Raw genomic sequence first — 72,089 nt, 5'->3', positions numbered from 1 at the left:
GGAGTCTGTCTGACTGTCTCTCCCTGTTTCCAGCTTCAGAAAAATACAAAAAAAAAAAAAAAAAATATTCAGCTTATTCTTCCAGTATTGCTAGTTTGCTTTTCATCAAAGTCCATTTGCTGTTTAGACCATCTTTTAACTTTACCATCTTCAACTGGTTCTTTCATATAGAAATTAGATGCAATATTCTCTCATAATCCTCCGGGGATATTCTGTATAAGAATTAGATTTAAAAAAATACACGTGGCTGACCAGGCAGTGGCGCAGTGGATAGAGCGTTGGACTGGGATGTGGAAGGACCCAGGTTCGAGACCTCGAGGTTGCTAGCTTGAGCACTGGCTCACCTGGCTTGAGCAAAAGCTCACCAGCTTGGACCCAGGGTCGCTGGTTCCAGCAAGGGGTTGCTCGGTCTGCTGAAGGCCCGCAGTCAAGGCACATATGAGAAAGCAATCAATGAACAACTAAGAAGTCGCAATGCGCAATGAAAAACTAATGATTGATGCTTCTCATCTGTCTCCATTCCTGTCTGTCCCTGTCTATCCCTCTGACTCCCTCTCTCTGTAAAAAAAATTAATAAAAATTAAAAAAAAAATACATATAAGGGGCTTAGAATAATGCCTGACACCACATACAGTATGCACTAAATACTATAATTATTATTTCCAAGGTCTTCCTGTTTACTCTAATAACTATTTGGTTGGTTGGTAGTTCTTTTGTTGATTGGTGCCACCCTTTCATGGTATTGGTCTTCCTTGGTTGTTTGGTGGTTTTGACTTTGTTCCCATCTTGGTATTCCTTGTTCTCTGTGCATGATGCTGTTTCTGCTTATCATAGTTTTCTCTGATGATTGTGAGGGAGGGATAATACATAATCTTGAACAGGGCATGCCATTGGCTAATATTCTGGATGTGAAATTAGGCTTCCTTACCTGGATGTAGCCACCTGGGGTACTGCCTGCTGGGAAACTGCCCCAAATTTCCAGATTCACTATGCCAGGCTCAGGGCAAATACCATTCCAGGGTACCCTTAGCTTTAAAGGGTGAGTGAAGGGAGAAGCCAACCCAACCAGAGATTTCAAATTTCACTCCCCAAACAGTTACCCTTTATGATTATGCTCTTCATCCACTGTGACCCTCCCAAACCCCTGTATCCATTGTCTCTGAGCTTGAAATCTGACTCTTGCTCTGCCAAACTCATTCCATCCGCCTTCTTTCAGGGAATTATCAGAATTCCAAATCTGCTAGTAATCTTGGGTTCCAATAAACTTGAGCCATGCTTTTAAAAAAAAAATTTTTTTTTAAGATTTTATTTATTCATTATAGGGGGGGGGAGAGAGAGAGAGAGAGAGAGAGAGAGAGAGAGAGAGAAGGGGGGAGGAGCAGGAAGTATCAACTCCCATATGTGCCTTGACCAGGCAAGCCCAGGGTTTTGTACCAGCAACCTCAGCGTTTCCAGGTTGACGCTTCACCAACTGCACCACCACAGGTCAGGCATGTTTTTTTTAAAACAACTCTGTGCCTAGATCACCTGATAAATTCAGATTCATGCGTTAAGACTCAGATTATTTTTTCTCTTCTTTGATTCATAATTAATAGTATTTTTTTCTCTGAACTCATATAGCTCCTGAATATACCTTTATTGTTCATTTACAAATGGCTAGGTTTCCCCTACTAAACTGTGAAGAAATTAATAAATGAAGGATACACTCTCCAGGTTATTAGTAACACTAGTGTGTCAACCAGATTATTTATCTTAGATGGTTTTACTAAACAGTAATTCACATTTGTATGCTTTTTAAAAAACAAAAATTTTATCACTAACATTTGGAATTTATGGAATGAAAAAGGTTTAACTTGTGGTATCATGAAGAAAATAATTGAGATGACCAATCCTAGGAAAAACAATTAGGACGGAGATAACTTATTCTATTCTAAAGAACAAACAGATTTTTAACACTAGACAAGTTAATGCTAACTCAACATTATTCCTATGTATTCATTGGGAGAAGAGTAATAGATGAAACACTGTGGGCTTTGTAGTTAGGGAAATGTGATTTGGAATTTTAGGTTTGCTACTTATAAGCTTTGGATAAGCAACCCGAACACTCTGAAGCAGCCTTCTAAAAGGGTTTACAGTGATCTCTGCTGCCTGGTATTCATACCTTTGTGTAATCCTCTCCTCTTGAGTGTGAAGTGAATATAGCTATTATTATTATTTTTTAAAATAATCAATAGAAACTTATTTTTCACAGTTCTTTTGGAGTCTATGAAGTCCAAGATCAAGGTGCCAGCAGATTCAGTGTCTATTGAGAGCCTGCATCCTGGTTCACTATGGACTGGCTTTTAATGAACACAAGAAAATTGATAGAATAACCCTTCCAAAATTAGGTTATAAGATTGTGACTTCTATCTTACTATCACCTCTCGCTCACTTTGATGAAGCCAGCTAGCATGTTGTAAGCGGCCTTACAGAAGTCAGATCTATAGCCACTCGGTCAGCGAGATATAGGTAACCTGGACTTGGTACTGTCAGCTGAAGACAGTAGGGGGATGTTAAAGACACAACTTCACTTTTTTCTCAGTCTTGTAGGACTGAGCCTTTAACCTGTAGGATTTGACACTTTCTCCAGATGATGTCAGAATTGAATTAAATTGTAGGATACCTAGTCAGTGTCCACCAAGAAGTGGAGAATTGCTTGGAGGTGTTGAAAAAAAATAACATTGGAAAACAGAGAATTACTCCTTTTTTCTTTTCAAACTATAAGAGAAAGTTTATTTAGAAAGTCACCGAGGTAGAAGGGAGCCATAGAAGAAATGGGGTCAGGAAACAAGTTAGAGAGGCAAAAGAATGGATCCTTGGGAGTTTAGGAAAGACTAAAGCACCTGCAGGAAGAGGAGGGACAACAGGAAAGGCACAGGCATGACCTAGAGATGGGAGTGCTAAATTACTCCTTTTATAGATGAAGACACTGAGGGTCAAAGAACTTAAGAGACTTGACCAATGTTCTATAACTAGGAAATGTTAGAGCCTAGATTTAAACCTAGTCTTTCCCCATCATTACCATGCAAATTCAACACTTATTTAATGAACAATTATTAGGTGTCAGGCATTATTCTAGGTCCTGAGAATAGAGGTGAATAAGTCAAGGTCTCTGCTCTCATGGAGCTTATATTCCCTCTTCTACTATAAAATTGGATATAAGAATTTAAACATTTTACTAATTACATCTTTCCTATGTTTATTCTGGATTAATGTGCTTTAAATACTTTATGACTTGCAAATTCAACATTTATTTTATCACCAACTTTGTCCTAATTTAAGTAAATTTCACTAGCAGTGATATAATACAAGGCAGGGAGGCATGGTTGTGTCTCAGTACTTGACTGGCTAAATACTAAATAAATGCTCCATACTCCAAACAATTCATTGATTTTCATAGCAGGGTTTGTGCCTTGAACTTCAGGCCTTTGTTTCATAAGCTCTATCCATGTTTTGGCATAAAGGCTAGTTGATAAAGTCTACTTTTTTACCTTGACTACAGAATTAAGCAAAAATAGACTAGGTACAGTTTATTGCTGTTGCACAATTTAAGTAGTGCTGGACTTATTTGATGCTTGCATGAACACTGTGAGAATCCACTGGCAGTCAATTTATTGTGAAATTAGTTTCAAGCCCGCAACAGACCAGAACTCAACATTGTATATGACTGAGCACTGAAGCCCTGAGAATTGCTTGTTTTCTAGAATATACATTTTGTCTGTCAGAAGAATATTTGCTTCCAAAACCCTCCTGAAAAGGGATATTGGCTTAGTTCCCGATGACAGCTGTGTGGTAGGTTTATAGTGCTTTGATATATTATACAGTAGTCCCCTCTCTTGAGGTTTCACTTTCCTCAATTTCAGTTACCCACAGTCAACCGTGGCCTGAAAACATTAAACTTCCCCTATCATCAACATTGTCTGTTCTTGACATCCTACTATCAATATCGCCATGGCTCCATGATCCAGGATCACCTGAAGCAGATGGTCCTCCTCCTGATGTATCATCAGAAGGTCCATAATAGTATAATGCTATGCCACAATGCCTATGCCATTCACCTCCCTCATCTCATCACGTAGGAATTTTATTATCACACATTATCATAAGAAAGGTTAGTACAGTGCAGTAAGATATAGAGTATATTCACATAATTTTTCTACAGTATAGTTTTATTTGTTCTACTTTACTATAAATTGTACTAACCTATTACTGTGCTAAATTTATAAACTTTACCATAGGTACATATGTACAAGAAAAATAGGGTTCAGTGCTATCCTCAGTTTCAGGCATCTGCTGGAAGACTTAAAATGTATCCCTTTTGGATAAGGGGGGACAACTGTATGTATATTTAATAAAAGCTGTGACAGACACTTAAAAGTGAACTGCTGTTAAAATAAGTGTATTCTAGAGTGCTTCCTGAAATGGGTGCTTGGTTGAGAAAAAAATTGTGAATCAATGTTGCTGGGAACCTTTTAAGAACTCTGAAAAGCATAAGAGGCTTTGACAACATACCATGACATTTTACTTCATATAAGAGATAATGTCTAACCTTTTCATTTATACATGTAGAATAGCAACAATAACATGTTGCATTTTAAAGGTCTTTTTCTAAACCCTAAGTACTTCCTAAGTGTTAGGCAGTTAATTCTTCCATAGCTGTAACATGATTAGATAACCTAATGCAGAATTAATTGCCTAACACCTATGAAGTACTCTGGAAATGGACGTCCATAATTATTTTAAAATATTGCTTTAGTAGCGTGGAGAAAAACCCTGGAATAAAATATCATTGTCAGGCCCTGGCCGGTTGGCTCAGCGGTAGAGCATCGGCCTGGCGTGCGGGGGACCCAGGTTCGATTCCCGGCCAGGGCACATAGGAGAAGCGCCCATTTGCTTCTCCACCCCCCCTCCTTCCTCTCTCTCTCTTCCCCTCCCGCAGCCAAGGCTCCATTGGAGCAAAGATGGCCCGGGCGCTGGGGATGGCTCCTTGGCCTCTGCCCCAGGCGCTAGAGTGGCTCTGGTCGCAACAGAGCGCCCCCTGGTGGGCAGAGCGTCGCCCCTAGTGGGCGTGCCAGTGGATCCTGGTCGGGCGCATGCGGGAGTCTGTCTGTCTCTCCCCGTTTCCAGCTTCAGAAAAATACAAAAAAAAAAATAAAAAAAAAAATAAAAAATAAAATATCATTGTCATTCCAAGCCAACCTAGTGTTGTAACATTCAGACCAGTTTCCCTTACATATTTGGTACAGGGAACTAGGGCTACTTTTTTATATGAAGTCTTAAAATCATCTGGTGGAGGAAGTTGAAAAATTAGGTTAAAACAATAATTCCAACAGTAAGCTTGTCAAGGGCTGAGTCTCTTTTATTCCTCTACCAACTAAGAATTAAGGGATTTTCTTTCTTGAGAAATATGGAAAGGATGGGGAACAGTTACGGCAGCAAAAAGAACATGGTGTTAGCGGCCAACTTGGAAGTTACTAGATGAGGATTGGAGACTCAACATTCATACCTCCATTCAATAAAAACGCCAAGTCTGGGCACTTTTATAGATCATAGGCTTTTGTCTGATTAATGCACTACATTTCCTTATGACAAAATAAATGCCATTAAATTTTGCATGTTCCCAAATTTAGATGGCTGTCAAATTTGTGCCACAAGGAGCCTGACATGGTGCCAAATGAAGAGGCCTAATTTCATAATGTAGATGGAGAATCTTTCAACAAATATGTACACTTTTCAAAGTAGAGTCTCTAAAGTTCTGGGTCTCCTCAGAAGTAATGAAGGTCCCAGTATTATCCAAACTTTGAGCTCTTCAAAAGAAAGTCTTATGTAGGTGGATAATACTCTATCTGGACTAATGGATCTAAAACACCTGTATAATAGCTCTTCCCTCAATGCTCTCACATAGTTACAAATATTCCTTGGAGGCAGTAACCTAACCTGCAACACCTTCTCCTGCTTGAGAACCACAATGGCCTCCTATTGTACTTGAAATAAAATCCAAACTCCTTATAGTACCCTCCCAATAACCTAAGGAATCTAGATCCTTCCTCTTTGATGACTACCATGCCCATGGTACTCTTTTCCCAGACATACTCATCTTCCTATTCCTCAAACACACCAAGCTCTTTCTGTATCAGAGTGTTTGCCTTTGTTTTCTGTCTATCTGGAATCTTTTTTCCCCAATCTTCATTTGACTGGCTTCAGCTCAAATGTCTGTTTTTTGAAGTAAACTTCTCAAATTAACTCAGTTAACCCTCAAAACTCTGACATTAACTTGTTTTATTATCTACATAGCAATCATAGTTTGTTTTGCCCACTAAGATGTAAACTTTTTAAGAATTATGGTCCTTTTACTCCTTTTTCTTAGTATTGCTATAGATTCCATCTAAATTTGGTGTTTCTTTCAGCATATCTACAGAATTTTAGGAAGAGAGTCAAATGTAAGCATTTAAATTACCTTAAACCTTAAGTCCAAGCCTGTTTGGGGAAAGGTTTATTTTACTGAAGGGTGGTTGTCAAGGAAGTCATGCTACAGTCATTAAACATGCTAAAATGTTTTGAGATTTTGCCTTGTTAACACAACTCTTCTGAGAAGTTAAAACAATCCTTTAAGGAACTTGCTTACAACTTTGACTGAAAGCAATTTTTAAGATAGAGGACTACTCACACTATTTCTGGCTGGTTAATTCTCCCACAAAGCATCTAATTTATTATAGATGTAAAAATTCTCATCATATTTACCAGTTTTTTACAAATTAAAAGTGAAGAGATTTATTTTCAAGGTTAATTTGTAATTTGAATTATATACCTGATTCATAACTAGTCCAGCCTAAACTATTAAGTAAAATTCATGTATTATCAAGTTCCACTAGGAGAAATAAATTATATTTAAAATGTAATAATGTCAAAATATGTGCCATTTAGCTTCTGGTTATGAAATATTACCAGTGGCAGTTTTAAGTAGTAACACTATGGTAGATGGCTGAACCACCAGAAATCAGACTATTTTAGTTTGGGATGGCACTCATCTCATCACTGCAGCTAAGTTTATCAATCAATTCTAGTTTTATATTGCTTTCCCCTTGGACTACTATATTAGATGATTTTGTCTATGGTAATAAAAAACCCAATATGACATGTCTTAAACATAAAGGGCAATTATTGGCCTAGTTATCAAAAAACTTAAAGGTGGAATAGAGATGAGTGTGGTTCAATCAGGGCTCTGTGGTTTCGTATCTAATTTTTCTGGTTCTGTCCTCTTCTGTGTTGGCTTTCTTCCCATGCTGGTAGCCAGAGAGATGCAGCAATCCCAGGCTTCTTAAGTACACAGGACGTAGATCTCTTTCTAAAGAGAGAGGAAAGGTCTTTTCTCAAAGTCCCTATAATACTGCTCTTGCTTTTCACTAGCTTGTACTGGGTCATATGCTATTCCTGGAGCAATTCCTGTGGCTACAGTAATACTATGCCTTAATAGGCTCAGATCCAAGATCCTGAACAATTTTTGTAAGAGCAATAGCATTACTGTACACTCACCAGGGCTTTTCAAATGGCGGTGGATTGTAACATTAAGAATGGATCCTCAGGCCCTGGCCGGTTGGCTCCGTGGTGGAGCGTCAGCCTGGCGTGCAGGAGACTACTTGCTTAAGATAAAATTTCCAAAGCTGGAGTAGAGTTAGAATTGCTTAACTATATGGATTATGTAGGGGGAAAATGTATACTTGAAAGAAAATGAAGGCATGATTTGAGAGAGAAAAATAGATGCTGGGAATATAGTCAGCAATTTCCACAGCAGCCTGCCCGATATTTCAGTTTCATAACCAAACATATTGTAGTTTTTCCAATCTTTTCTAAATTTCAAAGTACGTCTCCCTCCTGGAAAAGCACTTCATTCCTCCACCCAATAAGTGGAGGAATCTCATGATGAGAGAGATATTTCTCTCTAAAATCAGTAAATAAAGTTTTAAAAATTATCACACATCTTATAATTTGATTGCTGGAAAGCATTGTGGTAAAAGATTGAAAAAGCTTGGCTTCTAGGAATAAAGTATTTTAAATAATAGAGCACATCTTACCATTGTGCTAGCCTTTATTTAGGTTTAAATTTTGATCTTATTTGAGAAAAACTTTAGGGCTCATTCTCGTTCAACCCCTTTCATTTAATAAATGAAGAACCTAAGGTCTGGATGAACTAATCTAAGACAATTAGTTGCAGAACATCTCTCTTGATACCTGCTTCAGAATTCTTTCCATTGCACTAATTAACAGTGCAGTTATAGTAACTTTAAAAGATGAAAGTAAATAAACATGCTAAGTTTCAGAGGCACCTAGGTTTACATAGCTGATGGAATTTTTCAAGAGTTGTAGGTGAACTATATTTTAGGGAGTAAAACTGCAGTTTTAAGGCAAGAAGGGGGCTTATTAAATAAATGCTTTTGAAACTTTTGATAGGCAAAGAATAGTTACTGCTTTATCTGTTTAAGTAAAGCTAAGGATTTTAAAGCTAATGTTGTATGAACTGTATTTCACATCAATACTTCACCCTTAAGGCTAGGAAATTCCACTAGCACTTTCTGTATCAGAAATTTGCTAAGTTCTATCTGACCAGGTGGTGGTGCACTGGGTAGAGCTTCAACCTGGGATGTTGAGGACCCAGGTTTGAAACCAAGGTCACCAGCTTGAGATCTGGAATTATAGACATAACCCCATGGTCATTGGCTTGAGCCCAAGGTCACTGGCTTGGCTGGACACTCCCCTGCCATGGCCCTGGTCAAGACACATAGGAGAAGCAATCAATGAACAACTAAAAGTGCTGCAACTACAAGTTGATGCTCATCTCTTTCCTTTCCTCTCTCAAAAATTTAATAAATTCTGTAAATGATCCAAAATATATACAAGATACAATTTGTATAGTAGCACAAGATTGACACAGGAAATAATCCTCATTAAGAAATCAAGACAGACCTGATCAGGTGGTGGTGCAATGGGTAGAGCACTGACCCGGGAAGCTGAGGACCCAGGTTCAAAACCCCAAGGTTGCCAGCTTGAGCCCAAAGGTTACTGGTTTGAGCAAGGGGTCACTGGCTCACGATCAAGGCATGTATGAGAAAGCAATCAATAAACAACTAAATTGATGTAACTATGGGTTGGATTGGTGCTTCTCATCTCTCCCTTCTTCCTGTCCTTGTCTCTCACTTAAAAAAAAATCATACAATTCCAATTAATCGAGAATCAGAAGTGGGAAAGTCCTGCCTGGCTGGGTAACTCAGTTGGTTAGTGTCCTCCCAAATACGCCAATGTTGCAATTTCGATTTCCGGTCAGGGCACATACAAGAATCAACCAATGAATGGATAAAGAAGTGGAACAACAAGTTGATGCTTCTTTTTCTCTCTTTCTCTCTCTCTAAAATCAATAAGAGAAAAGGTGGAAAAGTCTTTTTATGGGTTGGACACATTAGGGGAATTTTACTATTTCATGCACAGGCATGTAGGGTAGTTATCATTTGAGGGTGTCATGATAGCATTATTTAGAATATTATTATAAAACAGGTGAGCAATTATCATCAAGAACCAAGCTGGGGCCTGACCGGGCAGTGGCACAGTGAATAGAGCGTTGGACTGGGACCTGGAGAACCCAGGTTCGAAACCCTGAGGTCGTCAGCTGAGCGTGGGTTCATCTGGTTTGAGCAAAGCTCACCAGCTTGGACCCAAGGTCGCTGGCTTGAGCAAGGGGTCACTCAGTCTGCTGTAGACCCCGGTCAAGGTACATATGCGAAAGCAATCAATGAACAACTAAGGTGCTGCAATGAAGATTTGATGCTTCTCATCTCTCTCCTTTCCTGTCCCTATCTATCCCCCTCTCTGTCAAAAAAACAAACAAAACAAAACCCACACAAGAAAACACAAAAAACCCAAGTTGGGGAGGGTTTGTATAAGACAGGGGTCCCCAAACTTTTTACACAGAGGGCCAGTTCACTGTCCCTCAGACCGTTGGAGAGCCAGACTATAAAAAAAAACAACTGAACAAATCCCTAAGCACACTGCACATATCTTATTTTAAAGTAAAAAAACAAAACAGGAACAAATACAATATTTAAAATAAAGAACAAGTAAATTTAAATCAACAAACTGACCAGTATTTCAATGGGAACTATGCTCCTCTCACTGACCACCAATGAAAGAGGTGCCCCTTCCGGAAGTGCGGCGGGGCGGGATAAATGGCCTCAGGGGCCGCATGTGGCCCGCCCGCCGTAGTTTGGGGACCCCTGGGATAAGAGATTTAGTAGCAGATAGTAGGGTTCCAGACAACAGACCTGAGTTCAAATGCAGGAATCTAGACTCTGAGGTTAGGAGAAAAAATTGTAAAGTGCAAGAGGTCATTATATTAAGAGGCTGACATCCTGGATAGATAAACTAATCAAGAGCTCAGGGTCTGCAATCATATAAGGGGTCTAGTTATCAGTCTTCCAGATGTAGACATTATGGCATTATACATGCTTCTCAAACTAGGGTAGATTTAATTCTGGAATTAAGTGACAAAAAGTACTGCATGTATGATATTTTTGAAAAATTAATTTTACTTGAGAGTAATTTAATTGCCCTTTTTTAACATTTTTATTTTAAAATAAGCAATCATACTTTGAAATAGCTGATTTTGGGTGAATTTAGAGGAAAACCCCCACAAGATTTCAAAGAATGCTGATTTTAGTAGGATGTTTTAGCTATCCTTCCAAGTCACTATTTGATGTTATTAAAAAAATTTGAAAGGCAGTAACTGCAAAAAATACTTCTCTGGAAGAGATCCATTTTAAACTGAGTTCTGCTATTTATTATGTGACCTTGGCCAAATTAAAAAAATTACTTAATCCTTAGTATTGTTGTAAAGATTATATATAACATACAAGTACCTGGTAAAGTACGTGACAAATAGGTGCTTAATGTGACAAAGGGAAAAAAGCATGGACTAGAGGTGCTTAATCTTGCTGCCTCAGATTAACTCAGATCCTGTCACCTGGAGGGCAGTTGAGTTTCCAGAGAGAATAAAAACTAAAACTGAGTGTGAAGTTTAACTGCACATAGTTGGATATGGCAGGGAACTAATGTATCTTACATATCTATTTATTCCTGATCCCCCACTGTTAGAAGCTTTTTATACATCCTCATTTAATCTGAATCCTTCACAGAAGGCATGTAAAAATTATTTTAGATGAGATAACAGGTTCAGGAAAGCTCAAGTGCCCAATGTTAAATAGCTAGCTGAGCAGTAGTAGAGCAGGTACCTAAATCTACTGATTCTTCCACATTCTGCTTCTGCCTTAGTGAGGGGAGGTACCCCTATTCCCCAAAAAGGGAGACAGGTTTGAAGAAGTGAGATTAAATAACGGTGATCTACAGTAGCTCTTGATTAACACTGAGTCGGTGATCTGTGTTGTGAAGACTAGAGATAGGAATGTCAGTCAGAAATTTTTATAGTATTCTAAGAATAAACTGATCAAGGTTTTGAGTCTAATCATCTTCAAGTATAGTGAAGTCTCATTAATTTAGACTACAGTGTATGGAATTTGCAATAATGTAGGAACTGAGAAATAAAGAAGATACCTGAAAATGTTTTTCATACTTCTTCCCCTCCTCCCCAATAGTTCAGCTTGAATCAGAGCTATGACATTCTTAGTGACGTCTACCCAACAGCTACACTGAATTCTAGGTAATAGTATAACTGAGCCAAAATCATAAAGGGTAGCATTCTATAAACATGCAGAATATATATATGTAATATATCGTGCCCTATTTCAGTTTTTTGTTTGCCTTCCACATTTTTTCTTCAATGAGCATCACTTCAGTAAGGTCTTTTGTCAATAACAGATACACAGAGCTGGATAAAACCCTATAAACTCAATCCAACTGGGAATCATGAGACCACCATATGTCACAGTTGAGGCAGACACAAAAAATAAGGCCAAAATACAAAGATATAGAGAGTGAAGGTACCTAAGATAAATTAAGTCAAAGTGTTGAAAAGCAAACAGCAATTTGTCAGGAAGCAAGAAGGGGAAGAAATAGTTTTTTTGAGACCTGAAAGCATCAGTGTAATGTTTAGGGAATGGCAAGAAATCCCATGTGATTGGTGGGCTGCAGGGTAGGCACAGCTTGCAAGATTGGTAGGGATTAGATCCTAAAGAGGTACATTATATTAAGGAACTGGGACTTTATTTTGTGAATCAAAATACAGTTATGACCATGGAACTCTCTGAAATTATAATGTGAAAATGAAATACCAATAATACACATTTAAAATTCTGATTCGCTAGTTTTCTTAGAATCTAAGAAATATAAAAAATGTGAACAATTTTATTTAAAATCCCCAAATGCCAGAGATAAAGTAAATCATCTTTTATTTTCATCTTATATTTGGTTATCATGAGACATGCAAAACCCTTCCATTTTAATGAGAACAGTGTTTTTGTGTCTTTTTATCACATATACGCTTAATATTAGGTGTAATGTTGCTAAGTCGGATCCGCATATGAGGTGCAGCATCAAGTCTTTTCCTATATTTCGTTTTTGTTGCAGCATAATATGAAAATCCTGTTTCACACAGGTGCATTGTAGCAAAAGGAAGAAGTACACGAACTGCACGCCTTGCAATGCTTGGGTACTCTTGAATTAGGCTACTCCAAAAATCATTTAGGGAAAGTTCACTGAAATTTTGTTTCACTTGAGAATCAGATGTTAAATCAATCAGGCTCTCATAGTCCCGTGCTACTAATGAGGCTGGTTTAACAGTTACTGTAAATGGATTTCTAACCCAAGCATTATTGTCATTTGTTACAGGAAAATATTTTAACAGAGTAGAACGCAAACCCCTTAGGTGCTGCACAATGGCACTGCAAATATCTTTATCAACTGTAGAATTAATTTCAGTCAAAAAGTCACTGAGTGTAGGAAAACAATCAAAGTTTTCTTCTTCTACAGATGATGCCCAAAATGCCAATTTTCTTAACAATGATGACATTTTATCAAATACTGTAAAAACTGTCACATTTTTTCCTTGCATTGACAGATTAACTTCATTTAATTTAGTAAAAATATCTGCAAGATATGCAAGTCTTAGCAGCCAAGATAAATTTGTTAAACAATCCGATAGTTGAAAAGCAGAATCCATGAAAACCAACAGTTCACGACGAAGCTCAAAAAGTCTTACAAGAACTTTACCTCGGGAAAGCCACCTCACCTCTGTATTTAGAAGAAGTGCTGTATGCTGGGCACCCATTTCTTCACATAAAATTTTTAGTAGTCTGGATTGATGTGGTCGAGCTTTAATATAATTGATGATTTGTACGGCCTGATCTAGCACATTTTTCAGAGATGTAGGCATTATTTTAACTGCTAGTGCATGTCTATATAATAGGCAGTGACTACTGGTACTTTCAGGAGCCACACACTTTATCAAGGTGACAGCCTCAGCAATTTTCCCGTCCATTGCTCTAGAAGCATCACTACAAACATCAACACATTTTTCCCATTCAATTTCATGTTTCTGCATAAAACTATTTATGCAGTTGAAAATTTCTTTACCAGTAGCATTACTTTGCAAAGATTCACATAAGAGTAGGTCTTCCTCGATAGACTTATTAAACTGATAACGAACAAATACAAGCAGCACAGCAAGTCCTGAAACATCAGCCGATTCATCTAGTTGCAGTGAAAACCCATCACAGATTTTCAGTCTACAAACAAGCTCTTCTTCAATGTCAGCAGCTAGATCCTTAATTCGACGTGCAATGGTACTGTTTGATAGTTGTACTGCATCTATTTTTTTACTGTATTGTTCGTCAAACATCCTCATCACGACATCTTTTGCACAAGGTTTGATAAGCAATTCTCCAACAGTATGAGCCTCTCCACTCAGGGCGATATGGTAACTTACATTGTACGATGCCTCTGTAGCACTTTCATTATCTGTATTGACAATTTTAGGTGCTGGGGGCTTATTATTTTCAGGCGAATCAAGATGTTGTTTGAAAAAGCTTATGTCTTTGTCTTTATATGCAGCATGCTTAGTTTCCAAATGTCTTCGAAGCTTACTAGGGGCCAAAGAGCTATTTGATAAAATTTTCTTACATAACACACACTGAGCATGAGGTGCATCTCTATTTCCAAAGTAAGTAAATCCAAAAGACAAATAGCTTTCATCATATTTTCTTCTTTTTGGTTTCTTACTAAATGTTATTTTGTTGGAATTGGATATAAATTGGACCCTGGAAAGCTCATCTTCTGATTTTTTAGAAACTGAAGGCTGTAATTGTTCATCTTCACTTGGTAATATTCCAACATTTTGATCATTTGTTTCAGACACAATTTGATAAAAAGATTCTACTTCTTGTTTAAGACTTCCTTGTTTCGGCAATAGCTCCATAGGCAATGTATTTGTGGTACAAAACATGGTTAGTTTAGAATAAACATTGAGTATCACAAATTTGTTGAAATTATAAGACAGGATACATAGAAGATGAGCAATCATCAAAGAGATGATATAAAGCAACACATCAGTTAATTTGTAAATGCCTATGCATCAATGCGTTGATGGAACATCACACGTTCGTCTATCAGGTGATCTCTCATGCGATTTCCTGGTGCTCTCAGGTATGGCACACCTTTTCTTAAAGGCAGATTATCACATGGAAATAAAAGCTATAGAAATGAGTTTAGCAATCTTAAACTTATATTTTAAGATAAACTATTAAAATCTATTGTTAGCATTGACCTTTTTTCTCGGATTACTTATTAACTTAAAGAATATTAAACTGTGTAAAACACAATATGGGAACCATTAGGTAAAGAAATAATGAAGATTTGATGAGTGTTTTTAAGGGACCTTGAAGACTATGTCCCATGGCAGGGATTGGCAAACTTTTTCTGTAAAGGGATATACAGTAAATATTTTTGACTTTATGAGTCATATGGTCTCTGTTGCAATGCCTCAGTTCTGTAGTTGTAGCATGGCAGCAGCCATAGACAATACATAAAAGAAGGCACAACTGTGTTTCAATAAATCTCTACTTACAAAACCCAAACCATCATAGGGCACAATTTATCAACCCCTTCTCATGGTATACTGGAATCTCATTTAGCTTTCTGAAACCTACTGCCATTAGATACATTCACTGTTGATACTTTTATACATCTGAAGGTTGCTTTCAAGGCTAGCAACTAATATAATATGCTGTATTAAAAACACACAAACAGTTCAAGTTTTGCAAGACACAGAATTCTGCTGTATCTTAAATACTGTGTGTTGACACTGAAAATAAATTGTAGACCAAAAATCAGCTACTAGTTCTCTGAACTTAAAATTACATAATTTATATTACCCAAATTAAGACATTCAAAGTAAAGTACATTTTACTGATTATTCTGTATCCCATTATACTATAGATTAAAACTTAACCAAGACCTAAAGAAGACATAAATTCTAATTTTAATAGGTTTATTCCTCATATAATTTTTTAAAAATATAATTAAAAGGAAGGGTAACACAAATTTTAGGACCCCTAAAGAATACTACTAGCTTTCTAAGTTAAGAAATAAGACTTTAGTACCTCTCCAGATACAGCTACTTGTGATTTAAACTTTTATAATTTGGCTACAGAGTAAGCTTTGTAGTCCCCTATTAGATCCTGAATGAAATTGGTCCTCCCATTAACAGCCAGAGGGTAAGATACCTGAAACGAGGCGTACTCCCTTCTGGAATCACACTCTCCACCTTGGCAGTTTGAAATGCAGACTCTTCAAAAGAATAAAATTAATGGATGGGGTGGAAGGGGAGTAACCAATAGCCTAGAATGAGAAAAATTAAAATTAGACACTGCAAAAGCAGCACTAACTACATACCTCTAAGTTGATCATCCATTACAATTTATTTTAGATCCAGGCAGTGCAAATGATTCTTCATTGCAGTGCAGATCATGGACTGAAACAGAAGATGCTTAACATAGTAAATATGCTAATATTTTTGTCCTGTTTAATACCTTGGTGATTTCATTGTTTTGAGGTGCTCCCCAATCCACCTGACTTCATAGAAATATATTAAAAACTAAGCCTAAAATTTAAACGTACAGCCACACCTTAATTGTCTCTAACACTAAGCTCTGAAAGCAATGTAAAACGAAAGCAATCTATACATGTAAGTGCTACATGAAATATGCCTTTCTGCTGTAACTACTTCTGTCCCCTCCATAACCAATTCCCAGGTTACTGCTTACCGAGCGATCACTGTTTACAATATGTCAGTAACTGCTAAACCCCTCATATAGATTAGCTTATTTAATCCTCAAAACAAACCTGAGAGTCAGGGACTATCAATAAACCCACTTTAGCGATGAACAACTAGACAGAAGTCACGTGCTATCTTAACACATCTTTTAAGTGAAGAACTAAGAACAGAACCCATAAAGTTCGACTGTGCCTAGCCATTATTTGTGTTTCCCTGAATACTCTGAATTTCCCAAGCACTAAAATATCTGGTACAAGGAGCTGGATGGTGCAAGGAGAAATGGGTTACAATTGCCAAAAAGTGGAGGATCTCAAAATACCAGCAGCAGAAAGCCCTACTTCTCCATTATGGGAAGCAAAAGAGCAGTAGATTCTCTTCCCATAGTCCCTATTTGGATTTAGTAACAGAGAATTTCGTGGAGCTGCTGGTGGACCTAAGATTAGCATCCTTCTCTTCTAATGCCAGAGAAGACAACGGAGCAGGAAGCCTGTTTTCAGGAAGGTGGGCCTCAGCCCCACCTGTTTAGAGGTGCTTCCCTAACCTCTGGAGGACAGAGTCTGGAGTCCCTAGAGAGCAAAGTTTCTATTCCACTCTCTGAAAAGGGGGGGGGGGGGGTGGCTCCCTCATTTTTTGTCTTTCCGGTTAAACTGAAAGGCAGCCCAGTCCTTTCACTCTCACCATCAGGCGGTTCCATCCAGCTTTGAACAATACCCCCAGGGGCAGGAGTGCAGTCCATTCAGAAGCCTAGACAGGAGGAGGTGGGCGCGCGCGGGGGGTGGGGTGGGTAATGTACACACCGCTTCCAGCACCTAAATGCTTTTAGCAACGGTCACCTACATGTGTGTCCCGGGACAGCACCCCTCAGCTCCCCGTCACTGGAGCGCGATGCCCGCAGACCGCCACAGCTGGGTACACTTCCTGTTGGCGCCCACCCACGCCTGCACAACTCTTCAGTCGCGCCCCAGGACGGCCGCCTCAGCTAACAACCGCATGAACACATCTCAACACCCAACACTATTTTTCTACTTCACTTCCATCCGTGACGGAGAGAAGTCTCCGCTGCGGCTGGGCTGCAGAGCAGCGCCGCGGTCCCCGGCCGAGCCTGCGGCCGCCATTTTAGACAGCTCACGGCAGCGGCCATTTCAGAGCGCACCGCTCAGCCGCCGGGGCGGCTCTGGTCCTCACCTTCACCGAGGCCTGAACAGGGTCAAGAGCCAGTCGTCGCGGACTGGGGTCAGGAGGGAGGTGGGGGAGAATGAAAAGTAAAACAGGAAAGATTCGGGGACAGGGTGATGTTCTCAGTTCACGGATATCGCCTATGCCACCTCCACAGAGCTCCGACTCGCGGCTGGCAGGGTCGCTCTTCTGAAAATAAATTTAGCACCCTGGAGCACCCGAAATTACGGTCTCCACGAGCGACTCCTCCGATGCCCAATCAGCGCCAGAGTTGCTCCCTGCCACCAATCCTCGTTGAGTAGTGGGGCGGGACCAAAGGAAAGGACCAAGCGCGGTTGAGGCATTCCCTAGGAGCAGCCAGGGCGCTGGGTTCGTATGAGCTGTGAGGTTGAGGTCCGGTCAGGCGCTAAGCGATTGTTTTCAAACTTCCCTTGGTCGTTGTCAGGCCTCGTTTAGAATGCAAATACATGGTGCTACTACAGAGAGGATGTGATCCTGGAGGGCCGGACTGGACCCAAGAAATCGGCGTGCTCTCAGGGTCTGGTGCTCCGCCCAGGCGGCGGGGACTTGAGATTCGTAGTTCCACGGAGGTGCGCGCAGATGGGAGAGCCGCTGCGGCTATCGCGACCTCTTTGTTCTTCGAGCCGCACCCCAAGCCCAAGTTAAGCAACCGCCTCCTCTTTTTCTTGCTTTCCCACTGGAATCCGCGCAGAAAGCTCAACCTCCCTTCCCTTCTCCTCCCCGGCGCGGGAGCGTCGGGCTCTTGCAGGCCTGGCTGAGAGCTGAGCCCGACGCTCTTTAGGGCGCCCCTCCCGCTAGAGCTCTTGGCTGGTGACCCCAAATGGGGTCGGAGAGGAAGGGAGAGCGGCGTCCCCGCGGTGTCCACGGGAAAGATCAAAGAGTGCCCTTGCTTTGTCTGGGCACCTCTCGCAAGCGGCCCCGTCCCCGAAGGGACGCCTGGCCGTCTGCACCCACCCGCCAGTCCTGGAATACTGAGTTTGCTAGCTGCAGTATTCAGGTATTTTACACCATAGCTCTACTTTCTCCCCCTTTTTTAAACACAGCGTAGCAAAAGCCTTTGGGTTGTGTATTTTTCATTTTGTGGAATCCTTCGCGGAGACCTGGAGTCGGTTTTTCCAAACTGGCACTTTAAAATATTTACACTTCTTGGAGGGACTTGTTAAAGTACATTGTATTAAACGGTAGGTTCCATTGTTTGCAATATTTTAGCTTTTCGAGGCCCCGTAGAAATAGGTAAGTGAAAAGTGGATCATGTTTTCGTATCCTGCACCAATGACAGAAAGTACCCAACTTGTGGCCAAAAGCCGGGACAACTTTTATTTTCTTAAACATGCTTCTTTGATATGTAAATAAATTTGGTAGGCATCGAAAAAAGCTTAAACCTTACTTTAACACAATTTTCAGGACTGCTGCAGATGATTCCCTAGGATTGGTAATTAAGGTGACCAATCGTCCTCCTTTAGGGAGGACAGTCCTTTTGTAAGTTTTGTCCTGCCTGGAAAAGTGTCCTACATGCCCTCCTTTTTGATATTGGAAGACTAATCTATAAATGTCCATATTCGATCGATGCAGAGTCGATCCATTGCGTGTGATGTGATGTATTTGTATTTGACATGATGGTGTGTCAAGGATCTGTACAGGGCAGCCAGACGCGATTATGAGATGCATGTGCCCCACATGGAGGAAGACCTTGAGAGAGTGTGCAATATACCAAGCCTGCAAATGGCCTTGTGTACTTCTTACTGAAACACCAGCACATACGACATTGTAGACTCATGATTATTTCTTTCTCAGTGAATATTCAACCATAGATAGGTAAGCACAATTCACATTTTATTCATTATCTATTTAATAATTTCCAAATATATATAATTTTATTTACAGGTATTTTCCCAAAATTTGAGTTTTAAAGTGAAGATCTAACCTCAAACCATATCTATTAATAACGCATTTTGATTAAATAGTTGCATAAAACAGATGTTTTTAAATTAGAAAATGATAAATACACCCAAATATCACTCCAAATTAGTGGTTTTGTTTGATATTTAGTTTTACTAAATGAGTGCTTCTTTCTTACAATTATTACTAAAAATTAATAGGCATGTAAGCATAATTACAATATAAAATATTACAAATGTTTTTATTTTGCATTTGTCATATTATAGTGTATTATTGTTTCAATGAATAAAATGTTTCTTTTATTTACGATATTGCTTTCTTCAATTTATTTTTGTCTTCCTTTTTATTGTAAGAAAGTTGGTCACCTTATGATAATAGAAGCCAACATTTGCTCCTAAATTTTCTAAGGCCATCTCAGCAACTTCCGAGCTTTGCCTGTGTTAGACTTTCCATTTATCTTCCTTATTATTTTAAAGTTATTCCTGTTAAGTCTGTTTTATTTAAACTTTAACCACAAAAGTAGAAATCAATTTTGGGAAGGGATACAGTTTTACTTGAAGAGCAAAGAATTTCAACTTCTTTTTTCTTTTTAAAATTTATTTTAGAGAGAGGAAGAAAGAGAAACATTGATTTGTTGTTACACTTATTTATGCATTCACTGGTTGATTTTTTTATTACTTTTGAGAGAGAGAGACACACACAGGAAGGGGGAGAGAGAGAGAGATGAGAAACATCAACTTGTAGTTGCAGCACTTCAGTTGTTCATTGGTGGCTTCTTGTATGTTCCTTGACAAGGAAGCTCAAGCCAAGCCAAGCGACCTTTGGACTCAAGCCAGAGACCTCGGGATTTTGAACTGGGAACCTCAGCATTCCAGGTCAACTCTCTATTAACTGCGCCAGTACCAGTCAGGCTCAGTGGTTGATTCTTGCATGTGCCCAGACTGGGATCAGACTTTCAGCCTTGGCATATTGGGTTGACTCTAACCAACTAAGCTACCTGGCTAGGGCTAAGAAATACATTTTTTAATTGCAGGAGTTGTCTAGCTTCATAATAATGTTGGAATAATATCCCATATTACCATGTTTTATATTTCAGAAAAACCTTTTACATATATGTTCCCACTTTAGTCTTCATACATCTTGTTTACATCTTCATGAATTTGGAAAATCCAAAACATTCAACTGATAACAAATTCAACTAAAGCAGTGGTTCTCAAACTTTTTGAAGTTGGGGCACATTTAAAATCCTACAAATATTTGATAAAATACAACACAATTTTATGTTTAAGACTCTCAACAAAATGGGTATAGAAGGAAAATATCTCAACATGATAAAGGCCATATATGATAAACCATCAGCCAACATCATTTTAAACGGCATAAAACTGAGGACTTTCTACCTTAAATCAGGAACAAGACAGGGTTGTCCACTCTCTCCACTCTTATTTAACGTGGTGCTAGAAGTTCTGGCCAGAGCAATCAGATAAGACAAAGAAATAAAAGGCATCCATATTGGAAAAGAAGAAGTAAAGGTATCACTTTTTGCTGATGATATGATCCTATACATCGAAAACCCGAAGGACTCCACAAAAAGATTATTAGAAACAATAAACCAATACAGTAAGGTCGCAGGATACAAAATTAACATACAGAAGTCCATAGCCTTTCTCTATGCCAACAATGAAATATTAGAAAACGAACTCAAAAAAATAATCCCCTTCACGATTGCAACAAAAAAAATAAAATACCTAGGAATAAACATAACAAAGAATGTAAAGGACCTATATAATGAAAATTACAAAGCATTGTTAAGGGAAATCGAAAAAGATACAATGAGATGGAAAAATATTCCTTGTTCTTGGATAGGAAGAATAAATATAATCAAAATGGCCATATTACCCAAAGCAATATACAAATTTAATGCAATTCCCATCAAAATCCCTATGAGATTTTTTTAAAGAAATGGAACAAAAAATCATCAGATTTATATGGAACTATAAAAAACCCCGAATAGCCAAAACAATCCTAAGGAAAAAGAATGAAGCTGGGGGCATTACAATACCTGACTTTAAACTATATTATAGGGCCACAATAATCAAAACAGCATGGTATTGGCAGAAAAATAGACACTCAGACCAATGGAACAGAATAGAAAGCCCAGAAATAAAACCACATATATATGGTCAAATAATCTTTGATAAAGGGGCCAACAACAGACAATGGAGAAAAGAAAGCCTCTTCAACAAATGGTGTTGGGAAAACTGGAAAGCCACATGCAAAAGAATGAAACTCGACTACAGCCTGTCCCCGTGTACTAAAATTAATTCAAAATGGATCAAAGACCTAAATATAAGACCTGAAACAATAAAGTACATAGAAGAAGACATAGGTACTAAACTCATGGACCTGGGTTTTAAAGAACATTTTATGAACTTGACTCCAATGGCAAGAGAAGTGAAGGCAAAGATAAATGAATGGGACTACATCAGAATAAAAAGTTTTTGCTCAGCAAGAGAAACTGATATAAAAATAAACAGACAGCCAACTAAATGGGAAATGATATTTTCAAACAACAGCTCAGATAAGGGCCTAATTTCCAAAATTTACAAAGAACTCATAAAACTCAACAACAAACAAACAAACAATCCAATAAAAAAATGGGAAGAAGACATGAATAGACACTTCTCCCAGGAAGAGATACAAATGGCCAACAGATATATGAAAAGATGCTCAGCTTCATTAGTTATTAGGGAAATGCAAATCAAAACTACAATGAGATACCACCTCACCCCTGTTAGATTAGCTATTATCAACAAGACGGGTAATAGCAAATGTTGGAGAGGCTGTGGAGAAAAAGGAACCCTCATTCACTGTTGGTGGGACTGTAAAGTAGTACAACCATTATGGAGGAAAGTATGGTGGTTCCTCAAAAAACTGCAAATAGAACTACCTTATGACCCAGCAATCCCTCTACTGGGTATATACCCCAAAACCTCAGAAACATTGATACCTGAAGACATGTAGCCCCATGTTCATTGCAGCACTGTTCACAGTGGCCAAGACATGGAAACAACCAAAAAGCCCTTCAATAGAAGACTGGATAAAGAAGATGTGGCACATATACACTATGGAATACTACTCAGCCATAAGAAATGATGACATCAGATCATTTACAGCAAAATGGTGGGATCTTGATAACATTATAAGGAGTGAAATAAGTAAATCAGAAAAAAACAAGAACTACATGATTCCATACATTGGTGGAACATAAAAATGAGACTAAGAGACATGGACAAGTGTGTGGTGGTTACCAGGGGTGGGGGGAGGGAGGACAGGGGGAGAGTTAGGGGGAGGGGGAGGGGCACAGAGAACTAGATAGAGGGTGGCGAAGGACAATCTGACTTTGGGCGAGGGGTATGCAACATAATTTAATGACAAGGTAACCTAGACATGTTTTCTTTGAATATATGTACCCTGATTTATTAATGTCATCCCATTACCATTAATAAAAATTTATTTAAAAAAATAAATAAATAAATAAAATCCTACAAATAATTGTAGATGCACTATATACAAATTTCTGAGAAATATGTTATAATAATTAAGTCAATTATTAAAGAAAAAATATAAAGTCCAAGCGTGCTTTTATAGTAATTAAATGAAATAAATACGGCAAAATTAAATTTATTCTGACATTAAAAAACTTTTATATTACATTTTTTGTTATGCTTTTTAGAATTTGTAAAAAAGGGGTTAAAAATAAAAAAAATGACAAAAGTTATCTTTTTATATATATAGATATATTCTTAGTAAGATTTAGTAAATTCTGCAGGTCCCGGCATGAATGTGTTAAGTTTTTTCATTCTTGTGTTTATGAGAAACATAAGCCTGAAGTGTCCTAGTGATTTCTTTAATGTTTGAGCAGATATTTGAAAGGCAAACTCTCATTTCCTCGTCAATACATTGAAGAATTCCTCTCTTTTTACTCTTAATTGTGTTGAGTGCAGAAAACCCCCACCATACATATCATCTTAACTTTACACCAAACAAAGAATAGAAGAAACTTGCCTCTAGTCTTTCTGGGGAACATGGAGGGTAGTGTAAACAGTCCAGCACCACAGCTTAACAGCCTTTTGCAACCTAATTGGGCAAGTGAGGTGGGGAGTTGGGCAGACTGTCAGCTTACAGCCAATTCCCCACACCTCTGTCCCCTAAAAATCTTAACTCCGAAAAACCTGTTGGTTTTTTTGGTCCCCAACAGGCACATATTTCTCTGGAATACCATAGGGCACACCTGGAAATTTTCTAGGGCGCACCTGTTCGCCCTGGCACACACTTTGAGAACCACTGAACTAAATAAAGTCAAGTCTAGAATTTAATCTAGGTCCTAAAATCTGAAGTCTGATAGTTAAGGGGCTTGAAATGTGAGAACTTTTTCTGCAATTGCTGTCAATAAATTATTACATTTAATCTTAGCCAAGAGGCTGAGAAACAATGCTGTCAATAAATTATGACAGTTGTTAATGAGTGCCATTCTGACTGGTGTGAGGCGGTATCTCACTGTGGTTTTAATTTGCATTTCTCTAATGATTAGTGATGTTGAACATTTTTTTATCTGTTTATTGGCCATCTGCATGTCCTCTTTGGAGAAGTTTCTATTCATTTCTTTTGCCCATTTTTTGATTAGATTGTTTGTCTTCATGGTGTTGAGTTTTACAAGTTCCTTATAAATTTTGGTTATTAACCCCTTAATCAGACATATTGTCAAATATGTTCTCCCATTGTGTGGTTTGTCTTTTTATTTGTTCATATTGTCTTTAGCTATACAAAACCTTTTTAGTTTGATATAGTCTCATTTGTTTATCCTGTCTTTTATTTCACTTGCCCGTGGAGATAAGTCAGCAAATATATTGCTGCGAGAGATGTCGGAGAGCTTACTGCCTATGCTTTCTTCTTAGATGCTTATGGTTTCATGACTTACATTTAAGTCTTTTAGCCATTTTGAGTTTATTTTTGTGAATGGTGTAACTTGGTGGTCTAGTTTTATTTTTTTGCAAGTACCTGTCCAATTTTCCCAACACTATTTGGTGAAGAGACTGTCTTTACTCCATTGCTGGCGAGGATGTGGAGAAAGGGGAACCCTCCTGCACTGTTGGTGGGAATGCAGACTAGTGCAGCCACTGTGGAAAACAGTATGGAGATTCCTCAAAAAATTAAAAATGGAACTGCCTTTTGACCCAGCCATCCCACTTTTTGGAATATATCCCAAGAACACCATATCACTGACTCAAAAAAAAAAAAAAAAGGATCCCCTATGTTTATGACAGCATTGTTCACAATAGCAAAGATCTGGAAATAGCCCAAGTGTCCATCAGTAGACGAGTGGATTAAAAAGCTGTGGTACATATATACAATGGAATACTATGGGGCCATGAAAAAAAGGAAATATTACCTTTTGCAACAACATGGATGGACCTGGAAACTATTATGTTAAGTGAAATAAGCCAGGCAGGAAAGAAAAATATCATATGACCTCACTCATTTGAGGAATCCAAGAAACAATGTGAACTGAGGAATGGAATTGAGACAGAGGAGGGATCAAAGGGACCAGAGGAAAAGAGGACATAGGGAAAGGGGATGATAGGATGGGATAAACCTGAAGGGAAGGGGGAGGGTGATATTGGGAAGGGAGCAAGGGAGATGTTGAGGAGAATACGGGGGAGGGAGGATGCATTCGGAGCGACACTAGAATCTATGTAAACAATAAAATAAAATAAAAGAAAATAAATAAATTATATAAAACAATTGCTGAAATAGGTGAGAAAAAATATGGACAATGTGAAACTCAGACCAATAATGTTAATTTTATAGCTAGCATTTATAGACACAAAGCCTGGGCCAGGGTCTTTATACACTTTTAATTTCATAGCTCATTTACTCTTCACAACAACCCTATCAGATAATTATCCCTGTTTTACATATAAGAAAATTGAGCATGATTGGTAGATAACTTTTCCAGGTTCCCAAAGCTAATTGGTGACAGAGTCTACCTAGATTAGGTATAGTGCTTATTGTGGGAAAACTGTAAGCCATTTGTGTCCGGATGCGGTGTGTGCATACATACTTATATTAGGTAGACAACTATTGTGGATAAGACTACAATTATATATTAGCTAAGCAGGTAAGCCATTAAAAAAGAACTCGGTTTGACCTGACTTGTGGTGGTGCAGTGGATAGAATGTCAGCCTAGGATGCTGACAGCCTAGGTTTGAAATCCCGAGGTTGCTGTCTTGAGTGTGGGCTCATACGCCTTGAGCGCAGGCTCACTAGCTTGAGCATGGTGTCCCTGGCTTGAGGGTGGGATCATGTTGGCTCATGCTGGTTTGAGCCCAAAAGTTACTGGTTTGAAGGCCAAGGTTGCTGGTTAAGCAAGGGGTCACTGGATTGGCTCAAGCCCCCTGGTCAAGGCCCATATGCGAAGCAATCAATGAACAACTAAAGTGAAGCAACTGTGAGTTGATGCTTCTCATTTTTCTACCCCCATCTCTCTCAAAAAGGAACCTGGTTTGTTACCTGGGGTCCAGGTAAAATAACCGCTGGAAATAGTGACAAGAATTTTGAATGATATTCTACATTTGCAGCCTCAGTTGCTGTGAAAGTTCTGAGCAGTAATTCTCATGTTGGTTGCATGAATTCATTTGGGTTGCAGTTAGGTTTGCCAGAAGCAGATGATGAGACAGGAGCCCTGGAGCCAGTACTCTAGGTCAAAGTGTCCCGTCCCTGGCCTTTATTCTCCTCCCTTTGCTGGTTAGCATATATGGGCCCTGGGAGGGGTAGGATTGCAGCTGAATGAGCTTACAGCTGGAGGCCATCTAGGGCCACTGAGTGGAGCAGCAAGTCCTTTCATGAAGGAGGAGCTGCATGGCACAACATCATGTCTGCCGTAATATATATCTTTTAATGTAAAGGTGGTAAATTAGTATAGTTTTTATTATTTCTGTGAAAGTTATTATTGTGGTGGTGTGTGCTTTGTCATGTTTTAAGATGTATGAAACATTTATAAGAATTTTGTGAACACATGTATGAAATTGATTTATTGGCATTAGATTTAAAAGTGTTACAAAAGTGAGCCTGACTGGTGGTGGCACAGTGGATGCAGTGTTGACCTGGAATGCTGAGGTCCTAAGTTTGTGTGAGGTTGCCAAAGGAAGGATGCACAGGCCTGATGAGTTTTTAAGAAATTTATTTATGCATATGTGAACAGAAGGGCTGAGTCCTAAAATGATGTCAGCCCCTAGTGGAAACAGCCTTTGCCTAGACAGGACAGAGTTTGGCAGTATTCCTGCTGCAGGGCAAAAATTTCTGTTACCTGTGGTGGTTAAACAATGGAGGGGGTGGTGATTAATGACAAGCAGCAGAATGTTCAGATAAGTGATGGAGAGATGACTAACCGGCAGGATATCCAAGGGTTGGAAGGGGGCAAGATATCAATCAGGATTGCTCAGGTGGAGAGTTACAGGAACTGCCATGGCAACAGGTCACCATAAGTTCAACCTGGCTGGCTGAGGCTTTTGGTAAGGGGCCCTGGACCTGAACCTAACAGTTTGGAAACCCCAAGGTCACTGGCTTGGGTGCTGGCTCATCCAGCTTGAGTGCAGGCTCACCAGTTGAGTGTGGAGTCGCCGGCTTGAACAAGGGCTCATAGACATAACCCTATGGTTGCTGGCTTGAGCCCAAAGGTCGCTGGCTTGAGCTCAAGGTTGCTGGCTTGAGCAAGGTGTCACTGGGTAGGCTTGAGCCTCCTGGTCAAGACACATTTAAGAAGCAATCAATAAACAACTAAAGTGATGTAACTATGAGTTGATGCTTCTCATCTGTTTCCCTTCCTATGTCTTTTTCTTTCTCCCCCCCCCCCCCCCCACACACACAAAAGTTACAAAAGTGCTTATAAAGATTTACTGGCGGATGTGAGGGCGATCTGGCTGCGACATCTGTCACCCCATTGATCGCCAGGGTTGATTCCAGGGTTGATTCAGCTGATCTGGCTGGCTAGGCTGGTGTCCCCTTCCTCCCTCACCGCTCCACGTGTGTCCCTCCCAAAGCTGCACGCTCTGTCGAAGAGGACGACCTTCCCTGCTAGAGGAGAGGACTGTTCTTTGGTCAAGAGTATACGAGTAGCTGCGCTCCCCTGCTAGAACTCCAAACAAGTCTCAAGATTTACTGGCTAGATGTTAGCTATATTGCATTTGTAATTATTATATAATTTAAAATATCTAAGAAAATTTGGTTGAATACATAGATTATGTTAAATATTTAAGAAGTATTTAGTTGTTTATGAATTTGTTAAATCATAGTGAAAAATAAGTAAAAGTGTCCATATTTTTATTCAAAGATGGTGAGATTTATAAATAGACTAACAAGATTTTTTTTTTTTGCAAGAGAGAGAAAGAGAAAGAGAGAGAGAAGGACAGTCAGGGACAGACAGGAAAGGAGATGAGAAGCATCAACTCATAGTTGAGATACTTTAGTTGTTCATTGATTGTTTTCTCATATGTGCCTTGACTGGGGGGCTCTAGCTGAGCCAGTGACCCCTAGCTTAAGCCAGTGACCTGTGGGATCAAACTAGCGACCCTGAGGTCATGTCTATGATCCCATACTCAAGCCAGCAACCTTGGGGTTTTGAACTTGGGACCTCAGCATTCCAGCCAGATACTTATCCACTGCGCCACTGCCTGGTCATGCTAGACTAACAAGATTTTAGAATTGAGCTTAAAGGCTTAAGAAATACATGTTTATAATTTTAACATGTTTTGCCTATTAATAAACTAGTCATGTCAATTATCAATTTTTATTGTAGCTTTTATTCACTCCCACGACTTTCTTTTTTTCTTTTTTAAATCTTTTTTTTTTCTTTTTTTCTTTATTCATTTTTAGAGAGGAGAGAGAGGGAGAGAGAGAGAGAGACAGAGAGAGAGAAAGGGGGAGGAGCTGGAAGCATCAACTCCCATATGTGCCTTGACCAGGCAAGCCCAGGGTTTCGAACCAGCGACCTCAGCATTTCCAGGTCGACGCGTTATCCACTGCTCCATTACAGGTCAGGCAACTTCCACGACTTTCACAATTCACTTTATGTGTTCACTGATTCTCAAAATTATAACGTAAGCCCTGACTTTCCACTTGAACTTCAGTTCTATATTTTCAAGCCTGTGTGTAGACCTTCTATTTGAATATATAGAACAACTCAGGATCAACATGTTGAAAACTTTAATTTTCTCCCAATACTTGTACTTTCTCAACGCCCTCATTTTTATGAAAGATTTTATTATTTTAACATTCCAAATTAGCAAATGTGGAGTAAATAGTTCTTCTTGACACCTTCATATTCCATATATACAGGCATTGCTATGTTTTTCTAACACTCCTGTAAAAAATTTTTTTTTTAAATTTAAAGCTTCTTAGGTTCTACTTCCCTCTATTATCCTTACATGTTTCCAGACCACGATCAAGGAATGTTCCTAGTACCACATAGAAACATAAAATAGGAGCATAAAAACAGTCATAGATCAATGGAACAGAATAGAGAGCCCCTTGTTTTTTTTGGAGCAAGGGAAACAAAATAAAAAATAAATAAATGGAACTACATCAAAGTAAAATGTTTTGCACAGCAAAGGAAACCATCAACAAAGTGGAAAGCTAATCCACCGAATGCGAGTACATAGTCACCATCGATACATCTGATAAGAAGTTAATTAACCAAAATTTATAAAGAATTTTTGAAACTCAACAGCAAAAGATCAATCAAATTAAAAAATGTGCATAAATTCCAAAGAGACATACAGATGGCCAGTAGACATATGGAAAGATGCTTAACATCACTAATCATTAGAGAAATGCAAATTAAAATCACAATAAGATATCACTTCACACCTCTCAAAATGGCTATCATCAATAAATCAACAAACAAGTGTCAGTGAGGATGTAGAGAAAAGGGAGCCCTTGGGCACTGTTGGTGAGAATGCAGATTGGTGCAGCCACTGTGGAAAGCAGTGTGGAGTTACCTCAAAAGTATTAAAAATGGAATTGGCTTATGACCCAGCAATTCCACTTCTGGGAATATATCTGAAGAAACCCGAAACACTAATTTGAAAGAATATGTTCACCCCTATGTTCATTGCGTGTTATTTACAATAGCTATGATTTGGAAGCAGCCCAAAATAAGTCATGTCTATTATTCAACATAGTTCTGGAAGTCCTAGCCACAGCAATCAGATAAGAAGAAATACAAGGTATCTGAATTGGAAAAGAAGTGGTAAAACTGTCATTATTTGCTGATGACATGATATTGTACATAGAAACCCCTAAAGTCTCAGTCAAAAAGACTAAAAGAGCTGATAAATGAATTCAGCAAGGTGACAGGATATAAAATTAATATTCAGAAATCAGTTGCATTTTTATGCACCAACAATAAACTGTCAGGAAGAGAAATTAAGGAGACAATCCCCTTCACTATTGCAACAAAAAAAAGTACTTAGGAGTAAATTTAACCAAGGAGGTAAAAGACTTGTAATCGAAAGATTATAAGACATTGAAAAAAATAAATCAAAGAAGATGCAAACAAGTGAAAGCATATACCATGTTCATGGCTAGGAAGAATTAACATCATTAAAATGTCTATATTATCCAAAGCAATCTATAGATTCAATGCAATTCCTATTAGAATACCAATGGCATACTTCACAGATCTAGAACAAATATTCCAAAAACTTCTATGGTACCAAAAAAGAACCCAAATAACCTCAGTAGTCTTAAAAATGAAGAACAAAGTGGAAAGTGTCACACCTTCTGATATCAAGTTATACTACAAGGCCATTGTAATCAAAATAGCTTAGTACTGGTCTAAGAACAGGGATACAGATCAATGGAACAGAACAGAGAACCCAGAAATAAACCCATAACTTTATGGTTGATATTTGACAAAGCAGGCAAGAGTATACAATGGAGTAAAGACAGTCTTTTTAATAAATGGTGTTGGGAAAATTGGACAGGTACTTCCAAAATATGAAACTAGACCACCAACTTACACCATTCACAAAAATAAACTCAAAATGGATAAAAGACTTAAATGTAAGTTGCAAAACCATAAGCATCTTGGAAGAAAACATAGGCAGTAAACTCTCTGATATCTCTCATAGCAATGTTTTTGCTGATATATCTCCACAAGCAAGTAAAATAAAGGACAAAATAAACAAATGGGACTATATCAAACTAAAAGGGTATTTTATTTTTGTTGTTTTTTTTCAAACAAAAAAGCTTTTTCACAGCAAAAGATACCATTAACACAATGGGAGAACATATTTGTCAGTACATCTGAAAAAGGGGTTAATAACCAAAATTTATAAAGAACTTCTAAACCTCAACATCAGGAAGGTAAATAATCCAATTAAAAATGGGCAAAGAAACTGAGTAGACACTTCTCCAAAGAGGAGAATGCCAATAGGCATTCGAAAAAATGTTCAACCTCACTAATCATCAGAGAAATGCAAATTAAAACACAATGAGATACCACCTCACACCTGTCAGAATAGCTCTCATTAACAAATCAACACACACAAATGCTAGTGAGGGTGTGGAGAAAAGGGAACCCTCCTGCACTGCTGGTGGGAATGCAGACTGGTGCAGCCTGCAGTGTGGCGTTTCCTCAAAAAATTAAAAATGGAACTTCCTTTTGACCCAGCTATCCTACTTTCAGGAACATATCTTAAGAATCCCAAAACACTAATTCGAAAGAAGATATGGACCTCCATGTTTATGGCAGCATTGTTTACAATAGCCAAGATCTGAAAAGAGCCCAAGTGTCCATCAGTGGACAAGTGTATAAAAAACAGTGGTACATATACACAATGGAATACTACATGACTGTGAAAAAAGAGGGAAATCTTATCTTTTGTGGTGTCATGGATGGACCTGGAGATTATTATGCTAAGTGAAATAATCCAGGCAGAGAAAGACAAATATCCTATGATCTCACTTATATGTAGAATCTAATGAACAAAGTGAACTGAGGAACGGAATAGAGGCAGAGGCGGGGTCATAGGGAGCAGGACAGCGGTCAGAGGGATCAGAGAAAGTGATAGGATCAGAGAAAGTGAAAGGATTAGTGAAATTATATATATCATATACATAAAACGTAGATACAGATAACAGGTCAGCAAGTCCCACAGGGAAGGGAAGGAGGGACTTAGGGAGAGGGGGACAAAGGAGGTATAATGAGGGGTATGTTGCTAGTAGTGAGAGGGTGTTATATTGAGTGGGACACTTGAATCCATGTTAACATAAATTTAAAAATTTAATAAAAATAATCAAAAACAAACAAAAACAAAGTCAATCAGTGGGTGAATGGATAAAAGGCTGCAATCTATTTACACAATGGAATACTACTTGTCCATAAAAAGAGAGACAATCTAATCCATCATGGATGGACCTGCAGAGTATTTTGCTAAGTGAAATAAGTCAGAGAAAGACAAGTATTATATGATTTCACTTGTATGTGGAATCTAACGAACAAACTAAACTAACAAAATAGAAACAGACTCATAGATACAGAGAACAGACCAATAGACTTAGCATTCAAAGTTTTCACTAAACTGGTTTGAATTTAAAATTTTTTTCCAACTTTATAGCAGTAGAGGTGCTAGGTGGGAAGTAGGCAATAGGACTAGATTATCTGGAGCTTCCACTTTTCAGCTAGTAGTTATGTGATATGCAAGTTAGTTGTTCTGGCTTAAAGGCCCAAGTTTAGGGCGTTCATTTTGTTGTTTTGTTACTAATTTTAATTTTTATTCTAGCAATACAAGCATAGAGTTAAAAAATTCAAAGAGCAACAAAGGATTATAAACAACAAAAGAAATTCCTCAGCCCTTTCTTCAGGTTTTAAACATTTTATGCAATTTCTTTTGGTATTTACCTTCATATTTCTCAATGAGTATGCATATAATGCTGTTTGTTCACACAGTCTGTCAACATTCCTATTCCTAATCTACTTAACCTAAAATCTATAAAGCCCTCTGTTTATTGGCTCAATCCTTCAGTGTCCCAATCCCAAAAATTTAAGAGAGGAATCTGGTCAGAAAGTAATATATTTTTCATCAGGTCAGCTACCACTGGCCAATATTTGGGTGGGCTGCCCTTATGTCCTTTGAGTCTCTGCTCTTAACTGTTGCCAAGGCTGGAACAGGATGGGTGGGTGCTCTAGACTGGCTCTAATAACTTGGTGTCTGATGTAGCTGAGATCACAGATTGATGCAGTCAACTCAAGTCTTATAGCTTAAGTCTGGAAACCTAGAGACTATATTTCCCAGAAGTCCATTTAGCTTAAATTCATGAAACTTAGTTTCTATAAAACAGATGTACCTTAGTGAGATATGGAAATTAAAAGTGAACATCCTGAGGTAGAGGGTGTATTGCTGTTATTTCTACTAGCAGATGTTGGTTTTTCTGAGACAGCTTTAGCAGAGGTCCCAGCATTGTTCAGTCCCTAAATTTCATGCCCGATGAGAGGGAGCAGGGCCTTCATTTGACTAATTCAGATTATGGTAGAGTCAGTAGATGTAAAGGCAGTTTCCTAATTCCCCAGGTCCATAAGTGTGACAGAAGCATGGTGCCCATGTTGGACTAGTTCCCTGGTCAGCAAACTGCGGCTCGCGAGCCACATGTGGCTCTTCGGTCCCTTGAATGTGGCTCTTCCACAAAATACCACGTGCGGGCGCTACCTCGATAAGGAATGTACCTACCAATATAGTTTAAGTTTAAAAAATTTGGCTCTCAAAAGAAATTTCAATCGTTGTACTGTTGATATTTGGCTCTGTTGACTAATGAGTTTGCCGACCACTGGACTAGTTCTATAATGTTTGGAGGTCATTCCTGGAAATGCAGCCTCAACTCTGTTCCACTAGCCCTTCTAGTGATTTTATAAGTTGCCTAATTCCTCCTAGTAAATCCCTTCCTATTTAAATTAGCTAGAGTGAAATCTGTTACTTACAATTGAATTCTAATGAATGCATTTTCAAAAGTGTTCTTCAAATATTTGTTCAACAATTATTTGATTAATATTATAGACAGGTCCCTAAACAATGTAAATATTTGGAAACGTTTTGGCAATATATTTCACTTTTTTATAGTTCTTCTTTTTTCACTTTTGTAAATTTTCTGAAACAGACACATTTTTTGAAAACATATTAAAAGGTTTGAAATTTATATTCTAAAATGGATCACTGGTTTCTGGCTAACAGCACTATCCATGAATTATTTGTTTTCAGATTTAGTCTGCCTGATGAGTTTTGTCTAATTGCTCCTATATAAGTGCAAGGCACAAAAACATATAACATACTTAATTAGTCTTAGGGAGGGCTGTGAGGCATAGTGAGTACAGGTCCTGGAGGAAGATTGGTTTTAAATCTCACCTCCACCATTTGCTTCTTGTGCAGTCTTGAGAACCTTTCAATTTTCTCATCAGAAAAATAGACTTAAAAACAATAATATACAGCCTGGCCTGTGGTGGTGCAGTGGATAGAGTGCCAACCTGGAGCACTGAAGTTGGAGACCCTGGGCTTGCCCGGTCAAGGTGCATACAACAAGCAACCAGTGAACACTTAATGTGAAGCAACTATGAACTGATACTTCTCATTCCTCCCCACTCTCCTCTCTCTGTAAAATCAATAAAGAAAATCTTATAAAAAACAACAATATACAATGATTTTTTCGTTTAAATAAAACCAAATATGTAAAGCACTTGGTATAGGAACTAGTATGTAACAAGCACTTAATAAATGTTAGTTTAACACTTTTTTTTTTTGAGAGAGAGAGACAGAGGCAGGGAGGGAGAGAGACAGGAACATCGAGTTGCTCCTGTATGTGCTCTGACCTGGGAATCCAACTGGCAACCTCCATACTCTGGGACAACACTCCAACCAGCCAAGCTATCTGGCCAGGGCTACACTATTGTTTTTAATTTCTACTTTGCTGTACAGTATTTCAAACAAGGGCAAATTTATATTCTTCCACCTGTGTAAGACTTTGCCAGTGGAAACCTTAATTGTTTTTATAGTTACTAATTATTCCAGTGATGTTTCAGTACCCCTTATAAACGAATGATTTGGACAACTGCCCAACTTTTTTTTTTTTTTCGTAGTTGCTTTCACTTTAATTGTCACTGCCCAACTTCTAATCTAGCTCTTGCTGTGGTTAAGGAAAGATATGAGAAGCAGAAGTGGAAGGATGGGGCAGGTCACTCAGAAAAGGACTATGGCAGCTATTGCACTGAGTAGCATTCTAGTATAATTTTCTTCTTATTCTCCTCTTCTTTCCTCCTCCTCCTCCTTCTTTTTTTTTCTTTCTTCTTTCTTTTGAAAGAGGCAAGGAGAGAGAGACAGGAACATTGAGCTGCTCCTGTATGTGTCCCAACCAGGGAATCTAACTGGCAACCTCCGTACTCCGAGATGGTGCTTAGTACAATCTTCTTTATAAAAGGCCTAAGACTGTTACTTTACATCATGACACCTCACAAATAAATGCCACACTCTCTTTTATAGAAATTGCAGTTGAGACTTGTTCTAGAAAAAAAAAATTAGGCTCCAAATTGAGAGGCTTGAATATGGCAAATCAGATGTCTTCTCAAATTGGGATGGGTGGGTGTCAGGAATTAAACTTGTATCAAGAATTCAAGTTTCATACATAAATGATAATTTATCTGGAAGTTCATACTTTACAGAACACCTTCACAATCTTTTATTTGAACCTCAAAACAATCCAATTGGTTAAGCCGGGAAGAATAAGAACAATTCTTTGCTTTTTTACAAATGAGGAATCTGAGGTTTAGTGTAGTTGATTTGTGTTTTTTATGCTTCTTTGTTTTTGGAAAGTTTTCAGAATTAGGATAATGCAGTTTAGGATAATCCTGCTTATTTAGTGATTTTTTGTTAAATAATGTGATCAGAGCTATTACATTTACAGTATTTAGAAAAGCACAATGTTCTTCTAGGGTTGTCCTTTTATAGAAGGTGAAGACTAATATTAGTCTTTTACTTTCTTTGGAAGGTTGATGTCAAAAATTTAAAAGCCATTCTTTTAAAAAGAATGCCAGACATAGATAATTTTAAAGCCAATGTGAAAGTTTGCAAGTCATTTAAACGTTTAATTACTTGGGGAGAGACTGAAATGCCAGGCATGGGGTTATTTATGGTGGTATGCCGAAAGCCAGTGTGTCTGTGTGTGTGCATGTGTGTGTGTATTTACTTATTTGTATAAGAGTGGAATCCTTGCCTTGGATTATTTCCTGACTTGTTTGAAAATCTGGGCAAGTCATTTATTAAGTTTGTGTTTTTAAATTATACCCTTGCTTTAAAGGTGTTTTCTATGAATAAATGAACCTCTATTTATAAACCATGTTTAAATTTCTCTGATGAAAGGCATATCAATGTTAATACTTGTAAGAGGTAAGGATGTTGATAATAATAACAATGATAATATCAGTGTCTTGAATTTATGCAGTACCATTGCTCTGAGAAGTTTTGAGTGCTTCCCAAGTAGCATGTATTCCTTAAAAAAAACTGTAGTTGCCTGACCAGGCAGTGGCGCAGTGGATAGAGCGTCGGACTGGGATGCAGAGGACCCAGGTTTGAGACCCCGAGGTCGCCAGCTTGAGCGCAGGCTCATCTGGTTTGAGCAAAAGCCCACCAGCTTGAACCCAAGGTCGCTGGCTCCAGCAAGGGGTTGCTCGGTCTGCTGAAGGCCCGCGGTCAAGGCACGTTTGAGAAAGCAATCAATGAACAACTAAGGTGTTGCAACGCGCAATGAAAAACTAATGATTGATGCTTCTCATCTCTCTCCGTTCCTGTCTATCTGTCCCTGTCTATCCCTCTCTCTGACTCACTCTCTGTCTCTGTAAAAAATAAATAAATAAATAAAAATAAAAAAAAAACAACACAAAAACTGTAGTTACAAAAGTTGTACCAGAAATTGTTCTTCTTTATAATTTTTAAGTACTGGATTGAACAAAAATATAATTATATTTTATCTCTTCCCATCCCTCTTATTCCTTTCACTCACCAAAAGTAATCACAGTTAATAGTTTTTATATATACAGATATATATGTACACATACAAATGTATATAGTTATTTGATATATGTATTTTATAAATTATTCTGTAACATGTTTTGGCATTATAAATGTGCCTTGAAGAAATCTTAATTTTAGTGTATAAAATTCTTTCTCTTTTTTGTGACAGAAACAGAGAGAGACACAGAGAGAGAAAGATAGGGACAGACAGACAGGAAGAGAGAGATGAGAAGCATCAATCCTTCGCTGTGGCACCTTAGTTGTTCATTGATTCCTTTCTCATATGTGCCTTAACCGGAGGGCTACTACAGCAGGCTGAGTGACCCCTTGCTCTAGCCAGTGACCTTGGGCTTAAGTTGATGAGGCTTGCTTAAACCAGATGAGCCCACACTCAAGCTAGTGACCTCAGGGTTTCAAACCTGGGTCCTCTGCATCCCAGTCCGACACTCAATTACCACTCTGCCACCACCTGGTCAAGCAAAAATTCTTTCTTTTTAACAGTTGCAGAGTATTCTGCATGATTTATTCAATCATCTAAATTGGAAAGGAGGAAATAAAGCTGTTATTATTTGAAGATGAAATGATGCTGTATATAGAGAACCCTATAGATTCCACCAAAAAACTACTAGAACTGATAAATAAATTCAGTAAAGTAACAGGATACAAAATAAATATCCAGAAATCAGATGCATTTTTATACACCAATAATGAACTATCAGAAAGGGAAACTAAGAAAACAATCCTATTCACAATTGCTTCAAAAAGAATAAAATAGAATAACTAAAGTGTAGCAGCTATGATTTGATGCTTCTACTCCTCCCTCTCTCTGTCTCTCCCTTTCTGACTTTCTCTCTTAAAATCAATTTAAAAAAACATGAATAAAATACTTAGGGATAAATTTAACCAAGGATGTAAAAGACCTGTACTCAGAAAATTATAAGACACTGAAGAAAGAAATTGAAGATACAAATAAGTTGAAACATATATAGTGTTCATGGATTGAAGAACTAACATCATTAAAATGTCCATACTACCCAAAGCAGTCTATAGATCCAATGCTATACCTATCATGATATCAAAACTTTACATGGAAGCACAAGACCTCAAATAGAAACAGCAATCTTAAGAAAGAAAAACAAAGTTGGAGGAATCACACTACCTGTATCAAACTATACTACAGGCTACAGTAATCAAAACAGCATGGTATTCACATAAAAACAGACATATAGATCAATGGAACAGAATAAGGAGCACAGAAATAAATCCAGGCAATTTTAGTCAACTAATATTTGGCAAAGGAGGCAAAAACATACAATGGGGTAGATTCAATTTTTGAATATATTTGATAAATAATGTTGGGAAAATTGGACAAATACATGCAAAAACATAAAAAAATAAAATTAGACCACCTTTTTACACCATACACAAAAATAAACTCAAAATGAATTAAAGACTTAAATGTTAGCCTGACCTGTGGTAACACAGTGGATAAAGCATTGACCTGGAACCCTGAGGTCACTGGTTTAAAACCCTGGGCTTACCCTGTCAAGGTACATGTGGGAATTGATGCTTCCTGCTTCTACCACCTTCTATCTCTCTCTCTCCTCTATAATAAATAAAGTCTTAAAAAATTATAAAAAACTTAAATGTTAGAGTTGAAACCATAAAAATTCTAAAAGAAAACATAGGCAGTAAAATCTCAGACATTTCTCATAGCAATATTTTTTCCTGCTATATCACCTTGGGCAAGGGAATCAAAAAAAATTTTTTTATTATTTATTTATTTATTTTTAAAGAGGAGAGAGAGACAGAGAAGGAGAAAGAGGAAAGAGAGACAGAGAGAGAGAGAAGGGGGGGGGAGCCGGAAGCATCAACTCCCATACGTGCCTTGACCAGGCAAGCCCAGGGTTTCAAACCGGCGACCTCAGCATTTCCAGGTCGACACTTTATCCACTGCACCACCACAGGTCAGGCCGGGCAAGGGAATCAAAATAAAAACAAACAAATAGGGCTACATTAAACTAAAAATTTTGCACAGCAAAGGAAAGCATCACACAATGAAAAGACAACCCACTGAATGCGAGAACATATTTGCCAATACATTTGATAATTTTGGTAAATATCTAACATTCACAAGGAACTTGTAAAACTCAACAGCAAAAAAACCCTAATAGTTCAACTGAGAAATGGGCAAAAGACCTAAATAGACATTTCTCCAAAGAAGACATACAAATGGCCAATAGACATATGGAAAGGTGCTCAGTATCACTAATCATCAGAGAAATGCAGATTAAAACCCCAATGAGAGATCACTTCATACCTCTCAAAATGGCTATCATCAATAAATCAACAAACAACAAGTATCGGTGAGGATGTGGAGAAAAGGGCAACCTCGTGCACTGTTGGTGAGAATGCAGATTGGTGCAGCCAACATGGAAGGCAGTACAGAGTTACCTGAAAAAAGTTTAAAATGGGGATTCTAGGATGGCAGTGGAGTGGGCAGATGCACAGACTGCCACCTCCCATGACCAAACTGATTACAAATTAATTTAAGAACAATCACCGTGAAAAACCAACTTTGGATTAAAAGAACAGGACTCAAAAACCAAGGAGCACAGAATAATCCATACTGATCCTGGTAGGGAGTGCAGGGGTGCAGTTGGGGCTCCCCCACTCCCAGGAGTGAGGGGAAGCTGAGGCTGAGGATCCAGAAGGGTTCTCATTGCAAGAAGAGAAACCATAAGAGGCAGAGGTTCTCAATCCCAGGACTGGAGCCCCAGCCTAGAAACCCAGGGACTGGAGGAGACAGCCTGACAGCACTAAGTGGGGAGAAGAGTGATAGTTCTGTCTGTGGGAAGCGGCTGGCGAAAGAATGTACAGCCTTAAAGGGCCAGCACAGAAAATGTTGCTCACAGCCACTTGCCTGGGGATTGAGGGGAGGGAGGGCTGAAAGGACTGGTCTTGCATGAGGAGAGTGGGGAGATCAAGACACAGGGACACAAATGGTGTTGGGGAGAAGAAAACCTGAGTTGACCCGAGCTGAGTCATTCTCCAATGCTGAGGCGGCCATAGCTGGGGGAGGTGTCATTCCCTCTGCCCTACACAAGCCTAGCGTGGAACCAGCTGACCCACCTCCAAAAAGCTCTCCAGCTCCAATCATCACAAAAGGTTGTTCAGAAAGGAGGAAGTAAAGGGGAGGGACAGAGACTCAGGTTTCCTGAGCTACACCTCTCCCTTCATACTGAGAATGCACCCTGACCCTGGAGAGGCACTGGGCGGAACACACCTTCAGATTCCCAGAGGTAACACACACTGCATTCCTGGGTACAGTTTCAATGAGGGCTAAAAAACAAACAAACAAACAAACAAACAAACAATAAATAAAAACAAGATATGCCCAATTCCCCCCTCCTAAACACAGAAGCCCCCTGCTGAGATCAGCAAACATAGAAACTTCCTGCTGGGATCAGCAAATACAGACGCTTCCTGCTGAACTCAGCAAACAAACAGCAGGGAAAGTAAGACTTTTAAGTGGCTCTACTAGTTAAGGAGAATTAAAATCCAAGCAACCAGCAGAGGCTGAGGAATAAAGGCCTGGAGGAGAAGACACATTCCATAAACCAACCTCAGACCCACAACTCTAACAAGCTTGCAAACCACACAAGGAAAGAATGGGAAGACAGAGGAACATAAACCATAAGAATCGACAAGAAAAATCCCCAGAAAAAGAACTGAATGAGATGCAAGTAATCAAATTACCAGATGCAGAGTTTAAAATAATGATTGTTAGGATGCTTAAGGATCTCAAAGCTACAATGGATGGACTTAATGAGCACCTAAATAAATTGCAATCATCAGAAAGGACACTGAAATTATAAAAAAAAAATCAATCAGAAATGGCAATTACAATATCAGAAATGAAGATTACACTAGAAAGAATCAACAGCAGGCTGGATGAAGCAGAGGATCAAATCAGCGAATTAGAGGAAAAGATAAGTAAAAACACAGAAACAGAGCCGCAAAAAGAAAAGAGGCTCAAAAAATCTGAGGAAACTATAAGAGAGCTCTGTGACAATATGAAGAGAAATAACACCTGCATCATAGGGGTTCCTGAAGGAGAAGAGAAAGAACAAGGGATAGAGAACCTGTTTGAAGAAATCATAGCTGAAAACTTTCTTAAATTGATGAAGGAAAAAGTCACACAAGTTCAAGAAGCACGGAGAGTCCCAATAAAAAGAAACCCAATATGGCCTACATTTTAAAATACCAAAGTTAAGAGATAAAGAAAATATACTAAAAGCAGCAAGAGAAAGGAAGTCAATTACCCATAGAGGAGCCCCCATAAGGATGACATCTGACTTTTCAACAGAAACACTTGAGGCCAGAAGGGAATGGCAAGAAATATTTAAAGTAATGCAAAACACGAGCCTACAACCAAGACTTCTTTATTCTGCAAGATTATCATTTAAAACTGAAGGAGAAATAAAAAGCTTCCCAGACCAAAAAAAAATCTCAAGGAACCCATTACAACCAAACCAGTACTGCAGGAAATGATAAGAGGCTTGCTGTAGAAAGAGCAAAGGAAAAAGAAATCGAGAAAAAGAGGATTACAGTGGTACCTTGAAATATGAACAGACCAACATACAAATTTTTTAAGATACGAGCTGCGACTCGGTCCGTATTTTTGTTCGAGATCCGAGTGAAATTCCAAAATAAGAGTCGTGATTCGGGAAGCTGCCACTAGTTGGCATGTTGGTGCATGGATCCAGTATTGGCAGTTTGATATATGAGTTGACTGACTTACGAGCTTGGTTACAGAACAAATTAAATTTGTATCTCAAGGTACCACTGTATAGATCTAAAGAATAAAATGGCAATAAACAACTACATATCAATAATAACCTTAAATGTAAATGAATTAAATGCTCCAATCAAAAGACACAGGGTAGCTACATGGATAAGAAAACAGAACCCATACATATGCTGTCTACAAAAGACCCACCTCAGAACAAAAGATACACATAGACTGAGACTAAAGGGATGGAAAAAAATATTTCACACAAACAGAAAGGAAAAAAAAGCTATGGTAGCAATACTAATATCTGACAAAATAAACTTTAAAACAAAGGCTATAGTAAGAGATAAAGAAGGTCACTACATAATGATAAAAGGAGCATTACAACAGGAATATAAAACTATTATAAATATATATGCGCCTAATATAGGAGCACCTAAATATATAAAACAGATTTTGATGGACAAAAAGGGTGAGATCAACAGCAATACTATAATAGTAGGGGATTTTAATACCCCACTAACATCAGTGGATAGAACCTCCAGACAGAAAATTAATAAAAAAAACAGTGGCCTTAAATGACACACTAGATCAACTGGATTTAATAGATATCTTCAGAACCTTTCACTCAAAGTAGCAGAATATACATTCTTTCCAAGTTCTCACGGTACATTCTCTAGGATAGATCACATGTTAGGACACAAAACAAGTCTTAATAAATTTAAGAAGATTGAAATCATATCAAGCACCTTCTCTGACCACAACGCCATGAAACTAGAAATCAACTACAATAGAAAAACTAAAAAACATTCAAACAGTTGGAAACTAAATAGCATGCTATTAAAAATAAATGGATTAACAATGAGATCAAGGAAGAAATAAAAAATTCCTTGAAACAAATAAAAATGAATATACAACAACTCAAAATTTATGGGACACAGCAAAAGGAGTCCTGAGAGGGAAGTTCATAGCATTACAGGCATACTTTAAGAAGCAAGAAAAAGCTCAAATAAACAACTTAGCCCTGCATCTAAAAGAACTAGAAAAAGAACAGCAAGTACAGCCTAGAAGAAATAGAAGAAAGGAAATAATAAAGATTAGAGCAGAAATAAATGATATAAAGGCAATCCCCCCCAAAAAAACCCCAAAACAAAACCCAAAATAATATAGAAAATCAATGAAACCAAGAGCTGGTTCTTTGAAAAGGTAATCAAAATTGATGAACCTTTAACTAAATTCACCAAGAAAAAAAGAGAGAGCTCAAATAAGTAAAATTAGAAATGAGAGAGGAGAAGTAACAACTGACAGCAGAAATTCAAAGGATTGTAAGAAAATACTATGAAGAACTGTATGCCCCAAAATGGGACAACCTCAATGAAATGGATAAATTTCTTGAAAAATATAATCATTCAAAAATCAATATGGAAGAATCAGAAAACCTAAACAGACTGATTATACAAAAAAAAAGATCGAAACAGTTATCAAAAAACTCCCAACCAACAAAAGTCCTGGGCCTGACGGCTTCACAGGTGAATTTTACCAAATATTCAAAGAAGAACTAACTCCTATCCTTCTCAAGCTATTTCAAAATATTCAAGAGAAAGGAAAATTTCCAAACTCCTTTTATGAAGCAAACATAATACTCATTCCAAAACCAGGTAAAGACACTACAAAGAAAGAAAACTATAGGCCAATATTCCTGATGAACTTAGATGCTAAAATACTCAACAAAATATTAGCAAATTGGATCCAGCAATACATGAAAAAAATCATACATCATGATCAAGTGGGATTTATTCTAGAAAGGCAAGGCTGGTACAATATTCGCAAATCAATCAACATGATTCATCACATAAAAAGGATAAAAACCACATGATAATATCAATAGATGCAGAAAAAAAGCATTTGATAAAATCCAGCATTCATTCATGATCAAAACTCTCAGCAAAGTGGGAATACAGGGAACATACCTCAACATGATAAAAGCCATCTATGACAAACCCACAGCCAACATCATACTCAATGGGCAAAAATTAAGAGCAATCTCCTTAAGAACAGGAACAAGGCAGGGGTGCCCCCTTTCACCACTCTTATTCAACATAGTTCTGGAAGTCCTAGCCACAGCAATCACACAAGAAGAAGAAATAAAAGGCATCCAAATTAGAAACGAAGAAGTAAAACTTTCATTATTTGCTGATGACTTGATACTATACATAGAAAACCCTAAAGTCTCAGTCAAAAAACTACTGGAATTGATAAATGAATTCAGCAATGTGGCAGGTTATAAAATCAATATTTAGAAATCAGTGGCATTTATATATTCCAACAATGAACTGTCAGAAAGAGATATTAAGGAAACAATCCCCTTTACTATTACAATTAAAAAAATGAAGTACCTAGGAGTAAATTTAACCAAGGAGGTTAAAGACCTATTTTTGGAAAAGTATAAAACATTGATAAAAGAAATCAAGGAAGATACAAATAAGTGGAAGCACATACCGTGTTTATGGATAGGAAAAATAAATATCATTAAAATGTATAGGCCCTGGCCGGTTTGCTCAGTGGTGGAGCGTCGGCCTGGTGTGCGGGAGTCCTGGGTTTGATTCCCGGCCAGGGCACACAGGAGAAGCGCCCATCTGCTTCTCCACCCCTCCCCCTCTCCTTCCTCTCTGTCTCTCTCTTCCCCTCCTGCAGCCAAGGCTCCACTGGAGCAAAGTTGGCCCGGGCGCTGAGGATGACTCTGTGGCCTCTGCCTCAGGTGCTAGAATGGCTCTGGTTGCAGCAGAGCAACGCCCCAGATGGTTGGAGCATCACCCCTTGGTGGGCATGCTGGTGGATCCCGGCAGTCTGTCTGACTGCCTCCCCGTTTCCAACTTCAGAAAAATACACACAAAAAAATGTATATACTACCCAAAGCAATATACAGTGTGTCCATAAGGTCATGGTGCACTTTTGACCAGTCACAGGAAAGCAACAAAAGATGATAGAAATATGAAATCTGCACCAAATAAAAGGAAAACTCTCCTAGTTTCATACCTATTCAGTGCAGTTCGATGTGGGCTCACGCACAGATTTTTTTTAGGGCTCCTTAGGTAGCTATCCCGTATAGCCTCTACAGATTCATCACTGACTGATGGCCTACCAGAACGGGGTTTCTCCACCAAACTGCCGGTTTCCTTCAACTGCTTATCCCACCAAGTAATGTTATTCCTATGTGGTGGCGCTTCATTATAAATGCGCCGATATTCACGTTGCACTTTGGTCACGGATTCAAATTTAGCGAGCCACAAACACACTGAACTTTCCTCTGTACATCCACATCTCGACTGGCATGGCCATGGGCTGCTCCGCTGTATACCCGGTGTTATGTCATCATCTGCACATGTGCACATGCTGCCACATCATCCTACAGAAACTGGGAGAGTTTTTCTTTTATTTGGTGCAGATTTCACATTTCTATCATCTTTTGTTGCTTTCCTGTGACCGGTCAGAATTTTTACAGACACACTGTATAAATTCAATGCATATCTTATTTAATTACTTATGTCATACTTCAAAGATATAGAACAAATATTCCAAAAATTTATATGGAACCAAAAAAGAACACGAATAGCCTCAGCAATCTTGAAAAGGAAGAATAAAGTGGGAGGTATCACACTTCCTGATATCAAGGTCATTGTACTCAAAACAGGTTGGTACTGGCATAAGAACAGGCATACAGATCAATGGAACAGAACAGAGAGCCCAGAAATAAACTCACAAATTTATTTATTTATTTATTTATTTTGTATTTTTCTGAAGCTGGAAACAGGGAGAGACAGTCAGACAGACTCCCGCATGCGCCCGACCGGGATCCACCCGGCATGCCCACCAGGGGCGACGCTCTGCCCACCAGGAGGCGATGCTCTGCCCCTCCGGGACGTCGCTCTGCCGCGACCAGAGCCACTCTAGCACCTGGGGCAGAGGCCAAGGAGCCATCCCCAGCGCCTGGGCCATCTTTGCTCCAATGGAGCCTTGGCTGCGGGAGGGGAAGAGAGAGACAAAGAGGAAGGAGGGGGGGGTGGAGAAGCAAATGGGCGCTTCTCCTATGTGCCCTGGCTGGGAATCAAACCTGGGTCCCCCGCACGCCAGGCCAGCGCTCTACCGTTGAGCCAACCGGCCAGGGCCTAAACTCACAACTTTATGGTCAACTGATATTTGACGAAGGAGGTAAGAGCATACAATGGAGTAAAGACAGCCTCTTCAACAAATGGTGTTGGGAAAATTGGACAGCTACCAGCAAAAAAAAAGAAACTAGACCACCAAGTTACACCATTCACAAAAATAAACTCAAAATGGATAAAAGACTTGAATGTAAGTTGTGAAACTATGATCATCTTGGAAGAAAACATAGGCAGTAAGCTCTCTGACATCTCTCGTAGCAATATATTTGCTGATTTAACTCCACGGGCAAGTGAAATAAAGGACAGGATGAACAAATGGGACTATATCAAACTAAAAAGCTTTTTCACAGCAAAGACAACATGAACCAAATAAAAAGACAAACCACACGATGGGAGAACATATTCGCCAACACATTCGATAAAGGGTTAGTAACCAAAATCGACAAAGAACTTGTAAAACTCAACACCAGGAAAGTAAACAATCCAATCAAAAATTGGGCAAAAGAACTGAATAGATAGTTCTCTAAAAAGGACATACAGATGGCCAATGGGCATATGAAAAAATGTTCAACATCACTAATCATTAGCGAAGTGCAAATTAAAACCACAATGAGATATCACCTCACACCTGTCAGAATGGCGCTCATTAGCAAAACAACACATAACAAGTACTGGCGAGGGTACAGAGAAAAGGGAACCCTTCTGCACTGCTGGTGGGAATGCAGACTAGTGCAGCCACTGTGAAAACAATATGAAGATTCCTCAAAAAATTAAAAATAGAACTGCTTTTTGACCTAGCTATCCATCCCACTTCTAGAAATATATCCTAAGAATAACAAATCAGCCAATTCAAAAGAAAAAATGCACCCCCATGTTTATTCCAGCATTGTTTATAATAGCCAAGATCTGGAAACAGCCCACGTGTGCATCAGTAGATGAGTGGATTAAAAAGCTGTGGTACATATACACGATGGAATATTATATGGCTGTGAAAAAGAAGGAAATCTTACCTTTTGTGGCAACATGGATGGACCTGAAGTCTATTATGCTAAGCGAAATAAGCCAGGTAGAGAAAGAAAAATATCATATGATTTCACTCATATGAGGAATCCTATGAACAATGAGAACTGAGGAATGGAAGAGAGGCAGAGAAGGAGTTTGAGTCCAGAGGGAAAGGTTAAGAGATGAGGGGATCAAAGAAAGGAAAGACATTAGTGAAAGCGTAACTCAGAGAGATAGAGGGCAGGATAGTAAATTATGGAGGAAAAAGGGGAAGGCGGTGGGGGGAGGGGGCAAGGTGGGTATCAAAGAGAACAAGGAGGGGAGGGTGGGAGATATATTCAGGGGTACACTTGTAACTATGTAAACACAAAAAATTAAAATCAATTAAAAAAAGTTAAAAATGAAACTGCCTTATGACCCAACATTTCCATTTCTGGGAATATACCCAAATAAACCTGAAACACCAATTTGAAAGAATATATACACTCCTATGTTCATTGCAGCATTATATACAACAGCCAAGATTTGGAAGCAGCCCAAGTGCCCATCACTAAATGAGTGGATAAAAAAGCTGTGGTACATTTACACAATAGAATACTGTGTGGCCATAAAAAAGAAGATCTTGCCCTGGCCGGTTGGCTCAGTGGTAGAGCGTCAGCCTGGCATGCGGAAGTCCTGGGTTCGATTCCCGGCCAGGGCACACAGGAGAAGTGCCCATCTGCTTCTCCACCCCTCCCCCTCTCCTTCCTCTCTGTCTCTCTCTTCCCCTCCCGCAGCCAAGGCTCCATTGGAGCAAAAGATGGCCTGGGCGCTGGGGATGGCTCACTGGCCTCTGCCCCAGGCGCTAGTGTGGCTCTGGTCGTGACAGAGCCACTCCCCGGATGGGCAGAGCATCGCCCCCTGGTGGGCGTGCCAGGTGGATCCCGGTTGGGCGCATGCGGGAGTTTGTCTGACTGCCTCCCCATTTCCAGCTTCAGAAAAATACAAAAAAAAAAAAAAAAAAAAAAAAAAGATCTTATCTTTTGCAACAACATTGAGGACATTGAGGAACCTGGAGATTATTATACTTAGTTAAATAAGCCAGTCAGAGAAAGACAAGTACCATATGATTTCACTTATATGTAGATCCTAATGAACAAAATAAATTAACCAAAACAAAGCAAAATAGACTCATATATAAAGAACAGACTGACAGCTGTCAGAGGGGTTGGGGACTGGGGAGCTGGGTGAAAAAGGTGAAGAGATCTTTTTTTTAAGCGTGCACGAGAGAGACAGACAGACAGGGACAGATAAGAAGGGAGAGAGATGACAAGTGTCAATTCTTTGTTGTGGCACCTTACTTGTTCTTGATTGCTTTCTCACGTGTGCCTTGACCAGGGGGCTCCAGCAGAACAAGTGAACCCTTGCTCAAGCCAGCTACCTTGGACTCAAACCAGCGACCTTGGGCTTTAAGCCAAAGACCTTTGGGCTCAAGCCAGTGACCATGTAGTTATGTCTATGATCCCACGCCGGCGACCCTGCACTCAAGCTGGTGAGCCCACACTCAAGCCAGATGAGCCTGCACTCAAACTGTTCACCTCAGGGGTTTAGAACCTGGGTGCTCAGCATCCCAGGCTGACACTCTATCTACTGTGTCACTGCCTGGTCAGGAAAAAAAGGTGAAGAAATTAAGCAAAAAACCCCTTATAGACACAGGCAACAGTGTGGTGATTGCAGGAGAGAAAGGGGGTGAGGGGAGCTGGAGGTGGGTAGTGGGCTGATAGATGGTGATGATGATCCTTGACATGGGGTGGTGAGCACAATGCAATATACAACTGATGTATTGTAGAATTGTGCACCCGAAACCCACATACTTTTATTAAGCAATGTAACCTCAGTAAATGCAATACAAAATTAAATTTTAAGGAAAGGATAGGACCACCTGACCAGGCGGTCGCACAGTGGATAGAACATCGAACTGGGACGCGGAGGACCCAGATTTGAAACCCCGAGGTCGCCAGCTTGAGCATGGGCTCATGTGGTTTGAGCCAGGTTCACCAGCTTGACCCCAAAGTCACTGGCTGGAGCAAGGGGTTACTCAGTCTGCTGTAGCCCCCGATCAAGGCACATATGAGAGAGCAATCTATGAACAGCTAAGGTGCCACCACGAAGAACTGATGCTTCTCGTTTCTCTCCCTTCTTGTCTATCTGTTCCTGTTTCTCTCTCTGACTCTCTCTCTCTCTGTCACAAAAATAATAAAAATTAAAAATAAATAAAGTAAAGGATAGGGCCAAAAAATATAATTCTCTTATGGAAAGATTTGTAGGTCGTTTCTAATCCTTCAGCATTAGGGATTAAAATGAATGAGCTAAAATGATTTGAAACAATTGGCTAACTATTTGGAAAAATATTGAAATAGTTCCCTTTCACACAGCTATATATTGATATATTAAGAATAATACAACCCACAAGGATTAAAGGGTCCTTGGTACTTTTTAAATAATAGAAAATCCTTCAGCATTAGAAACAATGCTACAATAAAAGTCCTTGTGTACACACCTTTGTGCATCTGTATGAGTACTTCTGTGGTTTAAATTCCTTATGGAAAATCATTGGTGTAAGCTTTAAGGCTTAAAGAATATGTATTAAATTGTGCCCGGAAAAGCCTATACCAATTAATAATTCTGTATGAGAGAGTGCCTATCTCTCATATCTGTGCCAACATTAGTTTGAATGATATCAGTCTGTCTAAATTTTGCAATTTGATAGATTAAAAATTCTCATTTTAATTAGCATTTTCCTGATTATTAATGTGGTCAAGGTCTTTTTACACGTTTGTCCAGCATTCATATTTTTCTGTGAATTGCCTGTTTAGAGGCAATTCCATTTTCCCTATTGGGTGATTTTCTGTTTCTTACTGATTTTAAAATATGTTAAAATATTATGACTATTAATATTATGAATGCTGTGTTAGGGCAGCATTCTGCTTACTGCTTATCTTTGAAGACACTGTTAATTATTTTATGAGAAAAAGTTTTTAATATTTGTGAAATCAATCTGTTCATTATGGCTTCTGGGATTCATGTCATGTTTAAGACAGACATTCTTCCACCACATCTACCTAAGATTATAAAAAAGCATTCTCTTATTTTTTTTAATATTTAGAAAGTACCAAGGATCCTTTGATCCTTGTGGAGTATATTATTCTGAATAGCTGTGAAAAAGGGACCTATTTTAATCTTTTTACCAAATGCTTAGCCAATTGTTTCAAATCATATGTTAGCTCATTTGTTTTAATCCTAATGATACAAAATACCATAAATATAAAATATTCATCATAGTTCTTGATTTTCTCTAAACAAAGCTATTTGCCTGTTTCTGTATTAATATTGCATTATTTTACTTTTTGTATTTACACAGTATTATAATCAATTTTGCTATCTGGTGCAGAAAATTCTCCCTCATTATTTTTTCCCTCCTAATTGCAGGGTGATAGCTTGTGCGCTTTTTCTTCAACAATAATATTAGAACAAGTTTTTCAGATTCTATAAATAATAATGTTGGAATTGGACTTAAATTTTAGTTTAAATGTAGGAGAGTTGGCATTTTTATAATATTGAGTCTTTTCATTATTGAGCATTGTGTGTTTTTTCATTTATTTAGGCCCATTATTTAGGTCTTTTAGAATTTTCAGTGTATTTATGAAGTTCTATTTACTTAAAGCTTAACTTTTTTTAAAATTTTAAAATATTATTTAGAAAATTAACTTTAATAGGGTGACATTGTTACTCTATGTACAATAAGAGTACATAGGTTTCAGGCAAACATTTCTATAGCATTTGAACTATTGATTATGTTGTATACCCATCACCCAAAGTCAAATCATTTTCCATCACTTTATATTTGTCCCTCTTCTGTACCCCTTCCCCTCCCACACATCCCCTTCCCCCTGGTAACCACTTCACTTTTGTCTATGTCCTTAAGTCTCAGGTTTATATCCCACCTATGTGTGAAATCATACAATTCTTAGCTTTTTCTGATTTACTTATTTCACTCAGTATAATGTTCTCAAGGTCCATCCATGTTGTCATAAATGATACTATGTCATCATTTCTTATGGCTGAGTAGTATTCCATTGTATATATGGACCACAGGTTCTTTATTCAATCCTCTATCAAAGGACACTTTGGTTGTTTCCATGTCTTGGCCACATGCAATGAACATGGGGGTGCATGTGTCCTTACTTACCAATGTTTTTGAGTTTTGGGGGTAGATACCCAGTAGAAGGATTGCTGGGTCATATGGTAGTTCTATTCTTAATTTTTTGAGGAACCACCATATACTCTTCCATAATGGTTGTACTAATTTGCATTCCCAGAAGCAGTGAATGAGGGTTCCTTTTTCTCCACAGCCTCTCCAACACTTGTTATTACCTGTCTTGTTGATAATAGCCAATCTAACAGGTGTGAAGTGGTATCTCATTATAGTTTTGATTTGCATTTCTTGAATAGCTAGTGAAGGTGAGCATCTTTTCATATATCGTTGGCCATTTGTATGTTCTCTTGGGAGAAGTGTCTGTTCAGGTCCTCTCCCCATTCTTTAATTGGATTGTTTGCTTGTTTGTTGCTGAGCTTTGTGAGTTCTTTATATGTTTTGGATATTAACCCCTTACCAAAGTTGTTTGCAAATATCATCTCCCATTTAGTTGGCTGCCTTTTTGTTTTGTTGTTAAGATTAACATTTCTTAATATTTCTTACGAAGTTAATCCCCTAATATTTCATGGTTATGGTTGTCATGATGAATAGGATTTTTCATACTCTTTTCTAATTATTTATTGTTGATAAGCAAAGTTATTGTTTTATTTATTTATTTGGTTAACACGTTTATTAGGTCTCTCCCTCTTTCTTTCTCCCTGTGTCTCTTTTATTTTCTTTTTGTTATGGAAGATTTCAAACATAAAACTAAGCAGAATAATTTCAAACTTTTATTTACCCATCTTCAAGCTTCAGCAGTTATCAACAGTCTGCCATTCTTGTTTCTTTTATATATGTATCTACTTTACACTTCTTACTTCTAAACTTGACTGCCATTACTTTTTATTTTTATAAATTAAAAAAATGAAGTTTTTTGGGGGTAGTAATTATAGATTCACATGAACTTGTAAGAAATAATACAGAGATCCTATCTACCCTTTACCTTATTTTCCCCATTGGTAACATCTAGCAAAACTATAGGATAATATGCCTGACTGGTGGTGGTGCAGTGGATAAATTAGTTGACCCAGAATGCTGGGGCACTGGTTCAAAGCTTTGAGGTCACTGGCTCTGAGTACGGTTGCTTGTCAGCGCCTGGTCACTGGCTTGCGCAGGGGGAATCATACACATGATCCCAAAGTTTGCCAGTTTGAGGCCAAAGGTTGCTGGCATGAAAAGCCCAAGGTTGTTGGCTTGAACAAGAGGACACTGGCATGGACCTAGTCAAGGCACATATAGAAGCAATCAATTCACAACTAAAGTGAAAGCAACTATGAGTTGATGTTTCTTACCTTCTCTCTTCCTTCTTGTCTCTCACAAACAACAAAAGCCAAAAAACAAACATCAACAACAAAAAGCTATAGTAGAATATCATAACCAGGACACTGACAATGATGTAATAAAGATAAAGAGCATTTCCATCACCACAAAGATCTCTCATGTTGTCCTTTTATAGTCACATTCTCTTCTCTCCAGATCCCATCTCTAGTTAATCCCTGGCAACCACTAATCTATTCTCCATTTCTATAATTTTACTATTTCAAGAATGTTAAACAAATAAAACCATACAAATGGAATCATACTGTATGTAAACTTTATGAGATTAGATTTGTTTTTATTTAGCATATTTCTTGGAGATTCACCCCAATTGTGTATCAATTATTTGTTCCTTTTTATTGTTGAGCAGTATTCCGTGGTATAGATGTACCACAGTTTGTTTAATTATTCACTCACTGAAGGACATCTGGGTTAGTTTTTGGCTGTCATGAAAAAAGCTGCTATAAATCTATATGTATAGGTTTTTGTGTGAACATGAGTTTTCATTTCTCTGCGATAAATGTGTAAGACTGCAATTGCATGTATACAATGCATGGTAGTTCCATATGTTGGTTTTTAAAGAAACTTTAGGACAGTTTTCCAGTTCAGCTGTACCATTTTTCATTCCCACAACCAATGCATGAGTGATCGATCCAATTTCACTGTGTCCTTGCTAGCATCTAATGTTGCCTCACTTTTATGTTTTAACTATACTGATAGTTACCTGGTGATGATAGCTCATTGGGGTTTTAATTTGGTGGCTAGAGATATCGAACATGTTTGCACGAGTTTATTTGCCATCTGTATCTTCTCATTGATAAAATGCCTTTGTTCATTTTTTATTTTTATTTTTTACTGTGGAGTTTTGAGACTTCTTTATATATTCCTGTGTATATATTGTAGATACTAGTCCTTTGTTCAATAAGTGGTTGCAAATATTTTCTCTCACATTGCATCTTGTCTTTTTATCCTCTTCACATGAGCTTTCACAGGGCAAAACTTCAGTTTTTGATAGTTTATTTTAACAGATTGTCCTTTTATATATATTTTTTTATTTTCTAGGATCTCTCTGTCTAGCCCTAGATCCAGAAGATTTTCTCCTGTATTTTTTTTCTAAAATTTTTATACTTTTACATTTTTATTGAAGCCTATTATCACTTTGAGTTAATTTTCTCATAAGGTGTGAGACTTAGGTTAAGGTTTACTCCCTTCCCCACCCAATTATGTCCAATTGTTCTACCACCATTTGTTAAAAGAGGTATTACTCTATTGAATTGCTTTTGATTCTTTGTCAAAAATCAATTGGGTATATTTGTGTGGGTCCATTTCTGGGTTCTGTATTTAATTTCTTTGGCTCTGTATCTATCCCTCTACCGATACCATATAGTCTTGATAGCTGAAATTGGGAAGACTCATTTTTCCCACTCTATCCTTTTTCAAAATGGCTTTAGTTGTTTGCCCTTACATATAAATTTTAGAATAATCTTTTCTATATTTTCAAGAAATCTTGCTGGAGTTTTAATAGTAATGGCATTAAAACTGTGTATAAATTTGGAGAGAATTGACATTTTTACTGTGGTGAGTCTTTCAGCTGATGAATATGTCATGCATGGCTCTCCATCTATTTAGATCCTCTTTGACTTATTTCATTAGCATTTTGTAGATTGCAGCATGTACAGATTTTCAATATTTTGTGAGATTTCAAATTAAAATTTTCGTTTATATTTTCTTTGAACAATTGTAAATTGTACTGTATTTTAAATTTTGGTGTCCATGTACTCATTGCTAGTATAAAAAAGATGAAATTTATATACCATGAAATACAGTAATCTATTTTCTTTTTAAAACAAGAAAGGCTTTTTATTTAAAGGCAAAACAAATAACATAAACACATATATAGATCCTAATGAGAGAGTTCACTGGGCTTTATGGATAGAAAACTTCTAGTATCCAGGACTACTAGACAAAGCAATGTAATCTATGACAAAGCAGTAATAAATGACTAGGGCTACATTATTTTATTTCCAGTCACTGAAATATTAAATAATCTTTCCAAGGAGAAAGTACAGAGGTTAAAATGTCATATTTTTATTATCACAATTAGCCAAACTATTAAGATATTACACTTGAAATTCAAAGAACTTTTAGCTTAATAATCTATGAAAAACTATGTTCTACTTCAGTGATTTTCAACGGCTGTGCCACAAGAAGTTTTAAAATATGCAATACTTGCCTGACCAGTGGTGGCACAATGGGTAGAGCATTGACTTGGAATGCTGAGGTCCCGGGTTTGAAACTCCAAGGTCACCCACTTGAGTGAGGGGTCTCTGGCTTGAGCATGGGATCGACATCATCTCAAGGTTCCTAGCTTGACCCCAAAGGTCACTGGCTTGAAGCCCGAGGTTGTTGGCTTAAGCAAGGGATCACTGGCTCAGCTTGAACCTCAACCCCCATCAAAGCATGTATGAGAAACAATCAACGAACAACTAAAGTGAAGCAACTACGAGTTGATTCTTCTCACTCTCCTCTCCTCTCTCAAAATCCAAAGAAAAACAAAGCAAAACAAAACGAAACAAAACCCCAAAACAAAAAACCATGCAATACCTGACTATTTAGTCAGGGGCACTTTCCCTTAGATTGCCAAATAAAAAACTGACAACAGGCAGCACAACAACAGCCATCTGCTGTGAATCAAAATTATACCTATCTTTTTGTCAGATTGGCAAAAAAAATTTTTTTTGGTGTGCCACAGAATTTTAGTAATTAGTTTCTGTGTGCCATGAAATAAAAAGGTTGAAGATCGCTGTTCTACTTGATTTTCAAATGTCAAACTAATCTTGTGTTCCTGGGATAAACCCAAATTAGTCATAAGGAATCACTGGAAAGATGTAAAGAGAGACAAATATAAAGTGACGGAAAATGATTTGACTTTGGGTGATTGGTATACAACATAATGAACAGTTCAGATGCTATAGAAATGCTTACCTGAAACCTATGTACTCTTATTGATCAATATCACTCTGTTAAAGTTAATTTTCTAAATAAAATTTAAAAATTAAAAAAAAATGTTTTCCTGAAAATAAAAATCACTGGACATAAACACCATCTATGCCTATTATTTACCTATTGTCTCTTAGCTCCAAATTCATGTTCTGTGTGCTCTGGGATTCTGTGGCTACTTCTCCACACAGTTTCCCAGACTCCTTTGTCAGCATGTTTCTGCCAATAGGAGGCACTCGAGGAAGACCGGGAGGTCAGAGGAGGGGAGAACCCACTTCCTCTCCTTGCTGCTCTTGTTATTGTTGCTTGCTGGGCAGTTTACCTGCAGTGGCACTTCACCTCAGCCTAGAAGTTGCTTCCAGCCACTACCTTCATCCAGCACTACTGGAACCGGCCTCATATCTCTCAGAGATTAGCAGTAGCAGTCACATGGTTCCATCCTTCTCAGAGGTTTGAGCCCTAGGTCTATCCCCAAACTACGGCCTGCCCGCAGGCTGCATGTGGCCCCCTGAGGCCATTTATCCGGCCCCCGCCTCACTCCCGGAAGAAGCGCCTCTTTCATTGGTGGTCAGTGAGAGGAGCACTGTATGTGGCTGCCCTCCAACGGTCTGAGGGACAGTGAACTGGCCCCCTGTGTAAAAAGTTTGGGGACCTCTGGATGCGGTCCTTATTCTGGGCTTCTGGGTTTTGATTAGCTCATTCTCCTGTTTTTGTTCCTCTAGCTCCCTGAAGTTATTGTCTCTAGGTGACCTCAGCATTTACTTTTTTGTTTTTTCAGCCCTTTAACACTGGTGTAACCAATTCCCCTGTAATAAATTCCCTCTACACCTAGTGTGGTTTCTTTTTCTGACTGAGCTTTTATATAATGAAGGTCAGCTGCAGTGCTAATGCTGTACTACTTAATTATGAAGATGTTATACTTAATCCTTCTATTTCTCAAAAATAGAAGAATGACTGCAGAAGTTTGATTATTCATATAAGTAGAAACCCAGGAAATACATGTAAGAATAAATTTTAAGTGTTAATACAAAAAGAACAGAATGTAGTTTTGTGTCACGATTAATACAGTGTGTCCGTAAAGTCATGGTGCACTTTTGACCAGTCACAGGAAAGCAACAAAAGACGATAGAAATGTGAAATCTGCACCAAATAAAAGGAAAACCCTCCCAGTTTCTGTAGGATGATGTGGCAGCATGTGCACATGTGCAGATGATGACATACACCATGTATACAGCGGAGCAGCCCACGGCCATGCCAGTCCAGATGTGGATGGTACAGAGGAAAGTTCAGTGTGTTCTGTGGCTCGCTAAATTCGAATCCATGACCAAAGTGCAACGTGAATATTGGCGCGTTTATAATGAAGTGCCACCACATAGGAATAACATTCATTACTCGGTGGGATAAGCAGTTGAAGGAAACCGGCAGTTTGATGGAGAAATGCCATTCTGGTAGGCCATCAGTCAGTGATGAGTCTGTAGAGACTATACAGGATAGCTACCTAAGGAGCCCTAAAAAATCTGTGCGTGAGCCCACATCAAACTACACTGAATAGGTATGAAACTGGGAGAGTTTTCCTTTTATTTGGTGCAGATTTCACATTTCTATCATCTTTTGTTGCTTTCCTGTGACCGGTCAAAAGTGCACCATAACTTTATGGACACACCGTATATTGATATAGTTACACTTTCCAGATATTCTGGATTTGATGCTTTAGTTAAAGCTAGAAATTAATAGCTTGGATGACTAAATTTTGGACTCAGTAATGGCCTACATTCATTGAAATTTGGTGCCAGAACTTCCATAGCATAATATATGGAAGGATTCCAAAGGTGAAGTAGGTGGGAATGTTGGAATAGATTTTCACGTGTGACCTTCTGTGATATTGTGACTTATAATATAAAATATGTATGAGATTTTCATCCTTATTTCTGGCACAAAGCTCCTAGAACTCTTAGAATTTCCTAAGTCATAAGAATGATAAAGATGTCTTAATATAACAAACCCTTTCAACCACACCTGAGCTTATGTTAACAGGTGATTTTCTGAAAGCACCTATGGATGGTGCTGGTTGCCAGGGGAACCAACAGTGGGATTAGAGGTTTGGAATTTTCAGCCCCACCTTCAGATGTTTGAGTGAATGATGAGTCTAGTTCTTTCAGAACTTATAACTCCATCAATGAGGTGCTTTTTAAAATGTCAAATTAAGTCACCAGAATAGAGAGAGAAAAATCAGTTAATTATATAACTCTTCAAGAAACTACATTGGATATTTTGGAAAGTGAAGGCATTTCACTGATAATTTTAGTAGAGTCATTTTTATGTTCTTAGAACTATTGAAACATTATCAATTTACTGAAATACCTCATCAATGATTTAGTAAAAATTTGTTCACTAGACTGTCATTTAAATTTTTTATTTATTGATTTATTTTATTTTTTTTAAAGTTTATTTATTGATTTTAAAGAGGAAGGGAAAGAGAGACAGAAACATCAATCTGCTCTAACCAACCCACCTACCTGGCCAGGGCTTTATTTATTGATTTTAGAGAGAGAATGGAGAGAAAGAGAGAGAGAGAGAGAGAGAGAGAGAGAGAGAGAGATTGAGAGACCAAGAGAGAGACTTGTATGTGCCTTGAAAGGGGATCAGAACTGCAACCTTCGCATATCAGGACAATGCTGTAACCAACTGAGCTACCCTGCCAGGGCCAAGAAATCACTCCTAAAAGGAAAATAAAATTTGTGATAGTCTGAAAGAGAGTGTATCTTTGTAGCAGGTTCATTTATATCTAAACTTTATTTTTTTTAATCCAGTACCAACATTTTCTTGGTGGTAAATGCACTAATCCTTGGTGAATACACTTAACTCTTGCTGATTAAATAAATGACTAAATGCTTAACCACAATAATCTGTGAGAATCTGAATGTTTGTTCTGAAGCTTTGCCTGTGCCTTGAAACCCTGCATATCACTAATTCCTCATCTTTGCAGCCAGGCCAGGGCCCTGGTCTGACCTTAGGATTTCCAGGAGAAGAAAGTGCCTGCCGCAGTGTACAAGCTCATAGTATGTTTGACTAAGTGGGGGCGAGTCAAAGTGAAATCAGATGTTTTTTTCCCGTCTCATTATAGGTCCTTTATCTGATCCTTCCACTTTTCCGAAATATGTATGGAGCCAGACCAGCAGTTCCATATTTGAATAACCTCATTCATTTGCTTCCCCAAACCTGCTCTAAAACTGTCACTTCTAGCATTTACCAATGGCTCTTAGGGGTATCCATATTCCCTCAGGACTTCAGCATCATGAAAGTACGAGGAGGTTTACCCTTATGACACTCTGTGATGTATCATCCTCCCTCCTTCTTTGGTTGCATTTGGGACATTATCAGTGTTCCCTTTTCCATCCCCCCATCTTCTTTTTATCCCAGAAGGTAGAAACCAACTATAGCAAACACGAAAGTGAATATAGCACTGATGCTCCAAAATTTTGGTGTCAGGACCAATTCACACTTTTAAAAATGATTGAGGATTCCAAAGAACTTTTGTTTGTGAGCGCTCCTGTAGCTCCTGTGTTAGAAATTAAAATATATTTCTTTATTTTAACAAGCTCCTTCCATGTTAATATAAATAACATGTTTCATAAAAATTACTATTTTTTCATAACAAAATATTGTTCTACATTTTTTAAAACAAATTTCTTTAATAACTACTTGGTTGAAGACAGTTGGATTCCCACATTTGCTCCTACAATCAATCTTTTATATATTGCTTTGGTTGAGGTATACAAAAAAAATCCAGCACCATACAGATATATAGTTGGAAAAGAAGGGACTATTTTAATAACTTGTTCAGATAAATGTGAATAATCTTTTTTGATACTACACCAAAACTTGGATAAATGCAAATTTATTAAAAGGTGATTCAAGTGTGGAATCTGAAACCTTAGCTGTGAATACTTTGTATTCTATTGTGTTTAAATTGAGTGATCTATTTTGCACCTTAAAATTTTCAATTACCCATGCGTGATTTTGTAATATTATACGTTTGTTATTTGGAAAATATTGGCTTACATCAATTATGCATATCTTTCAAACATTGCTATGTTTAATTATACAATATTAATACATCACATACCCCAGATATCATCAAAAAAAAGTCTTAAGTATTAGGAGAAAGTCAGGTTTATCCAAAAATCTCATTTTTTCTTGAAAGCTAGAATGTTTTCATTGGCTACAAATACTATCAGCTATTTTCCTTGCAGAGATAGGCTCACTTCATTTTTGAGAAAATGTCTGCCAGATACCCAAGTCTGAATTACCATGGTTGGTCTGTTGTTCTTTCAACTATAAATGATCTTCCATGATAAAAGCAATTCATACAGTTTCCAACTCACACTGATTATATTTGCACTTTTTCTTAGTTTAACCATCATTATTTAGTGTTCAACAAAAATGCTTTATAACCTGACCAGTGGTGGCACAGTAGATAGAGCATCAACCTGGGATGCTAAAATCCCAGGTTCAAAACTTGAGGTTGCCAGCTTGAGTGCAGGCTCATCTGGCTTGAGTGTGGGGTCATCAACATAATCCCGCGGTCATTGGCTTGAGCCTAAAGGTCATTGGTTTGAATCCCAAGGTTGCTGACTTGAGCCCAACATCTCTGGCTTGAGCAAGGGGTCACTGATTCTGCCTGTGACCCCATGGTCAAGGCACATATTAGAAGCAATCAATAAACAACTAAACTGATGCAACTATGAATTGATGCTTCTTATGTTTCTCCCTTCCTGTCTCTTTCCCTTCCTGTCTCTCTTGCTCTAAAAAATTGCTTTATATATACTTCCAATTTTGTCACACACAATATTAAAATTAATATTTTAATGACATTAATAATTTTTATGGCTTCGTTAAGGGCATTCTTATGTGAAACTAGTTTTTTCTACCCCTGTGTCTGGTGATAAGGAATACAATGACTACTTGTACTAGGTAAGTGCCTAAGATACCCACGATTATTGTTTTTCCATCAGTGTAAATGTCAATAAATAACATCTTGGTATTATTTAAAAATAATTTTTATCTCACAGGACTCAAAACAGCTGATCTATGGGATTAGTATATGAGACAGTGATACAATTCTAAACCTTAAGTCTTATTATATAATTATCTTGAACTTTCCCCAGCTTATTCTTTTTTATTTTCCTGCTCTTCTGAACTTGATTTTTTTCCTATGATTGTTTTGGAAAAACATATCCACTTACTGCCCTATCCTCTTTTGCTTTTGGTGGGTGTTCAACTCTGGGACCATCTGCCTTTTTTTTATCAGCTTGATCAGTAATATTTAGACATAATTTTTAGAATAAACATTGATTTATAGTTATCTTATCTGCTTCATATGTTCCATTAATTCATCAGCATTTCTTTGGTGGTGGTAGCATTCCTCTCAATTTTCCTAGTACTGCTATTAAAAAAAATTCTTTGTTATTTCAATGGCATTTTTGGAAGGAGAAGTGGAAAATCTAAGGTTCCAGTTGTCAATCTCTTAAACCCAGAGGTATTTCTTATACTTAGAAATAATCGGAATTTAGACTTTACACCAATTTAAATGGATCTTTTCTCCAACGAGGTTGGCTTAAATAGTGAGGTTTTGGGATCTTTATGAATTGGACATGCACTTCTTATCTCATTGTCAGCTTTGGCTGTACTGCCCCTCTCTAGAGTTCATTTCAAGGGCAGGGAGGTTACACAAGCCAGAGATGTTATAGTGTATCAGTCTTTTTAGTTGGCTCAATCCCAGAACAATGTTCTGTTCTTACTTCAAACAATTCTTCATTGAATTTGGCAACAGTCATTGGGCCTGGCTCTTAAGGTCCTGTTTAAAAAATGTCTACCCTTTTCAGTATTTTTTCATGACTTCATATTTCCTGGCATAAAATTAAGGTAAGATAATTTTTTTTTCACCAAGTTCTTTTTTTTGTAGTTTCCTTTTTTATCCCCAAGAAGTTCTAAATCAAACAAATAGTATAGAAATCTTTATACTAGCATGAGATGTTATAGCATGAGGGGAGTCTATATATCATCAATTGACTGAGTAATGCAGAATTCAGGATGATGGCATCATTCACAATCAGCTAATTTTGCATATAAAAATATTAGCAACATATCAAGGTTTTATAGGTTAGGGAAGATTAGACTTACTGTGTTTATAAAAATTTTTTTTAAATTCATTTTTAGACAGAGAAGAGAGAAAGACGGGGTGGGGGGAGGAGCAGGAAGCATGAACTCCTATAGGTGCCTTGACCAGGAAGCCCAGGGTTTCAAACTGGCGACCTCAGTGCTCCAAGCTGATGCTTTATCCACTGCACCACAACAGGTCAGGCAATATTGAATATTTTTTACTTCAACAAAGATAAAGTTCACTAAGATTCCTTCTGAGAGTTGAAGTTTTGTACAATTAGTTGAAAATTTAGATGTTGAAGGGGTTTTTTTAAGGAAGATTTTCTAAAAGGGTATATTAATTTAGTTCTTATTGATAGTGTCAAATGTACTCTTTGGGCTTTGCTATATAATACAGACATTTTAAAAAGTTCCTATTTGGTATTAGAAAAAAGTTGTGTTGAAGCAAAAGTTCTCGAGATGATAATGTTACTCTGCTAAGACTAACTTAGTAAGTCAATACCTTTTGGCTGAAGCTGGGTAAAGTGGCTTCAAAGAATTTAACATTTCTATGTGGCTTTTAGTAGTTACAAGTATAGAGAGAAGATGAATCTTAAACATTTATTTATACTCCAACCAACGTAGTTGATAAGATATTATTGTTCAGAATCCACAGTAGTAACAACAGCACCATTTTTCAAAGTTCTTCTCCAAGGGAGCTGTGGAAGAGTAGATTATTGTTCAGCAAATATTCACTCCCTTCCCTCCAATTGTAATGATAGCGGTAAGTTTTCTTTCCTTTTCCATTGTAGTTGTACTTGGTTGTGTGATTTGCTTTGGCCAATGGTATGTGGGCAGAAGTGATAATATAAAACATGTAAATCGATGCCATACGAGGAATTGTGTGCATCCCTTCATTGCTCTAGGTCAAGATTTTGGCTTCTGCCACAAGAAGAAAATGACTCCAGGTAGCTGTTGCTCCTTCAGCCTGAATATCCCAGTTTTCCCATGAACCTGCAAAAGCAGCCTATCCCAGCCTATCTGAAAACTTGTAAGTTTGAGAATAAATGTTTATTGTTACATGATGGTTTTATGGTGGTTTATTATTCAGCAAAAGCTGATTTGTATAGGAATTCATAATATTTCATATATTATACAGTGGCTCTCTCAAAGATATTAAGGTAGTAGGCACTTTGATTACTGGGTTGCTAGGTGAGCAGAATTTTCAAAATATTTTTTCTGGAACTCTTTTTTTGATCCATTGATTGCTAAAATGTGTTTAATTTTCAGATATTTATGAATTTTTCAGAATTCCTTCTACTTTCATTCCACTGTGGTTGGAGAAGATATTTTATGATTTCAAGCCTTTTAAATTTGTTGAAACTCATTTTTTGGCCTAGTATATGGTCTATCCTGGAGACTGTTCCATGTATATTTGAGAAAATGTGTATTCTGCTGTTGATGGGTGGAGTGTTCTAGGTATGTCTGTTAGGTTTAGTTGGTTTATGGTGTTGTTCAAGTCCCCTATTTCCCACTGATCTTCTAATTGTTCTATTCATTATTGAAAATAGGGTATTGAATCTTTAACTACTATTGTAGAACTGTCTATTTTCCCCTTCAATTCTGTCAGTTTTGCTTCATATATTTTGGGATTCTGTGGTTAGTTATGTATGTTTTTATAACTGTTATATCTTTTTGATGGATTGACCCCTTTATCGATACAGAGTATCCTTCTTTATCTTTCAGATCAGAGGCTCTTTCTGATCTAGACTGGTAAACTGGATATTCAACCTACCTCACTGTGCACTAACCTCTGCTTTATGTACATCTTTTATGTAATAAATCTTTCAGCATTTGCTGCACAAAAAGGTATGAAGGAGGCTGATATTTCAAGGATGGAAATAAGGCCCGTATAATTGAGCATATTGGTACCAAGTGGAGTCAGAAAGGTAAACAAGGGTCAGATTATGTAGAGTTTTGTAAAATAAGTTAAGGAGTGTAGATCTTCCTCTCAGTGAAATGAAAGTTGAATGGGGGGTTTCAAGCATGGGAGTTTAATTTTAAAAAGTTCACTCTGGTAACTATATGAAGAATGAGACATAGACAGGACCAAGTATAGGACAGGGAAAACATTGAGGCTTTTTCTATAGTCCAAACAAGAGATGTTGATGGCTCAAATAAGAGGGCTAATAGTGGAAATGAAGAGGAATATAGACTTTGGAGATATATCGGATATAGAGTGGATAGGACTTGTTGATAGACTTATATAGAGAATGTGATGGAGGACTCAAGTATAATTCTTAGATTATTTATTTTTTTGCTTGAATACCTGGATAGTCTTTCCTGAAACAAGGGAAGAGAAGTAGCAGATTTTTTTTGTTTGTTTTACTGGTGGGTTAGTTCCCTGGGGTGGAGAATAAATTAAGAGTACCTTTTTTTGGTCTTGTTAGTTTGACATGCTTATTTTACACAGCCTTTCAAAAAGGAAGGAGTGGTCAGATGGGTCAAATGGTCTGTGACATTCAACTAAAATGAGTACTGAGATGTGACCAGTGGATGAGCAATGCTGGTGTCATTGATATTATAATTCTGAAAAGAACAGTCTCTGAGAAGTGATAGGAGAAGAAACATAATAAAGTGAAAGAATGAGAGATTGTGAGATGAAGTGATGGAGACAGTGTAGAAGTTTTCCTGTGGAGGGTTTGAGGGGTAGTTGGTAATAGTCTGTGGAAGTTGTGAGGTTTAAGGGATTTTTCTTTTTAAATAAGATAAAACACAATTAGCATCCCTGGGCACCACTAAATGCATTCATTTCCAATTTCTGCTTAGAAAGGAAAATTCGACTTTCTCCTCTTCCCAATGTTTGTGTAACAATGCAAATGATGTGGTAGGGTATGAGAATGTAGGAGAGAAAAGGCTTAATTGCAGGAGTGAAGAAAGTGAAAAAGGGAATTGGATCTATAACAGGGCAGGGATTGACCACTGTGACAGAAAGGAAGCAAAAACAATGCATACTGAGTGGATAGGTTGGTATTTTGCTGGTGGAAACAATATGTTGGTCGAGGGTGACCTGTTAGTTGCTTTTTTTTTTTAAAATGAGGTATGAGGGGAGGGGCAGTGGTGTGTTTAGGGACAGAGGTATTGGAGTAATATATTTGAAGTGGGAGAAGAAGATGGGATATAATTGTTTTGGATGGTAGAAAGTGAACATGCTAGGGAAGTGTTATCAGATTGAAAGAAAATTGAGTATTCATTTGAGATTTGATTGTTGAATGCAGCTTTGTGAATGCAGAAACTATCTCTTTTTGAGGGAGGATCAAACCATTTTATTGAGGGTCTTCCGGGGAAAGTCAAAGGGCTGGGAGTGTTACTGGAGAAGCTAGATTCTTCTGTGGTGTCATGGCAAAGGAATTTCAGAGGCACATATGTAGGAAGAGCTTTAAAAGATAGTGGCAAGATTTATTAGAGTGAAAGTTATAGTATATACTTGGATAGCCAGAGGGGGAGCAAGCTAGAAGGTAGCAGCTACTCTGAGGTCTTTGCTAGACTTCCTTATATTTTCTTGGGCTCAAGAATGAGCAGGCTTTCTTTCAAACTATCCAATCTCTTTCCTGTTTGTTTGTTTTTTCTGAACCTGTACTTGTGCTCTTCCTCTTGTATGGTCACCATTTTGGCTTCTACTGTGCATGCACGTAGTGAAAGAAATTTTCTAATTGTTCTCCCTCTCCCCTCAATCTGGTAGATTGTTTTGGTTGCAGTTTTTCACTCTCTTCTTCCCAGGAAGGTTATATATCCCCTCCCCATTGGCTTGGGCTTGGCCATATGGCCTGATTTGGGGCCTGATTTGGTCAAAGAAATGTGAATGATATGATTTATACTATATCTGAGCAGAAGTTTTAAACATGATTGTCTGATTTGGCTTGGTCATTGGAATTTCTACCCTTTGCCACAAGCACAGCATCTCCCAAATGAGAGCTGTTCCTTCTGTCGGGGTCCTGGAATGAAAAGAAATGTGGAGCAGACCCAATCCAACCCACAACCTGACCCTCTGTGAGGTCAGAAATAAGTATTTATGTTTATAAGCCACTGGAATTTTGAGTTTTATTGTTTGTTATTGAAGCAAGAGCTAATACACATTACTTCCTCCAATAATTGACTTTCAAGCTTAATACTCTCAATCACTACAATTGGGATGTCATGCATGGTACCAGATCATCTTCTTGTACCCATTGACCAGGGCATTATCTCCCACTGAGCTTAGATGTGAACCCAGATGTGACCTCAGAATCTTTTTCAGTATGATATTCCAGAGAGCTATCTTAAATCAAACAGTGATGGATGGCAAGATGAAACTTTTGAGGCATGCATCCACTACCCTAGTTTGTCTTCTAAATTTATTGATAATTTTTGCTTAGATGGGTCTTTCAAAGCAGAAATATCCTTGGTAATACTAATCAAAGTTGCTTGGGCTCAGAGAACTTATTTTAAAGATATTTTTAATGCTTATCAAATCATGAGTGTCTTGGAAACAATAGTACTAGATGAGAAGAAAACTCAAGACTCATAAAAGTATGACTTGTCCAAGGTTACACACTAGGACTTGAGCCTGGTTTGTTTGTCTCGAATGTCCACAATCTTTCCATTATACCCATTGGGTCCAAGTGTGGTTTTCCTTAACTAGAGATCGGCTCTCTCTTAACCCCAAACTCTTCATCTTCTAAACTCCAGAAACACTGAAGGAAAGGAATTCTTTAGATCCCTCTTTCCTTCGAAGAGCTGATATCCAAGTGTCTTTATGGATCAAGAGAACTGTGGTGGAATTGCATCACAAAAAAGTTATTAGTGGGACTAGGAGAGACACACAAGTGGCTAAAGAGGCTGTCCTCCAGGCAAATACATATTTCTGAATTTCAATTAAAGAAGCATCTGAGGCTGTATTGAGAAAACTGACGAGGAAAGCCAGACAGCCTCAGCATATTGTTGAATGCCAACTTGTTCATTAAAAAGGCACATTGGAGACTCCATCAAAACATGGGGTTGGGGAACGAGGTAACTAACATCTGTACTAGTTTTCTGGGTAATGAGGAAGGGGTGAGATTCACTGGGGTAGTGGCCCATGGTTTTACCTGCAAGATGGCTCATCTATGGCAGAGCCAGTCATTATAAAGGGATTAACCATATATAAAAAAGATTCCCTGCTAAGATATAAGGGTTTCATGTGGTATCAGGCTAACCGTTTTCAGCATTTACAGCTCCGTGATGAAGTTGCTATATTCCCACTTTATGTTTATTCTTCAGCCAATACCATTATCTTCAAAGCATTATGATTTTGGCCTTGTCACTTCTGCCACTAGGCGGCTTCCAAATCGTCCATTCTTGGCAATATTTAATGTCTTGTTCTCTGTCCTGCTTGTCAGGGGCAGCTCATTTAAGCTGCCAGAGGGGACTGTTTATTCCTCTGCCAGCCAAGGCCTAAGCTACTTTATGATATTTCTAAGTGAATCAATGATAGAAATTTCAATTTGTTTCAGGAGAGAGTTGTCAACAGACAGAGAGCTCAGAAAATGAGTGGCTAGGTCTTTTGGAGGCATTGGTTTGCATGTACGTGGATGAAAGGCATTCTTATTGCTGTTTCAGCATGAACTTCTCGAAATGTATCCTTATTTAGATGTGGGAGCTGCTCCTGGAGAATGCTGGGGTAGTCTAACACTTACTGTTGATTAGAATTCCTTCTTCTCTGCTTTGCTAAATGTAGTGATCATAGATTGTTTTTGTCTTCACCTTGGGGGGACTATCCCTACTTCACTCTCATTACCTGTGGTTTGGGTTGAGCAGATTTCAGACCTTTGTTTCAGGGGTAGGCATGTGACTCAGGCCTGTCCAACAAGAAACATGGATTTAATTTAGGGATGGGCATATTTGCTGTATCAGTCAGGATCCTGGAAACACATGAAACCCTCAAATTGGGTTATCAACCTTCTCACAGAGATATGGGCAAAGTATAGGAAAACCATAAGAGGTGGTCCCATTCCTGAAGCTACTTATAGTGGATCACTGGTACTACCCAGAGGTTGTAGAGGCAAGATTGAGGAGTCATTCATTACTGGGACTAAAAGAGGGGAAGATGTTTGGAAAGAGCTAAAGCAGAACCCGTGATTACTGGCCAAGAGACACAGCTAACTCCTGCAGAAGCATCCTGACTTCATTTGTCTCTCTTCCTTCAGTCTCCTGTTGGTCTACCCACTGAAAATATCCAATGGAAGGCACAGGGAAAGGGAACCATTGGTACATCTACACAGGCCCACCTACCAGTTACAGAGGAGAGGAGTGGAGAGTGAATTTGAAGGTCAAGCTGAAGATGTCCAGCACATGAGCCAACTCAGGCCCATTGAGAGTCAGTCCTGGGACTTTTGATGGGACAACTGGGAAATATATACTATCCAGTTGGATTTCTGTGGAAAATAATCTCAGAGATACTGGTGGTTGTCTTGTCATCACTCTGGAGAGGAAAGCAGAGCAGAGATGGGGACAGATTCCTGATGACACCATTTAAACACTTGGATCCAGTTATACTTGAAGACTACCCTTAGAATTTTCAGCTAGAAGCCAGTAAATTTCCACTTTACTTCAAATAGTCAGGGTTCCTGTCACTTGCCCCTGGAAGAGGCCAGATGAATCCTGGTCTGCACAGTTCAGTGTACTGCAGATCTTAGCTCACAGAGCCATGAGGATGATCTCCTGCCACGCCTGGCAGTGGCTCCTAACTCATTCATTTCACTACATCTGGTCTCTTGGTCTATGCAGGTTCCAGCCCCTGTTTTTCCTCTTCAGCTGTAGCCTGTTCCTTGGTAGTCCCAACTAAGATAGCCAGCATATCGTGGCCCAACTATATCATCAAGCAACATCTGGCATTGTATGAATCCAGTGTGTTTGGGAAAGACAATGCTTCAAAATAGGAGGAAAAAATAATATAGGATGCTCTTGGTGGTGGTGGTGGTGAGGCCAAAATGAATATATTCTGAGATTTATTGATATTTTGAAATGTGTGCAAAGTTGGTAAATGTTGGGCCAGGTCAAATAATTCCATGAGAGAACTATTTTTATTTTTTTAAGTAAGAGGAGGGGAGATAGTGAGACAACTCCTGTATGTGCCCTGACCGGGATTCACTTGGCAACCCCTATCTAGGGCCAATGCTCGAATCAATTGAACTATCCTCAGCACCCTAGTTAATGCTCGAACCAGTTGAACCACTGGCAGTGAAAACGAGAGACAGAGAGAAGGGGAAAGGGAGGGGAAGAGAAGTAGATGGTTGCTTCTCATGTGTGCCCTGACCGGGAATCAAACAGGACATCTGTATGCTGGGCCAATGCTCTATCCACTGATCAAACTGGCTATGGCGAGAGAACTATTTTAACATAAGGATAGACCCAGTATATGTGCTCAGGTTTCAGTAACATCTGTTCTAAGAGCTATTCAGCCTCAAAGAACTTCTGATAAGCCTTTGGTCAGCATCTTTTATAGGTGATAGGTCCTTTATTTACAGGGAGCCCTCTCCTTCGAGTGTATGTGTATAAAAAAGTCACTTTTAATATTATGCTTTTTACAAGCAATAAAAGAGAAATAGTTTATAGACAGAGGGCCAGGAGGGTTCAGTCTCTTTTGGAATAGTCCGTAGCTTGACCTTCCCTTGATCCCCATCTCCAGCATTCCCTTCATCCATACAGGGCAGAGGGTGAAAATTGCATCTGTGATTTCAGGGCTGGGGGTTGGGGAAGGGCTGGAGCATTGTGTGGCAGAGCAGAGAGAGAACAGAGTTGGACCCAGGCTCTTCCATTCATTAGCTGTGAGACCTTGGTTTAATCTCCCCAAGTTCTTGTTTCCTCCTTTGTAAAAGGAGGTCATAATATTTTTTTCAGAGCATGGTTGGGAGGATTAAATGAGATGGAGTAAACAAATCTTCTAATGCACGGCTTGGTAAATCTCATATTGGCCAAATAAACATCAAGGGCGACAAATCAGGGCAGGCTGGATCGCAGCACATCAGAGATTCATTCTGAAGCCAGCACGATGCCTGGCACCCAACCCCAAATGCTGGTTTCTTCCTCCCTCTTCCTGCTTTCTCCCAGAGTGTTTTGTCCCTCAAATACGTAGAGTCCTCCGCTAACTGAGCAGGGATGTGTGAGATACTAAAAGAAATTATAGCTTTAAATAGCTTCAGGTTGCCTCTTTTACCCAGTAACCCCATCTCTGAGCATTAGACTAAGAAATATTCTAAAAGAAAAATTTGCCTGTGCTATGATGTTTACCACAGAACTATGTATAATGGTAAAAATCTACCAATATCCAATAACGAGATCAGTTCAAGTATGGTAGTTCAACTAAATGGCTTATACTGTGGTCATCAGTGATAATTTCCAAGACTATACAGCAACATGGAAGCTGTTTATGATTTACCGTTAAAAGATGCATGTAGATCTGTTTCTATACTGTGATGCAGACTTAGGTTCATGTTAGGGGTACTGTGAGGAGTTTCCTAGTGCTTCATTGCTGTCATCTTTACACACTGGGTTTGTGTGCAGATGGGGAAATTCTCTAACCTTTTACAACTTATTTTATTTTATTTTTTTGGGACCAGGTGTGAATGTTTACTATAAATAAAACTTACTAAGGCCAGTTGAGAGAACACCAAAAAATTAAAAACAATTTGATTCTTTGGAGTAACAGGAGTTTTGATGATTCTGATCATGCATTTTAACTCCTGTTGATGAGCACAATAAACATTAATGATAATTTCAATTAAGATTATGGAATGATTCTACTGCTCCTGTTTTCCTTTGCTTAGGAAAAATGAATTATTGGATGTAAAGTATTTAGAATCAGGCTTGACATAGAGGGAGTAATCAATGAATGAGAGCTGCAGCATTAACATTTATTACACGCGAAGTACCATTCTTTTTTTTTTTTTTTTGTATTTTTCTGAAGCTGGAAACGGGGAGAGACAGTCAGACAGACTCCCGCATGCGCCCGACTGGGATCGACCCGGCACGCCCACCAGGGGCGACGCTCTGCCCACCAGGGGGTGATGCTCTGCCCCTCTGGAGCGTCGCTCTGCCAAGACCAGAGCCACTCTAGCGCCTGAGGCAGAGGCCACAGAGCCATCCCCAGCGCCCGGGCCATCTTTGCTCCAATGGAGCCTCGCTGCGGGAGGGGAAGAGAGAGACAGAAAGGAAGGAGGGGGAGGGGGTAGAGAAGCAAATGGGCACTTCTCCTATGTGCCCTGGCTGGGAATCGAACCCGGGTCCCCCGCAAGCCAGGGCTGCGAAGTACCATTCTTGAGTGAATGAACTCAGAATCCTCACAACAATGCAGCGAGGGCAGGAATATATTATTGACTCCATTTTAGAGATGGAGAAACAGGCACAAAAAAGTAAATCACTTGTCTAGGGTCACATGACCAGTAAGTGGCAGGGCTGGAATCACCCTGGGGGCCAAAGTCTTGCTCCTGACCTTTCCACCATAGCATGTGCTCATTAAGCAGAACTGCTACCTGCAGGGCTTATGGAAAAGGGAACCGGTGGGTCTGCTGAGATTAGGAGAAAATGGTCTTTCGGCCCTGGGGTCTCCAGGGAGTGGGATGATGAGGACTGGAGAGGAAGGAGAGGGGAGTAACAGCTGGCTCTGATCCTTGTTTTTGCACCTTCTAGAATCTAGAGTGAGGGAACGGACAGGTTGGGAGTTGGGGAATCCTGGGTGGGTTCATTTGTTCATTGGTGGAGGGAGAACGTCCATGTCAGACATGCCCCGAAAGTCAGACATGGAATCTGGCAGACAAGGAACAGGGCCTGAATCATATGGGGCTACTTTTAACTTCTGGGTTCTTACAACTGGCAGGCTGTGTGAGGTATCATCTGGAACAAAATACCCTTCCCCTAGCCCCACACACAATTTAGAGGGTAGGAAATAAGGGCCTGAGATGGCAAGCATCTTGCCCCTTGCTTCCCTTCGGCTTTCCCCCATAAATAACCCCAAATGCCCAGACAGAGTTGATCCCGATGGATACGAGGCTTTCCCGGTCTCTGTGCCCTGCAGGGCTCCACCTGAAGCACGATTTCCCTCTCCTCTCAGACCTCCCTCCCTCAGCGGCCGGCCTGTCTCCTCTACTTTGATCTCAGTGAGATAGGGGAGTGGGCCTGGTATAACCTGGGCAAGGTTGGCATGAAATCAGAAACTGAGCCCAGGACAGAGCTGTCACAGGTGAGGAAGGGACTAGGGATCAGAACCCAAGCTGGATCAGGGAGCCCAGGTGCTGGGACGGGAGGGCAAAGCAAGGCTGAGTGGGTCAGAAGTAGGCAGGACCACAGAAACAAATCCTTACCTCTGCCTGTACTGGGAACGATTCCAGCTGAGGGGTCGCCGGGGCTGGGCCTGAATCATGGTGTCCTCACCTGAGACTGGGAGTGAAACCAGCACTGCAGGAGCAAGTTGATTCAGAAACATGTAAGCAGCTGTGGTCTAAAAAGGAAAGTCCAAAGGGTCACCAAAGTGAAGGGGCCAGAGAAGTCATGGCAGCTGTGCTATGGAGCTAGGAATCTGAGACCCAGGGAGGGGAAAGCAAAAATAGTAGGTCCAGGGTAAACAGGGTTGGACTAGAACAGGTGCTGCTGTGGCTCACTCTGGTGGGCCAGCTGGGCATAGTGGGAGTGTGGTCTGCTAAATTTAAAGGGCCAGAGTCAACACCAGTGTCCAGGAACCTGGATTCAGCCTGCGAGCCTCTTATAATAGCTTAGGTTGGGTCTGCAATGGTCTGGGCACAGTTTGCCCTGGACCTAGAGCTGGTACACCAGGCTGAGTCGATGGGACTGGGGAAGGCAGTGTTTTGAGATAAGGATGAATCCTGATGGGCTAGGACCTCGGCCC

General features: G+C 38.8%; 1 protein-coding gene across 7 annotated transcripts; it reads right to left on the bottom strand.

The window, feature by feature from the left end:
* Positions 1–12,411: 12,411 nt before the first annotated feature.
* On the bottom strand, positions 12,412–17,691 carry ZBED5 (zinc finger BED-type containing 5). Of its 7 annotated transcripts, none has more exons than XM_066365789.1 (4): positions 17,495–17,691; positions 15,928–16,006; positions 15,759–15,822; positions 12,412–14,695 (listed from the first exon to the last, which is right to left on the bottom strand). In XM_066365789.1, exon 4 carries the CDS (start codon positions 14,555–14,557, stop codon positions 12,479–12,481), a length of 2,079 nt encoding a protein of 692 aa, XP_066221886.1. In that variant the 5' UTR covers positions 14,558–14,695; positions 15,759–15,822; positions 15,928–16,006; positions 17,495–17,691; the 3' UTR covers positions 12,412–12,478. The 7 variants fall into 7 exon arrangements, with proteins under 7 accessions (XP_066221886.1, XP_066221892.1, XP_066221888.1 ...); XM_066365795.1 differs by having other exon boundaries at positions 12,412–14,690; XM_066365791.1 differs by lacking the exon at positions 17,495–17,691 and adding an exon at positions 17,147–17,485.
* Between the last annotated feature and the right edge of the window lie 54,398 nt (positions 17,692–72,089).

Source organism: Saccopteryx leptura, chromosome 1 (assembly GCF_036850995.1).
Source record: "Saccopteryx leptura isolate mSacLep1 chromosome 1, mSacLep1_pri_phased_curated, whole genome shotgun sequence".
NCBI lineage: Eukaryota > Metazoa > Chordata > Mammalia > Chiroptera > Emballonuridae > Saccopteryx > Saccopteryx leptura.
Note: the sequence above shows the minus strand (reverse complement) of the source record. Positions and strands in the feature narration are given on the sequence as shown.

Coding starts and splice junctions, on each gene's coding strand:
- ZBED5 (XM_066365789.1), bottom strand. CDS start 14,557: ATGATTGCTCATCTTCTATGTATCCTGTCTTATAATTTCAACAAATTT.